Below are 72,089 nucleotides of genomic sequence, written 5' to 3'. Positions count from 1 at the left end.
AATGAGTGGTTTTGGACCAGATTAACACTTTTTCAAGCATGCAGACCCTTGTTTTGTGAAAGTGAGAGCAATAATACCGTTAAAAATGTCCAGGCACACACCAGAAAACCCCAACAGATGTTTGACCTCCTCACCAAATAATCCTTTCCAGTTCCTCAAGCAGCTTTCTGAATCATTTGTGAGAAGACCTGTGGAAGGCAGCCAAACTGTTGTAATCTTAAACAGGAAGAACTTCTGAGGACAGCTGAGTACAGGTGTTCTTTGACTACAAACTAAGTGAAAAAACATTCTTGGGACTCTGAATGTTGTTACTATTTCCAAGTACTTTATTGTCAGTAATTTGGAATTGAGTCTTCATGAAATGGTATTAAATGGTCTCTTCCTAACTACTTCTTGACAGTCTGAATGCTGTACAGGAAAGCATGGTGAAGCCACCTCAGACACTTTTTTTTTGTCATAACCCAGGTTAGTGCCCATGCTTTATGCCCACACAATTCCTGTTCACTGATTTTTTAATTTTATTTTATTTTCAAAGTTCTTCTTCCTTCCTGCTTACCACTGAAGTAATTTTTTTCTGCATTCCAGAGGTGCCAAAAGCTCCTAATCGCATTTCTTCTTACTTCAGGGAGTAGAGAGAATCTGGCTTACACATAGAAAGAGATTTCTAACCCTCACAGGGACTCTTTGGCTATATTTTCTATTAATAACATATACTCTGGTCATTAGAGTTGCTCCAGCAAAGATCTGTATTCCTGATGAAGAAAGAGGCCAAAAATAGGCCCAGGTATATTTTCCTGAGCAATTTTTTTTTTCTTTAGCAAAAAGAAAATCAAAAGCATCATTCTTCAGTCTTTGGACATCAGCCTTTGATTCTGTTGTCTCTGCTATTTCAATGAAATAAAAAAGTCAGCAAGAGATAGGCAAAGACGAGGAAAAATGAATACCCAAATATTTGATGTAATTTTTTTTACCAACTCTAAATATTAATTTGAAAAGCCATGGAACTTTTTAACCTATAGGTCCAAGATTACCTTTCTGCATTTGAAAATCTATTTTGCATAAAAATTTTTGTGGACAAAAATATTCAAGGTAATCCCAACAATTATAAATATTTAGCAAAAGCTATTTCTATCTTAAATCAAGAGAATAACTGAATGAGAGAAAAAAAAAAATCTAAATTCTATCAAAATACAAGGGTGGGAAGGAACTTTAACATTAACAGTTAACATTTAACATTTCAACATTAACAGTTGGTTAATGTGGAAAAATGGGTCCTTCTAGGATACTACTCATCTTAACCTAATGTAGACATCTAAAATAACTCCTTTTAAGGTGTAATGTACCTAATGTGTTTTTCTCAGCTGACTGTAAGGGAGAACAGAGTGACTTAGACAAATGTATGCTGTAGGTCTCTAAAGCTGAGAATTACACTGACAAGGAGTAATGCAAACCTTATTACAAAATTAAGTGTATCAGCACTGGCACACACCATGAAAGTTAGCACAGTCTCTGTGCTAACAAACCACTGGAAAGACTGCATTGTATTTTAAAATCATAAAGTTCTAAAATCATTTTGTGAATATGAGAGGAAAAAGTTGGTTGTTTCTGTCAAAGATTCTCTTGAGTTGAAACTGTTTTCATATCTCTCTCAGCTAGCCACAAACACAAGACAAGAAGTGTAGAAGATTAGATGAGAGGTGATGGGGGTGTTCACTTTGATATTTTTATCCTTATAAGTTTAGTGAACACCGCAGAACAGAGGTGTCTGTTAGGCTAATCCAGGAGCTTTGTTTGTTTTGCTGAATTCTAGGTGTCTAGATTATAAGGTCTCTAGTGCAAACACTACTTTTGTAATCTGCTTTACTACACAGGCTAGCACAGTACAGCCCTGATTTTTATCTGTGCTCAGCTACGGGAGTAATAATAATTGTTATAATTATTATTATAATGATTAGTCTTATGCAGTCTCCTGTATGTTATGGAAACAAGTTTACATGAAAACTAATGTTAAGAGAAAGACATTGGTTTGATATTCAGTATATCAAGAAGTTTTGAATGACATAGATGTAGAATTGTCATGAATATGTAAAACATTGTGGTCATTGTCATGCTTAGATAACTGCATTAGGAACAAGCTGGCCATAAAACAATAAACTGGTAGTACAGAAAGTCATCGTGATGCCAGCTATAAATACCAAATGTAACTAATTATTTCAGCCTTAAAATGGTCCTGTCAAGTAATTTTTAATGAGGTAATATGTTAAAAAATGCCTTCGTTTCTAATCGTGTTTCTACATGCAACCTGTGACATAGAAGTCTTTCTGTTTTGGATGCTGTCTGTATTAGTAGATATCTATTTGAACATAAAATAGGATGAAACTAATCTTACATTTTCAATGTTCTTTAGCTGTTTTGTGACTGTTGTGTAGAACGCAGGCAGATTCTTTTGTTGTTGACATCAGAAGTGGGGGTCACTCTGGGCCCACTGAGTACATTCTGAGCTCAAGCAAAAATTGATTTCCTTTTTTTAAAAAGCAGCTGGCATTACAATGAATAGCTTTCTTTCGATTTTTCTTTTCCACTGAAGCATTCAGTGAATGCAGCAGGCATAATAGGCTGAAGTAAACAGTGTCAGCTTCTGTTATATCAAGAGCTCTTTTAAACTAAGCAGACAAGCTATCATCAGTGCCTGAAACCCTGTAAATGGCAGCAGAGGCTGAAAATGAGTTTGTTTCCTGACAAGTGTTTTGACGACATTTTGAAGAATAGAAGGAGATGCTTTGCTAATTACTGTGGCTGCCACACGTTGTCATGATACTGTTTCATTAATGAGCAAATATAAACAGGCTGTGTAAGGCAGTAATAGAATAAGAGATTCAATGAAATATATGCCAGCCTCTCAGATCATCATAAGCAAGAAAAATACAGCTTAGACCCTCTTTTATTTTGCATGTGTTCACCTTTATTCATCGAAGGAGCCTGGATCTCCCTAAAAAGCTTTTGTAAAGCAAGAGCTGTTGTAGGGCAAGCTAAGAGCAAGAACAAAAAGGATAGAGGTGAATTTTTTTTCAGTAAATTCAGCTGTATGGGGCAACTGTCCTTTCATTGGAGTGTAAATTAAAAACCAAGCAGTATTTATAGCAATAGGTGCAATCAGATTTTCTGCATATGGTCTAGCTTCAGCCTTGGTGAGGCATTACATTAGAAGAATTGCAAAGCCATGGGCAATTGGGATTAGACATATTGTAGCAAGAGCGTCCTAATAATACATGACAAGTGGAAAACAGTGCTTCAGTTGACCACTACCCTTTCTGTATTAGGTTTCAACAAGGGAATTTCAGTTTTGGTTATATTCAGAGTTGGCTCCAAGTATAAGAGCATGTTTTTACTCATTATGAAAAATACTTGGGAAATCGAAAAAACCCTTTTTCAGTGTTCAATGAGTACGGCCGTTTAACAAAACAAAACACACACACAGATATGCATATATATACACATATATATATATATATAAAACTTTATCTACCAGGCTACCAAGCACTGGATCTTAGTGGATGATGTCTGCTCCTACTGCAGGACAGTCTTCTCACGTTACTAGTCTTTAGAAATCAAAAAGGAAAATGTCTTTTGTGTCATATATCTGTTCTTTTATGACACATTATAAAGAGGCACGTTGGGACCTTCCTTTTTGCAGCTGGCAGTGGGGAAAGGAAATCTCTCTGTTCTAAGAAATTTCTGGAATTTTGTTTACGTAAACTCCCTTAGAGTGTTTATGTATAGTTCATATCCAAAGGCTACTGTTCTCCTTTGAGACAGAGAAGATTCTTGCAGCTTCTCTGGTGTCCTGCAGCTGCCAGTTCCAGCCTCCTACCTTATTCTTATTCAATTTTCTTCTGAACTACATGTGCTGCTGGTCAAGCTAAAACATAGCTTCTATTCATGTTGAAAAAAATTTTGAAAAAAAGCATTTAAAAAATCAATATTCATTAAAAATAAGTTGCTGAGGGTTTTTGTTTGTTTGTTTGTTTGTTTTTAGAAAAGTGTGCTTTGTTTTTTTGTATTTTGATGCTTTTGAAACATTTCTAATAGCACGAACAGTAAGACTCTGTGACTCAGAAATAGTTCACGAGGAGGTGTAAGCTGAGTATTATGTAAATGGTTTAGAATGTGGGAAGGATTTTAAGACATTAACGTGAAAGTATCAAAGTGATAAAGTGGCTGGTAAAGAAAACAGACTTTCAAAGAGCTTAAACACTGCTAGTCACATCAAACTGAGCACTAGCTATAAAATTAAGGATAAGCTGTGATGAAAATATACTGAAGTTGCATACATCAAAGGCCCAATCTCAGTATTTAAATTAGATAAGGGGTTTTTTTCTGATACTGCTTTTAGTCCTTGTCCTCCAAAGCTTTTTTAAATTATTATTTATTACTACAGAGAGTCAACAAAAAACATAAATGAAGATAGTTTTCAGTTTGCATAACCATATATATGTGTATATGTATTTAGTAATGTAAGCTGTCAAGAATGCCAATGAAAAATAAATACCCTAAATGTATATGCACAGGTTGAAAAGTTTCTTACTTTGATTTTACTTATTGAAGTTACACATGGGACAAGAGACAGGAGTCTTTTGACATTGGAAGGGATCTCTTTCCTTACTATGAAATGTAGCCACACCTTTCTCATTCAATGTGTAGACAAGTTTAAAACTGCTTCTTGATTTCTAAGTAACCAGAAAATTGCTTAGTAAATTAGTTACTAAGATTTATCTTGCAGACTAGAGCTGCACTCTAGCCTTATGACCACTGTATTGGTGGAGCCTCTGGGGAGGACAAATGGCTTAAAATAAAACTTGTCTTTTGACAATTATTCTGGGCTACAGGACATTACACTACTACCAGGATATAAAAGAAGATGGGATGGCATTTTCAAACAGTACTGAAAGTATTTCAATAATTTCTATGAATCTTCTCTTGCTTTTACCATAAATTTCAGGAAAATAGATATAAATTATTTATCTAAAGGACTTTGAGGCTTTTTTTTTGCATAAAAGTGGGCCTCCTAAGAAACTAATAGACTTTTGTTTGTTCATTAGCAGGTTTTTGTGGAGATCTACCTTAAGGAAATAATAGCATTTATACTGAAAAATCTTCATCTCATGTTTGACTGAATATTACTCATGCTAAAACAGTGGGCAGTGGTAAGAACTTGATCTTCCCCAAATAGAAATTGTCAAAACCATGTGAGTTATTATCCTGTAACAGCCTTCTGATTTTTTTTTTAAGAAGACATCTATATTTGTCACATTTCTGTCAGCTACAATTCCAAGCTGCTTCTTTTGACCCAGTACAGTAAACTATGTGGAGAGCACTGCAAATAATTGTGAAGCTGCATGACTTTAGCATCAGACACCATGTAAGACAAGCTGTCTTTATGGAATTATTCAGTGAGTCCTGACCTGTTTATTTGGAAAGGATATAAATATCCTTAGATGATACTGTTTATCCTTAAATGTGGCATCAGTGACACTGATGTAATTTTTGCCTTTCCAGAAGTCTATAAGGCTGCTCTCTTTTGTTCATACACATATTAACCTTTTTTTTTGTCTTAGCCTCTAGCTCCAAAACCTATTGATCTGGGGTTGTAATTTTCACTGAGATTTCATAAATGGGAAGACACTTTATATTTCCTTATGAATGCCAACTCTGTTAATCACATGAAACTGCTTGTCTCCTTCTGAGCCTTGTTCTCATGGTAGGACTTACAAGAAGGAAAGAAGGAACGGGGGAGAACAATGGCTGCAGAGACATGTTGTACAGTGGTATTGCAAAAGAAATATTTCTTTGCTCCAATGTACTGCTCATCTCCATGTCAGAGAGGAAAGACTGAAGATTTAACCCTACAAGTGGGATTGTGGAAAAGCAACACTGTCTGTGAGCCATGGATACTATAGACATGACAAGCAACTAGTGAATTGCTTTTTCTTTTCACAAAGGCAGTACTCATATAGGTTTAGGGTGTGTGCTACTGATGACAAATTGCATCTAAGAATTAATTTGGTGTTATGGTCTATATTCTGTTCACCTGTCCAAACAGAAATTAGAATATTAGAAACAGAACATGTTTATATACTCTTTCAGTTCTGTAAGGATGAAAAAGAACTTATTCAGAGTAATTTTGAAGGTCATCTGAGTCCTTCTAGGATGACTCTTTTAGATGATTGGATGTCACTGATAGCTTCTGAGAACAGTTTTGTCAAGCACATTGCAGTAAAAAGGCACACTCTGTGTAGGTCATGGACAACACAAGTGTATATTATAGACCCTGAAAATGAGCCAACAAGAGGTCTTCTTCCTTTCCTTGCAATTCCACTGCGGTACCGAAGATCTGAGTTTTGTCATTCCTTGGGGAAGACATACCAAGCAGGTATTTATGAGTGCTTACACTTCTAAGCTGAATGTAATTATTGAGGAAATTAACTTCACAGCTGCAGATTGTGGTGTCATGATAATTTAAAGGAGTGAATGTTTTCTGAGCAATCACTAATCTTGTTTCCCCTTTCTTTTTGGTTATCATTAATGGTATTCATTAAAACTGATAACAAGAATCACTTTTTATATTTCCTACTGAGTCTCACTTAAGTGAAGCTAAACTTTGCTTGGAAAAATATATTACTGTCACACTCAGTTGACTTTTTTTATAAAAGTAGCAAATCTTTTGTGCACATTTATTCTTAGCATAAAAACACTTATGTTGCTGGTTTCTTGTTAAAATAATTGTGAATGCCAACTCTAGTTGTCAGGCACAACCTTTCTACCCCTATGAGTAGAAGGTTACTGAAGTTCTTTCATGAAGGAAAGCTGTCTGTGCCTTTGGAGTCAAGAGGAGGTTAGCAGACGGCAAAGGTGTAAGCTTTCATTGTTATCAAATCCTCTTCTCATTTTCTACTCATTTTCCCACTGTGGTTTGCAGCAAGAAAACTTTGACTTACAGGGCAATTATTTTCCTTCTGCTTAAGTTCAGTGTTATAGCTACTGATCATACCAGAACAAATACCTTGGTTATCCTTCAGACAAAACAAAAAAAATATAGGTTAATCCACAGTGAACAGAGGACATTTTGTGAGTTTGGATTCATAATAATTTTTTATAACATTTTCCCTTTGGGATGGCATAAGAAAAGTTGTTTGTCAAGACCCTCTCCTGGTTTCAAGCATAAAAGGGTGAAGTGTGTAGTCAAGGAAAGCTTTCACTCTATTGAAATTCTATTGCCCTAAGTGAAACAACTAGAAATGCAGCAACATTATGCTTACTCAGGAGTTGTCTATTTTAAGTGGCATCACTGGTTAGAGGTATTATGTGTGCACATGGAATCAAAAAAGCAGAAATAAAGATGATGTAAATATGAGTTGCATTTTCCTCCTCATAAGATTGTAAAATGTGTGCTAGCCCATGAAAGAAGAAGTGCCTTGGCTTCCCAAAACAATATATATATAAACCAAATCATATAAGTAGAAGGGTTATCATAGAATCATAGAACAATAGAATCAACCGGGTTGGAAAAGACCTCTGAGATCATCAAGTCCAACCCTTGATCCAACACCACCGTGGTTGCTAGATCATGGCACTAAGTGCCATATCCAGTTTTATCTTAAAAATCTCCGGGGACGGTGAATCTACCACCTTCCTGGGCAGCCCATTCCAATGTCTGATTACTCTCTCTTTAAAAAATTCCTTCCTAATATCCAACCTAAACCTCCTCTAGCAGAGTTTAAGATTATGCCCTTTTATCCTTCTGTTGGTTGCCTGGGACAAGAGACCAACGCCCACCTGGCTACAACCTCCTTTCAGGTAGTTGTAGAGAGTGATGATAGTTATGAAACTATACCACTCACTGCTCATCCAACTAAACCTTTAGGCTTTCAGCTGGAAGAACTGTTAATCAAGAGCAAAGACTCTGTCAGCTGCAAGAAACAGCACAAACATAATTTTGCAAAAGCAAAAGATATGCTCGATACATAACATATGAACACTTTTAGACACCTGTCATGGTTTGAGATAGCCCCAAAATCCAATTCCCTAGCTCCATCCCTCTCCCACATCTCAACCTAATGTGAGATGGGTTTTTCCAGACAAAACACACCAGACTCAAAGTGGGGGAAAGGGAATATATTACAATGACTGTACAAATAAATACCATATCACATTATACACACGATCACAAACTATCTCTACCATGACACATGTATTTACAGTGGATCAGATCTCTTCTCCCCTCCAAATAAAAGTCCAGGAGGGAAAGAAGGACAGATCCCTTCCACTCCTTAAGCAGCAGCATCTTCTAAGGCAGCAGTCTGTCTGTCTTCTCCACATGCAACAGCTGATAGCTGGCTTTCTGCCAGCACTCATGAGGGAGGTATTCAAGCCTCTCTCGGCCCCATCGCCTCCAACCGAGGGGTCTTCCGTGGGCTTCGTAACCCCAGACAAGGTCGTTTCACCACGTCATATCACGAGCACAGGGGGCTTCGTGATGGTCTGGTATCTCCAGGAGTCTCAGCTCCTTGCAGAGCCTCTGTGCCCTGCCTTCAGGCTGCCACCGTGGCAGCAGTGCAAGGGGGGGGAGCCAAAGTCAACTCCCCCCACATTCCATCTGGCCGTCCCGGTCCAGCTCCAGGACGCTCTGAGTTTCTTAGCTCCTCTCTCTCCGGTGCTGCATGTCTAAAACTCTTCTCCTTAATAGGAGTCCATGTCCCTCTTTTCTCAGAGGGATCTCAAAGGAGTTTTGGGGGGCTGGTACAGTCTTACCCCCAGAACTCTGTCTCTCAGGCTGCTGGCTCTCTTTTTCCCTGCTCTCCTTCCAGGAGTCCTTTCTCTGGTGCTGCATGTCTCTGTTGCTGTTTGGTTCAGGTCCTTATCTCTCCTGGCTCTCTGCCACCATTTCTCTGGTCAGTCCCGGCTGCTGCTCTGCGCCCATGGAGAAAACATCTCCCAGCATAATACAGACACTTAGTCCAGCCTAGCACTGTTCCAGGTCTTTGCAGTCCTCCCCCAGGAGCTGGGAGGGCCCAGAGGGCCCAAGGGGCTCAGAGCCCCTTCCTCGTGGCTCTACAACATGGCCACCTCTCCTCAACAACCAAAACTACAACTCATCTCTTCCGGTGAGCTTGTGGGATGTTGACATTTTTGCAGGAACGCCCATTGGGCAGAACTTCAAAACTTTCAGGGGTTTCCACCCCTTGGGGTCTACCACTTAATTTAGCCTCTGGGGGAAAACAAGATTCAAACCACGACAACACCCAAACAGCATTACATGAATATACAGGAAATGAAAATAGCACTTTACATTGTAAGTTCATTTTTACTGAAGCATCAAAGAGTCTCATAGGATAGCAATAGAACTCACTTTGACAGCCAGGCTGAAAAATGTAGCTGTTTCACAGTGAAGGAGAAGTGCTAAAATTGATCCAGTCCTTGACTAGCGGTGAAGAAGGTAGTTTATGGATGATGGCTATCGTATGCAGATGTTTTTATTTCAACGGTCTTTACTCATGTGTGTTCTCAAAATGAAGATTGGAAATCAGACTGAAATGCCATTTCTCTGTCTCTGGATGGTAATTGGCTGCTAGAAAAACTCACTGGGCTGCACTCACAATAAGGGGTAATATCTAGGACTTTGTACAGCCACAACATCTGGAAGTCTATGGCAGTGTTCAGTCTGTGTAGGTCTAGAACGGGAAGTTACTTGTAACTGAAGGTTAGGTGCATGTAGGAAATAGCAACTACAAACACACATATATAAATACATAGATGTAAACATAAAAACACAAACACAGAAACATATAGCACAGACATAACGCACAAAGTATTAGTTGCAGGTTGGACGGTGTGCATTGATTAACAGATTCTGTTGTGTTCAGAAGTGGTACTGAAAATGAGCCAGCAGTTTCTTTCCTGCACTAATGTGACACAGAAGTGCTTTATAAGCAATTTTCCATCCAAATCTAAATTATACTGGTCTCTACTTCCAAACTTGGGGGAAAAAACTGTTGGAAAGTTTGCATGTTTTGAATTGGAGTAAAAAGTGCAGAAATTGAATAGTGCTGTCCCAGAGGGGAGATTGCGACTTCCTTGGTCTGTTTCTATAGCTTTGATATTTAGGAAAAACACAGGTGACACAGGAAAAAAAAGTATCAGGAATTGTACAATAGTGGCAGTTCCATACTTACTAATTTCTAAAACATTTGTTTCACATTCCCACATATACATCCCACTGCAATTTTAAGAATGCTATTTGCAAGAAGTTTATGAATTCTTAAACACTTTTTTATTTGTTTCACTTGTGTGAAGTATCCAAGAGACAGTCCTGAAGTGTGAAGCTGTTTGTTTGTCTCTATACATCTGTACTCATATTTTGAAAATGTAAAGTTTGGGCAAAAATTCAGCCACTCTAACTTTGATATGTCATGGGATTATCTGCTGAAGTGATAAATATTCTCTTAAATCCTTTAAGTCCTGAAGCCAAAAGGACACTATTCATGATGCTGGAAGGCTACCTGTAAATCCAACTGAAATTTTAATATCATAGGCCTAAAATATCTTTCAAAAATCCTTTTGGATAGTGGAATTAAAGTAAACATCTCACAATAGTTTAGAGTATTTAAACTAGGCAAAGTAAATCTCTTTAAATGAGTACATTACTACTGCAAAGTACAAATCAGCTATCTGATAGCATTTAAGATTGTTCATTCAATTCTTTAAACTTAGCAGTAAAAAAATAAAATTCATAAGAATCAAGCTTTGTCTGGCATCTGTGGCTTGTCACAAGGTCCAACATGTCAGTTGAAGCCTATATTTGAAGAGGCACTAAAGAGCTGTGGTAATATCACTAGTGCTCCAGGTTGTCAAATGATAGGAATTCAATCTTCCCAAGAAGTTGCTATCATGACAGTATTCTGAGAAAAATGGTTATTTCTTTCCATACTCTTTGCAGACAAGATTTAGCACGGGGGGAAGGGGGGCGGGGGTACAGTGGGAGAAGGTGAGGCCAGGAAGCAAAAAATAAAATGAGCATTTACCCCTTCTTTTTTCTTTTTTTCCCTCTATTCCAGTTGGAGATACTGTAAATAATGATTGACTTCACCATGCTTGTGTTTTCTCGCTTTTTATTTCTCTATGTTCTACGTAGTTTTTATCACTTAAACTTCAATTATAACAAATTATCTGGATTCGACTATACTATATTTTTCACGGAAAACCTTTCGCTAAAAAGTAACAATGATAACAACATGAACTTCTCAGCCGCTAACAGTCAGATAATGGTTCCTGTTGTTCAGATACTGTGTTTCTTTTCTAATTAAGATATTCAGTGAAAACTCTACAGAACTTGTGGACAGTAAGGTGAAAGTTAAACATATGTAGATTAATATGGCTGGGTTTGTTACAGTTTCCGGGAATTAAATTCATATTTTTAATTCATTCTGTGTTTGTCATCAAATGATCAATGACCTGAGGATTTGCAGATGCATCTAAACTGGAGAGTTATTAATATTGTTCAATATCTGCTAATGTCTTATTAACCTATTTTACTGTACATATTATCCTAGTGTCAGACTATTGCATCTAAGAGAGAGAGGTCAGTGCTCTCACATCTATAGAAACCCCAAAAGCTTTACTGCTATCCAAGGAGCTGCTAAACAAAATTAGGACAAGAAATTTGGCTTATGTTAGGCAGAGGGTAATGAAGTTTCCAGGGAAGAGGTATAGCTGCATTTTCCTTCCCATCTAAGTGGTTAATGGTTAAAGTCACAGATCCTGTGTGTTGATGGTTCATTATTTACTGTTCCTGGACCTCTTCTGTGGTATGTCTGCATGAATAACATCCACTACTTGAAGCCAAAGGCCAACCATTTCTTTCTCCTTTTAGTCACAGAAAATGATTGATTATCTAATTGCTTTTCTCAGTGATGTGACAGCTTTATAGCATAAATTAATTGTCCTATCCTTAATGTATTTTCTTGCCATGCAAACTTCTAAAGATTAGTGTAAACATAGGCTTTTTGTTGCTTTTTCCTTTTCAAACTTCTGTTTTGCTACTATTACAGCTTTTTGCAGTACCAGAAAGTTACAAGCTTCCCAAGGGATATGTTTTACATCCTTGTTCAGTTGATGTCAATATTATTATACTGAATTAGTATGATAGTATGAAATTTGAGTTTAGCTAATGTTGTTAAAACATGTTTTAAATATTAGTGCTACCATTAAAATTTAGACCAGGTGTTTAACACCTAAGACATTGTAGGTGAATAGTAAAGTAGAAAGCGTGAGAAGAATCTCTTTTCATTATTTTTGCCTTAGTCTAATTACTCATATGTAAGAGAACATAGAGTGAGAGCAGAGCTGGGTCTGGCAACCCCAGCTGTGACACCAGTTGAGCAGAGTAGGGACTGTAGGCTGTGTTATCATTGCTAAGATAATAACATTAAACAACTAAACAACTAATTAGATATATCACAGTGAACACTGGAGCCTCAATTTAGCTCTGGATGCCTGGTCAAGTTCTTCCTAGAGAGTGGGAAGAACCAGGACATTAGGTCCAGACCACTAAGAAAATGAAGTTGTGGAAATCAGTGCTTCAAATGAAGCTAACTGGGAGTCTCAGCTACCATTTTTTAAAAATGTGAATATTAAAACGCCTTTATTTATGAAGCTGGGCGCATGTAATCATATACAAAATACCACACTGTAACATAAGTAAACTACTTTCATATCTAGAATATAACTTTTTCATGCTTTTTTTTTTTAATTCAAGTGCAGAAGAAGCAACCTAAACAAAGGCCACCTCTAAACTTTGAGACATCAGTGTTCCACACCTGCTATGAATATATATTGTTATAAAAACACTATTCTGACCACCCTTAATGTATAGTATTTCCTTGGACAGAATCTGCTAGTGTAGATGGAGCAATAAGATACACAATAGGAAAAGAAAACTGATAATCATTAATTTTGTCTGGACTGCAAGAATGAGAGAGTCCTTTTCTTATTTGTAATGCAAAATAGAAGAATGCTGGTGCAAGTGGAATATCCCTCTAATCTACTAAAATTATGTTTTTGCACTGAATGGACATAGCATAAAAGCATAATTCAGTGTTCCTGGTAGCTTAAAGGTAAGTGGTACATATTAGACCATCTCAGAGTTTCAGTTTTTCTCAAGTCTTCAGGAGTGATTGCCTTTAACCTTGGGAAGTCTGGACTAAGTCTCTGCCTAGATTGCAACCTTGAATTAGTTTGTTATTCATGCTAATGATAGAAAGGTATTTCTGTGACAAATTTCCCACAACATGATTGGAAATCTCTGCTAACAAGTAATTCGGGCTGAGATAAATGGTTTCAAGTATTAGCAAAGTAGGTAGATGCATAGGACAGGGAATAACATAACAGAATGCACATAGAAGAATCATGAACAATTTCCCTGCTCCCCCAAGCTGTATCTTGAGAGCACTGTCCTCTGGAATCCACTCCAGATCTCCTTCCTTCCTACATGGGAAGGAATCCTACATCCTGTTCCATGGGCAGTGACTCAAGTTTTGCCTGCATGTTTGAAAGGCCTTGAACCAGCAGCAGAACTGTTAAGGTTCACTAACATAATTCAGACATATATGGTCTCTCATTCCAGTTTCCATAAAAATATCGCTCTGAGTCCTGGTTGTGGATAAACATGTACAGCAAAAGATTTGGATGAAATCCAACATCCACTAGTATCAGAGGACTTCACATTTCCAGAAATTCAAAAGTTTGCATAAACATTTTGAAGTCTTTGCTGGTTGACATGCAGAGAGTAATCAGCAAAAACTGGTCTTATCTTCTCAGAATGAAGAAATCCAAGTTCTGTTGAACTGTTAACTGAGAATGAAAAAGAGCCAGTTGGGGTGTGTCATTTGGTCTTCAGATTGGCCTTTAATTTAAACTATCAACAGTATGTGTTCTAGAATGAAAATATTCTTTTGAGTATTTTGTTCAGGATAAAGCTTGGATTTTTTTGTTTAGTTTATTTTAGCTCTTATGGCATGAAAATGACTAGCAAGCATACGTATTTCTTTCACCTTTCAGAAAACAAAATTGTTTCAAATTTACACAGAAATTTTGGTTGGTCACACAGGACTAGTTCTGTTGTTCTGGAGTAAAGTTATTTAATACATACTTTCTAAAATGTATAGAAAGAGGACGTGAATGAGAGAAAGTGAAAACTGGATAATATATATGCTGAGAAAATAATGTGTAAAAAAAATTTTTCAAGGAATTATACTCTGCACATTTTGTAGATTATTTGCTGGATATTAGTTTATATATTTTTTCTGTATAGGCTGCTATGCACAAAACTAAAAAAAAAAATTATTTATTACTAAGCTATAGAAGCAAGTACACTCCAAACAACAGGTATCTTATTTAATGGAAATTTACAATATCTAATTTCAGCTGATTGGTTATTTCTAGAAACAGGTCCTAACATCTTTCACTTGATATGCTAATCTGCATACTGCATGTGTTCACTTAGGGAGCTAACTAATGAGTTCGAGAAAACATGCTCAGAGGAAGTGACTTACACAAAGAAAGAGAAGTCATCTCATTCCAAACCATAAACCTGAGGTCTGAACACTTGACATGGTGGCTGGTCCCAGGCACTGGAGCATGTATGGTTTGGCTTAGGGTATGAGCTGTAGATTTGCTCTGTAGAACAACACATTCATTCTTTGGCTCATGGTTTCCTACTTTCAGTTTCTCTGCCTCAAAATGCTTGAAAGCTCTCTGTGCTGTCAAAATCCAACAGGTTTCTGCAAAGCAGTTATGATTACTAAGAATAAAGGTGTGTGAAAAACTGTCACAAACACTACTAAAATGGTGATACTAGTGCTTTGGTTTTATGACTGATTAATTTTGCTGTGTGCAGGGGGGAAATTCTAATAACTTTTTCTAATCAGTAAATCTGCCCTGCACATAATTCAGGGAATTAAACTATCAGACAAATAGAAAATTAGCTAGAACATAAGGACTGAGCATGAGTATGTCATAAATAATAGTGGAACCAAGTGATGTGGAACACTTTTTAATTTTTTACTTATTTTTAGAGTTATTTCCCACGGGAACTTAGTTCTTTGACAGTCAAAGTACAGAGCATTAGTAAGCAGAGGAAATAGTTGAAATTGCTGCCTCACAAGAAAACAGTAATATTCCCTTCCTTTCATTATCTCCTTACAATTCTCTTACGCTTCCTAAATTTCTACACACTTAATGTGAAATTCATTGCAGTTCATTGGTCTGTATTTCCAAGGGAGCAAAACTGTCTGGCTCTCATTTTGAGTGTGCACTGCCACCTTCTTTTTTTTTCTTCTGCTGACAGGCTTGCTTGCTTTGTTCTTCTGCTCTGAGTGTGCATATGACTTCAGTGGTGTTCTGGAGAGTCCCACTGATGGTGCTGGCACCTACTGCCTGGATAGTTATCTCAGTGGCCCTTTAGGGGAAACAAGATACCATTCTTCTCATAGATGAGATGACTTTCAGATCATATTCTTGGTTACATCCTCATCATAAGCAGCATAATATTAATACATTTTAGAAATAGGAAGAAGGCCCATTTTTCCAAAGCAGATAGGTCTGACAGCACTGTCAGAATTGCCTGAGGTCAGGTTTTCTCAGGGGAGTCTTTACCACAGCACGCTTTTATGTACAGAGTAGTATCTCTCCATATTTCAGTGAGCTCTTTGAATAGTTCTCGATGGACAGCTGGACATCTCACAAATCATTCTTCAATATATATACCTATTAGCCAAGTTTCAGAACAAGCTCTTGTCCCTGAACTGGGCGACCAAATACATGTCGGCTCTATCTAGAAAGTGGTTTCTGTCATACCATGTATAGAGACTATGAATTCCATGCAGATGTACACTGAAGTTTGTCCCTGGATGACCAATTATAATTTCTCTAGTAAGAAGACTAGTAATTCTTTTTTTTTCTTAGCTATCCACTTGTTGGAAAAATACTCTTGCTAAAAAATGACAGTTTCAGTCGGATAAAACAGGGAGAAAAAGTGATTTTGGATATCAACTAAGTATTCTTACCTTCTTAAATATTCACTGTTTTGCTGGCTTTCAGTTATTCAGAAATCCTTGACTAGATTTATCTTTGTACTTAAGCAAGATCCTTTATAGCTTCTTTTCTGTAAACTCATTAAAACCAATATTCCTATGCTAAATGTATTAGTATAGTAAAACTGTAAAACTCTCGTTGGGTGCTTTCTGGAGTCAAATACATGACAGTCCTCACCTGAGACTCTGGCTATGTTGGTGGTGTCATTCAGAGATTCCAGCCTCAATGGGAAAGTGGCTAAAACGTTGTTCTTCTTCCTCTGGCTATGAAAATTACCCTAGTGTTTCCTTTAAAAAAATTTTTTAAAGAACTTAGAGGAAGCAACTCAATTCCCAGTACATGCTGTGCACCTTATCCTCTCCTGCCACAATATTTGGTTCTGTCACTGTATTTCCCACTCTTTTGTAATTGCAGCTCATGATTGTCCATTTATAAAGCAACCTGGGGTTTGACAGTTTCCTAATGAGATGTTACAAGCCCTCATTACAGCTACTTTCAAACAGCTGAATGTGATGTCTTTGGGGGTTTTTTAAGATCTTTTTTGTCATAGTTTTCACCCCAGTGAGAAGGTTAAGCAAGCAGGGATTCTTTTATTTCATTTGTAGCCTCTTATTTTCAGTTCTCCAGAGAAGATGATTAACAGTGTAGCCCTAGAGAGCTTTTAGTTTTAAATGTTGAACTCCACCTGAAGCAGTCAGTCCCAGTTGTAAGTTTTGACAATTTAGAAATACATTTTCATTCTCAGATACTCTGAACAATAGCTTCTCTCTAACTAAATCTAATCTTTGGAGGACTGTCTGATGCCTTTTTCATGTTGTTTGGCAGCCATATGAAACAACTGTTAATCATCCTCTGAGTCGTACTTTGCCAGCTGGATCAGAGGATCCTGTTTCCTAGGCAGATTAATCTATCTGTTGCTGCTCCATATCCTACCTTGAGCCTTCAACCCTCATTGTGATGGAAATATACAACATAATGATGGAGAGAAATCAGCTCCTTTGCACCCCGTAAGGCTGTTGTCAAGTCATTATTTTTTGAAATGTTGGATGACTTTTTAATATTCTAAGAACACAGATAGTAAAAGTTTCAAGATGGTCACCAAAGGGCAGTGGCCCTACTTCAAGATTCGGCCTTAGTGTCAGAGGGATATCAATCTTCATTTGCAAATTGGATGTCTTCTATGCATTAGTTTTCAGGAAACAGAACCCCTAGTCTGTTGTTCATACAGTATACATGAAAAAGTAAGTAAATACGCGTTGTGACTTAAAGTTGGGGTATCCAAACAGAAATATTTTGGAATATGTATTTCTAAAAGGCAAATATGCAGTTCTGTAAAGATGTTCCAAATACATAATTGATCCAGTCTAAAAAAATTAATGTGCAAACATTAATTTATACATATATGTATTGGGGGAAACACACACATAAATACATTCAGTCACATGTATATTTACAGACAGAGATGAATATTGGCTTTTTTTCCTGTGAGAAAGAAATTTTTTATTCAAATGTTATCAATTACTATTTACAGTGCCTATTAAATCTCCCACTATATTTAGCTTTTGTGACATATTTCCTTAGCTTGAAAGTACTTTTGTGATATCTCCACAATTATAGTCTTGTACATTCTAGTATACAATTACCTATTAAACTGCTCCCCACCTTTTACAGAATTTGGAAGGTACACAGTGATTGAGACAAGGTACAGTAAAACAAATAGATAATGTCTTTACCTAACTAGTTAAAAGTCAAGCTAGTACCCTGACAAGATACTAGCTAGTTGTTTAAATCAATTTCTTACCTAAAGTTCAAAGTTCCTTATTTTCTAAGCACAGAGTTTAAGAAGTTAGTGATGATTTCAGAGCTTATTGCTGTCTCTGACATCCAAGAGACTTATTTTTGTGTTTACAAAGTGATGTAAAATCTTTTAATATTCTGAGGAAACAGGTTGTATGTTTTCTGAACTGGGAACCCAGAAAGAGTGCATCTACCTCAGGATTCAGCCTTAACATCTCTGTGATACCAGACTCTATCTGTAGAACATGTGAGGCTGAGAAGTTTTACATAGCTGCACCTGATGCAGAAGTTGTTCCTGAGAAAGTCTGCAGCTCTAAATGCCAGGAAACTTTAAATAGTGTGCAATAAGTATGACCATAACTTGAATAAAAGGAACCAAAACATTAGCAAAAGCATCAAATTAATAGAGAGAATGATTTTTTCAGGGTGCAACTCTCATTTGTGGTAATGAGTAGGTAGGTGACCTGTAGAAAATAGCATTTAATTTCATATTGTGCCCAGTGTATTCTTCCAAACAGGTTAGGAAAAAAACTCAAATGATGATGAACTGACAGACCAATACCACTGACTTGCTCAAAGACTGTATTTGTTGCTCCATTGTGAAATTGTATTATGCAATTATAATTTAAATTGTTTTAATTATATTCTCTTCAGCAATCGTTTGCCAGGTAAAGTCCAAATAAACTCAGAAACTAATGAAAAGAGTTGTTTTTAGCTTTAACTTTTTCTGAGTTGTAGACAGCCCTATGGCACAAGGATTCAGGAAATAAATGAGAAACAAGAAGAAAAATTGCCTTTTGCTTATACTGGGGCTATGAAACTTAGGAAATAATGTCAAATATAGTAATATAAAACTCCTATACCTTTCTGTTACCAAAAAAAACCCAGAAGTGCCTGGGAAAAAAAAAAAATTGCTTAGGTAAACCACCCCTTAATTCTGTCTTAGCTCCTGTGCGTACTTTGTGGCTTGAGCACAACTCAGTTTTACTGTACCCTATCTTTTTTCAACTACTTTGATAAATATTCTCACAGCCATGAGGGGTCAGAACAGTTGTTAACTTGACCTCTATTAGGCTTTTGGATGATATCCTAAAGCATCTATAATTAATATTCTTTATGAACTTTCACGTAGATGTAAGATCTTGACCTCGGGTTCTCCTATCATTCTAGGTGTTTGATTTCATCTAAACCTACTTTGTTATGAAGCCACCAAACTTATCCATTACATGCTGCTCCTTAATTAGGAGATATATCACTTTCAGCTCTAAAACTTGGAACAGATGTGTTTGTCAAAAAATTTTGAAATGAGGGTCCATCTCTGCTGTGACACTTCCACAAAGTGCTACAGGGAATTTTTTTTTCAACTATCATATGCAATAGAACAAGACATTATTTTTTAACAGCAAATGCAAATACCTAGGGCATTACTGAGGCACTGCTCCCTCTCTACTGGAAAGAAGCATGATGCCAAATTGAAGGTAGAACTGGAATGCTTTATCATGGAACAGATTTCAAACATTGTGTAAACAAAACATTTTCTCTCACCTCTTGCTCTACCATTGTGACCCAGGTTCTGGAGCTGTGAGTGGTTTCTTACAGCACTATTACTTATTAAGAATGCCTTTCTTCTTTCTTTAGACAGTGTAGGTCTAAAGGCTGCATATCACTCAGACTAGGCTAAATAAGAGACTTTGGGCTACCAGAGATTAAGAAACCCTCATATTGTAATTGTTATGCTACAGGTAAAAGATTTTCTGTTCTTCTTTGGTAGTTTTTTTGTACATGTTTTTTACATACAGTTTTTTCTTACATTGTCTTTTTAAATCTCTTTAATATGTTCAAGATTATTGCATTTTTTGATATCCAAAAACTACACAATGATATCGTTTTATCTGCAAATCCTAAGTACATATTTTGGAAGGTATCCTCTGGGATGATTCAAAATAATCCTTTATTTTATGTTCCTCTGTTGTCTGGTCTCTGAAATACAGCTATTTTTCTTCTGCAGCTGATATAAAGTAAATGGAGAGGATTCTAATTTTACTTTGCTGGTGTATAAATGTGTCATTTCATACAACTAGCTGTTTTTCTTTGTTGTAACTTCTTTCCCTCTGTTTTAGCCTGCGGCTCCCCTTTTTATTTGATCAGTATAGTTTAGAGCATCACTTCTTCCCAGGAGAAAAACAGGATTTCAAATTGCTACTCAGGATTCCTAAGGCAAACTGAAAGGGTGCTGACTGAATTAATGTTTCCCTTGCTGTTTTCAGGGCTTATTGGTTTTATTTCCATTAGCTCATGGATCCATTGTTTTTTCTACCCCAATAACATTCTTTATCCAAAGAGTGACAATTATTTTTTACTCAGTAGCTTACAGTTCACCAGAATACAACTCGTTAACTAGAAAATTAATCAATCTGAATATTATCTGGCACAAGAGATGAATTAAAATTCCACAAAGCCTAGCGTAAAAAATTTCTATCTAAGTCATCATAGGGAAGGTCATATAACCTGATATTCAGGTTACCTACTCAATGTCTCCAGGAACAATTCTTCCAGAACTGGAACTGTTGTTATTAATTTCTTAATATACTCAAATTCATAAAATGATATATTTTTCTGCTTAAAATAGTTTCCTAAAACACAACTATAATTAATAACAGTTTTAAAGAGAATCTTCTTCTAAAACAAATTAAATTTCCACTAAGGAAATTCCCATCATTTCTAGTATAATATTAAAAAGAAAATGTTAGGCATTGTCATTACTGCTTGAAGGAATTAAATTTTTTTAAATTTATTTTGTCCTCAAAATCAGTATATCTATTTTAAATTTGATGTTACAACTTTGAAGCCATTGACAAATCTGACAATCAGATCAACAAAACAAGCCTAGACTTTAAAATACTGTCTCTCTTTCATATTTATATATAAGAGCAGAGATATAGGTTATTTATTCCCCATATAAGTAACATCAGAAGCTGTAACTGAGACTGATAGTGTAACTGAACTTAATAGTGAAGATCTATACTCCTTGCCAAATATTCAGTTTACAAGATTACCTGACAGAAAATTTTCTGTAGTCCAAGATTCTGTCTTAAGTACTTTTATACATAGAAAAGAAGCTATTGGTGTTTCCACCCCAAATCTGATTATATATCATACTATACTTCTGGAATTTAGGAAAGTGTAACTTAGAGGGATATTACAGTGGCAACAAAAAGCAGCATACAGACCATTTGACTCCAAATCTTCTTAGGACAGACTACTAGGTATATCTATAGTGAGGGTTGTGAGATACTAGAAGAAGTTGCCCTGAGAAAGCCATTGCTCCATCATTTGAAGTGTTCATAGTCATATTGGATGGTGCTTTGGACAACCTGGTTCAGTGAAAGGTGTCCCTGCCCATGGCAGAAGGATTGACTAGATAATTTTTAAAGGGCCCATCCAAACCAATCATTCCCATGATTCTATTTTTCTGTATTCCAGTATTTGACTGCCTTCCAGCTCACACAAAAGGATGATTCCACACAATTCTGGTCCAATGAGTTTGACCATCTATCTTTCACCAATAACTTTGACACTTTTAGTGATGTCATGCTTCCATAGATTTATTGATGTTCTGTTTTGTCATTTCTGTTCAGGTAACTCTCTCTCAAACAATTATTGATTTTTCATGTTGGCCTGCAAATTTTTTTTCCAGTCAATGCTAACCCTAAACAGATATAAGGGAAAAAATAAATAGAGGAGAAAAAGAAATTTGAATCACCTGTGAGGCAAGAAAAAAGACTTCTCCACAAAGTTATGTTGCTCTGAAATGTGCTTGTGGTTTTTTCACATCACATTTTTGGGGGATAGTTCACAAAAAGGAAAAAAAGGAAAGAAGCACTATTTCCTGGGAGCAATCTATTTTCCATAAAGATGTTTTCTATCATCTTCAGTAGCCCTTGTTCATAATTATTTCACAATACTATATGAGAAGATATGTAAAATTATGGGTCAGTTTATAGTTATGGGTCAATTTTTAGTATTTGGCACTTGTAAAATGCTATTAAGTTGGTAGTCGATGTCTCTTCCACCCTTTGCTTTCATCAATGATTGAAGAGAGGGACATTTTCAGTGGATACTCTGATCTCAGCTGGGCTGAATCTAGACCCTGAAGTCTATTTAATATTCTTTCTTTTAGGTGTACTTTAAAAAATTGACTTAATGCAATGATGGGTTTTACTTTCCCTTGATTAGAATAATATATTTGCAGTAAGTGGAGATGACATAATCAGCTCATTGGGTCTTTGATTATCTGTGGGAAGAATATGGAAGTGGAGAGGCTGGGAAATCAGAGTTAAGCAGTCACTATGAAGTTGTGAATCTGCCATTTGGTATAACCTTTGGCAGAAAAGTCAGAGCTTGAAAACCTGTTTTATTATGACATTGTAGGCCAGGATCAAACTTCCAAAAAATGTTCCTTCTTCATACTCACAAAAATGAATTTTAATTTTTATAATTGACTCTGTATCAAGGCTCTAGCTAGGGATTTGGTCTATCCCTGCTGTGAAGGGCATGTTTATGTTTGTCTTCTTCATCCCCATAAACTTTAATAGCCTCATGGTATTGTTTTTGGGAATGCAGGCTATTAGTAATCCTGAGCACTGTTTTAAGGCAGAAGTCAATAATATATTGTATACCTACCACATTAAACCATTTTAACCATCCACAATTTGCTAGAATCCATCAATATCACCCGACCTAACACTGAATGAAATGTGGAGCTTTACCAACAGATTCAGATAACTCTGCTATTGTTGCTAAGGGAGAAGAATAAGCAAGATGAATGGTTAGGCAGTTATGATGCCTATAACAGCTTCCAAATCAGAGTCTTGATGAGGAAGGCATTTCACCTTTCTTTCTCTATGTTAAGTAGCATCCCATACAAAAATGTTTATATATAACTGTAGTATTTGTCTGCACTAATCTTCATTTTTTGATAGCTGTGTGGAATTTTATTGGATTATTATCACTGGGTGTATTAAAAAACTTGGAAACTGTCTTGGAAAGTGCATGGCAAATGCTTCATACTGCTTCCTATATCCTGATTTGGAATGGAAGTGGAGATCAGCAAGTCCATTCTGGCATATTAGCTTGATCATTTGAGTTAATTTTTCACTCTCTTTATTAGTTCATACTTAATTAGCAAGAACAATATGAAAAACTATTAGAAGGTTGAAGATATCTCTGCCTGGCAAAGAAATAAAAAGCAACACAAAACAAAAGTGAAATTCAGGTAATCTTTGCAGCATTTCTTGCTCATTGCAACCTTCCATCTCTGTCTTGTTTGGAAGACCCAGTAACCTCCACCATTTTCATACTCCTACATCTCCCTCCCAGCCTGTAAACAGTCTTTCTGTCTCAAGTTGCTTTGAAAAAAATGCAGAATCTACAGCCTTTGATGACAGCAAAACCTATTTTCAGGCAATAATGAAGTAGATGTGAGCAGTCATGTCTATGCTCAATTTCTCTGAACTTTGATGTATTTGCCTTCCAAAGCACCTGTGAAAGGTGAACAGGACTATGGGTACCAGTGTAGCCAGTGAGTTCAGGAACTACTTTAATTGTAAAAATAGGGTGGATGCAGGCATAAAAATCCACCTAAGTAACTCATTCTCGTATTTAATTTGTAAATACTTGAAAATTATTGTCATGCCTTTGGCAGCAATGAATTATATAGCTTAGCTATTTGGTATAAAGGAGAGGCTTGTTGTCTCTGCTTTTTTCTCCTTGGCTCTCCAGTATGACAATGTCAGAGTGACAGCAGCCAGGAGTCGCTGGCCTCCTTATTATAATTCTATCGGATATCAATTGACAACTCTACAAAATGCTGACACTTTTTTCACTGACATTACAGTATGTAAAACTTTACCTTGGGACAGACTACAAAGTTAAAAAAAATGCTGATGCAGCCAAAATATTGCTGTATAGTGCTGTTGTGGCAATAAGTGACCTATACTTTTGTGTTATACTTTGCTAAACAGAAGCACCTCATAGTAACTAAAAAGGCATTTTGCTTTATGAATACATTTCAAATCGTATTTAAAAGCATAACATTGATTTTTCTGTACTGTATGGTTTTAAAGATTGTCATATTGTGTGACAATTTTATCACGCTTTTCCAGGAAAAGGCTTCAATGACCTAAGGAGTCTTCACTTTTAAATGGTATTTTACCCCTTGTCTCAATGCATGGCCTTACACACGTTACTCAAACATTAATTTCTTCCGTCTATAGCACAGGGAATCTAAAGTTTATTTACCTGTCTAATAGGTATCTTATGAGAATTATGATACTGATGTTTAGTAACATCAGTAATGCAATAAAATTAAGCTAATTAGATGTTTAAGCATTGTTGTTAAGTGGCTGATCCAAGTGAAGATAGAAGTCATACTTGAAGGCAAAATGGAATCATAAAATTTGAAGTGAGGAATCCCATACTATTTCAGTTCATTATGGTCTGTGATCGTGACATTTATATTTGAATGGGACAAGTGGATTCCAAAGCATTTCTGTGATAAGTTCCCCAGATCTTGAGTTCAGGTTAAGTACCTTGGAAATCACAGATCCTTGCTGGTTTACTTTATGCTGGGAAATCAGCTTACCATGACCTCTGACCATATTAATACATTTTTATAAAGGGGATCACTCTTCTGTCTACAGAAAGGAGTGGGTTGATTAAACTGCCACTTCTGACTTGAAAGTCAAAATACTCCAAAAAGCTAGCTAGAATCAAAAACCTCTAGCTAATCTTTTCCCCTGATGTTCACTTCGAAAGTGTTTTAAGAGCCCCAAAGGAAATTTAAGCATTACCCTGACAGAAGACTGCATTTAGAAACTGTTGCAACTGTCTCTGAAAATCTCATTTGAGTTTAGTGATTCAGATTTTGGACCTTGCAAGTTTCCAAGATCTGTTTTCAGGCCATCAGGCTCAATGTAGTCATCAGTTGTAGGAACTCTTCCAGTCTATAACTAGGTGTCCTTAGAAGCTGAAGTAATGGTACTGCTGCCATAAGAGACCGCTGAAAAAGAGATTCCTGGCCAATTAGCATAGAAGATAAGATAAGAAAGCAGAAAGCTTTAATGAGCCACCAGGCTCCAGGAATACATCCATCGCGCACGCCCTTCGACTCAGGTGTTACAATTTTTATAACAGTGTCCATCCAATCCCTGCTTGTCCACCCCCAGTTCTGCCCCTTAGCTCACCCCTTTGGGAATTGAGTCTGGGAGAGTTTGGGACCCATCTTTCGTCATCTTCCTCTTCATCAAAGCATGTGCAACCCTTGGAGGCCGTTGTCTATGTTTACATTCCTGAGGCAGGCGTTAGGGTAGAAGACTAAACAACTATCGGATTTAATGGAATTTTGATAGGGGAAGGGGGTTTGATATGTACAACCATTAGGCTCGTGCCATTACTTCTACTGGAAAATACTGGTAGAAGATATAACATCATGAGAAACACACTACAGCTACATTTAAAATCTACATTCACTACATAACTACTTCTAAAATCTATACAAATTAAAAAATAAAAAAACTCTGCGGCAATATATTATCTGGAGCAGGCTTACTGTGATGTGACTAACCTTTCAAATGTATGTTTTTTGGTTAGTGGATATGATATCTAAGAATTGCTAAATACAGTTTCATGGAAGATGCATCAAACATGAAGTTTATGTTTGAAAAATGCCCTAGTAGACCCTTTAGAAAAAGGAACAGTTCATATAAGAAATGATTGATCTCCTCTCATGTTCTTTCAGCTTCTTCTCCACAGCAATTTGTTGAGTTTACTTTGTGCTAGGTATTGCATTTGGACAGTTACATTTAATAGACCCCAGCAAATCTATCTTCTACTTCCTTCTTAAATAAATTTATGCATTTGGACTCGTGTGTGGGACTATGTCTGTACTCCTTGTTTTTATGTATCTTATGAAAGAGTATTTCCTTTGTTTTAATCTTGCAGTCCTCTCTTTCTTTTGAGAATCAATGACTAATCTCATTGCACTTCATCATTTTATAGGTAGTAATTCACTTGCACATGAAAACTGCCCCACATATCCGATCACGCATGTGGCCCTTCTTAGTTGTTGCCCTTAGTTCCTGTACCCTAAGTGAGAAAAGCAACCAGAACTCAAGTGCAGTATTCAAGAAATTAGATTTAGAAAATGACCAAGACGATGATTTCTGTCTACTTTCCAGCCCCTTTTTAAATAAGTGCAAATATTCTACTTACACTTCAGACTGACACTGACCTTTAAACTGATGTCCACAGGGATTTTCAAGTGATTCCAGGTCATATGCATGTTTTCAAAAGCAAATTTACCAATGCATACAGTTTACTATGACTTGGAGCTACTGGTAAGATTTTATTTGCATTTCTGTTATTTCCAAGCAATCTTAAAATGAAGCCTACTCATAGAGCTGTCTTGATTGCAAATTGCAAAGAATTGAAAGAATGTCAAATGTCATAGCAGTGTGCATTTTATTACCATGGTAACACAAAGGTAACTGAGTAGGTTAAGCCACAAATTACCTACTCAGCTATTTAAAGATCTCAATGAAATAAAGTCACTTAATCAAGCTTATCATTGCTTGTGCTCCATAATCAAGACAACCCTATTAAAGCCAAAGTCAAAATGTTGGGTGTTTCTGTGTTGTCTCTGTTCAAACAGCAGTCTGTGTGCTCTAGTGTATAAACGTGGCCAATCAATTAACATTACTTATTGTTACAGGCTGTATTTTGCCACCATGCTAAATAGAAGTGTGTTTTCTTTTGCAAATACTCCACATGGTGAGCTTTCTTACATCATTTATAATTAAAGCTTAATCTTTTCAAATAAATCTTTTCATATGCTGGATGCACTGCAATTGCACACATCTCAATTAACAGTAAAAACAGATGCGCTGAAAAGTACACTCCTGGGTTTTCTACTTCTAACTCAAAATGATATCCATAGAATACAATTTTAAGCTGTGATTGTTGCCAAATAAAAATGCATTATAATCGAAAGCACACAGAATAAGAATAAAAAATTAAAATAAAAAAAAATTCTTAGTTGATGCTGTTCGAGGATAGTGGAAAAATAATTATTCGGAAAAATCAGTAACAATATTTGCTACAATTTATTCTTCCATTAAGGCAGTAGAAGCTTATATTGCTTAATGACATTGACATCAGTTATAACTTATATATAGCCTCTACCATCATGAAGTACCTTGTAGTGTTGTTCTACACATTTTAATACGATTACTGCTCATTCCACAGATACAGTTGTTCTTAACAAGTTTCCAGAGTTTTGTGGCCCCATGAACAAAAATGCTGTATTTCATTTTTTATGTTTTATTTTTTAGAATTTAACTAGAGACTTAAAAAAAAAAATTAACTCCCACTTGTTCTTCCTAGTGAAAATGCAAGAAGAATTTTCAGAAGCCTGGGCAAGGCATAGTGTAACATTCAGGAAGAAATCTGCAAAACAAAACAAAACAAAAAACCCAAACCAACCAACCAAACAAAAAAAAACCAGAGAGCAAATGTCCACTTGAATTTAACTCTTAATGTATTAATGGAAATGCTTTTTCCCATATGACAATCTCATAGGCTTGATACTTATGTTACCCTTTATAAGTATGAACAGCCTGCACCAGTGTTAGCTTACTGACTTAATAACTTCTAGATAACAAAGTGGTTACTCAAGTGGCACTAGTCACCCTATCTTTACAAAGCATGTCGTATGAACACAAGTGACTGTGTATGGTTAGGGTCTCCTTCTCCATCCTCTCCTAAAGGACACCTCCTGCAGCAGACACCTTCCCAAGGATTCAGACCCCAATCTAGAAAATCACCTACGAAACTATTTAAATTTAAGCATGTGAATAAACCCATTCATTTCAGTGGGAATACTTACTGCTTAAACTTAAGCATATGTTTGAGTTAAGGCAGATGAGGGCCTATGGTGTACTGCAGAGAAACTTGCCACCTACCATTCCATCAACATCATGTCCTACAGCACCTGGGTTTTCTTTGGAAGCTGTCCATCTTGTTAAAAAACAGACCCAAACTTGATTAGCTTATAAAATCTTGAATAACTTGCAGTCTGAAGTAGCTCAGCTGTACATGCACAGGCAAGAGAAGTTTTGTGCCAGGAAATAGACTCCCTCATTTTTCAAAATAAGCTAATTTTTTTTCCAATGATGTTTTATTCATATCAAGATAAATTGTTAGAAGGAAATCACAGTTTATTCACCTCATGAAATATTTAGTCTTGTTGCTATTTTCGACATATCGATTTGGTCCTCAATTCAGTTCTTAATTTCAAAGGAAATGAGATCAAACCTATAGAAAATAAAACTAAGCTTTCAGCAACATGGTTCTGCTAAAAATGTTAGCCAAAAATTAATAATTTTGTTTTATTTATACAAAAACAGTAATTTTTTTCATAGTCATTTATATTTGAGATTTGCCTCCACTAAACCAAATGGAGAAAACCATAGCTTAAACTTCCCGGAGAGTTTAAGCCAGGACCAGGACCGGAACCAGACCAGGTTCATGTGTCTGGCCTCACTAATGGTTACTAATCACTCATTCCAGAGCAGCTCATTGTATCATGTATGGCTGACAATGTCAAAAGATCTCTTTAATTTCATATGATTCTGGTCTATAACTTCTTGAGGTATAGGTACATAGTAAGACAGGAAAAAGACCTTTTTGAGGTAATCCAAAATAACATTCGACTCATAATAAAAAAGTTACCTTTGCTGTAGCTTTTGTAATGTGTCACACAGAGAATCAGCTTTATGTGCGTGTACATGTCTATGGTTAATGATTCCATTTAAACATTGATGGAATTTTCTACTGCATTTGCTCTGGGGCACACTTTAAAATGTTCATAACTTCATTATTTTACAATCAACTCTTATACAATCTAGAAAAATATGTACTATTCACTGGGGACTAGTTACATCCTGAGTTTCATATTTCAAAATTTTGTCATTTCTTAGCTATGCTAAGGAGGAAAAAATCAAGTTGAAACAACTTTCTCCTGCTTTATTAAGAAATGTAGTTTTTTCACTCAGCAAAAAATTAGAAACACTTGAATGCATTTTACCCAAACTGTAAAGGAGGGGTGGGGAGGGAGGTGGAAATCACTTTTGAATAGAGACAAGTTATATATAATCACGAGGCAGAAAGGTGAGAATTTGGAACATGAGCATCTTCAAACAGGTACTTCAGCAGCAAAAGTTTTCAATCTTTACCCCACTTCCATCTCCTTTCCCTCGTTTCTCTTCCACTTCAGTGCCTTTCTTGTCTTTCTGTCTCACCTGACTTCCCTTTTAAGATAGTTATGAATTTGTCATTGCCCCTTTTCAAGGTTAGTAACCTTCCTTCATCCCTCTTCCCACTACCCAGTTTTTGTTGGTTTTGTGGCTGTTGATACCTGGGAAGCAATTAATAATTTCCTTTTATGACAAGGTAACCCACCCACTTGATCAAGGGAAGCCAGTTGCTGTAATCTTCTTGGATATCAGTAGAGCTTTCTATACTGTCTCTCACAGGATCCTTTTGGACAAAATGGCCAGCACACAGCCGCATAAACACATCCTGTGGGTTAGCAATTGGCTCACGAGTCAGCTGCAGAGGGTGATAGGGAATGGAGTGACATCAGACTGGAGACCTATCACTAGTCGGGTTCCACAGGGCTTCATCTTAGTCCCTGTGCTCTTCAACATCTTTATAAGTGATTCAGACAATCACTCTTTGTGAAGAAAGCTAAAGAAGGAGAAAAGTGAATATAGCAGAGAGACGGGCAGCAAATTCCAACTGTATGTAGAACAACCTAAAAAAATCGTCATCCATGGGCATGATGATATTATTGCCATGAATGACACATTTTCAGAAATGCTTATCTGTAATTAATTTTTCAGTTATACAGTATTAATTTATCATACAACTCTATCTGCCACTCCATTTCACTTGTAACCCCATCAAGTGAACTAATCAGATGAATCCTTGGTAATGAACAGAGACATAAATGATCCCATGTGCTGGTTTTGGCTGGATTAGAGTTAATTCTCTTCACAGTGGCCTATATGGGGCTCTGTTTTGGATTTGTCCTGAACACATGGTTGATAAGACAGAGATGTTTCTGTTATTGCTGAGCAGAGCTTGCACAGAACCAAGGCCTTTTCTGTTGTTTCTGCTATGCTGGCAAGGAAGCTGGTGATGTATGGAAAACTGGGAGGAGACACAGCCGGGAGAGGTGACCCCAAATGACCAAAGGAATATTCCAGACCATATGACATCATGCTCAGTATAGAAAGCTGTGGGGAAGAAGGAGGGAGGGGGGGACGTTTGGAGTGATGATGTTTGTCTTCACAAGTCACTGTTACATGTGATGAGGCCCTGCTCTCCTGGAGATGGCTGAGCACCTGCCTGCCCACGGGAAGCAGTGAATTAATTGCTTTGCTTGTATGTGTCCAGCTTTTGCTATTAAACTGTCTTTATCACAACCTGTGATTTTTTTGGCTTTTACCCTTCTGATTCTCTCCCTGATCCCACTGATGGTGGATGAGCGCATGGCTGTGTGGTGCTTGGCTGCTGGCTGGGGCTATACCATGACATTCTAATAGCTGTAGGCCATTCTCATTTTTCTCTTTTGTCAGACATAAAGTATTTCAGAAGAGATCTTCACAGTGTACTGGTTATCTGTGTGAATAGAAATGGTGCTTGAGCTTCATGATTATACTATAGAGGCAGGGTTTTTTTCCATAGATAAGTCAGGAACACTAAATTACCCACTTTGGCAGATTTAATCAGGTTTCTTCCAAGGTAATCAGTGAGCTTTCTGACAGAACGATAAGAATGTTTCAGCGCTGCCAAGCTGATCAAAACCAAATGGTTGTCATTGAGAGCTTTGAATCTGACTCTGTCACTTCGGTGTATATCAAGTTTAGCTCTTTGTGCAGCCTTATATATGACCATGATCTGTTAGCTACTGAATTTAAATCCAGAGTTCCCTGTAGGCTGAACACACCAATATGTGAAGTGTGTATGTTTACAAAAAGACTGCTTTAAATACATGTATCTCTCCCTAGAAACTGCTTCTCTGCTAAACTGTGTACATGACAGTTTATTTCATAACAAATGTTAATTCCTCTATGGCTAAGGCATTATTTCTGTGCTTTCTGTAAACAGAGGTATGATATAATCAAGTCAAAAAAGTTATGTATCTGCAATTGAATCTGAACAGAAAGCTATCAATCCACTAACATACAAACTCACTGAGAGATAACGTGTGACACTTCATTCACCCTAATTAGAGCTTATTAGAACCTGCTTTGAATGTTACAATAGCGATTCCAAAGCTCTTATCTGACAGGTTAATGAGAATCTGAAATAGTGTTACTAATGAGGAACTGCTGAAATTAATCATCTGTTATTATTAACAACTCCAAAAGCTAAATTTTTAAAGATTAGATTAGGTAAGATATTGCGCAAAAGAGAAGCAACCAAAATGAAATATTATGAAGTGGTAGGTTATTTCAAAGCCAAAAGCAGGTCATTATTTTTGAGGGAGGAAATTTTGCTATTTATTTCTAAGACAAATTATTTTGATCTTTTCAGAATATTTCTTTACAATCGGAAAAAGCAAACGTAGAAAAATGCATATGAGAAATCGGTTAAAGCTGAATAATGAAACACCTTTGTCATAGTGGATGGAGGACCTAAAGGATGAAAACTGGACTTGGTTCTGCAAGCCTTGAAAAGGGAAGCTGATGAAACTGAAGCCTCTAAACCAATAAAATGTCAAATGTCCTAGCCTTATAACCCAAATTTAAGAACTGTCTCTCTTTATCACCCTCTTCAGCCTTTCTAAAGATCACCAGTCTCTAATTTTGGAAAAAGTGAAGTTGGCTTTTATTGTCCTTGACAATCTCATTTCCTATAAAGCTAACAATCACAGGGGAACATCCTAAAAAAAGTTGTTCCTTTGAGTATTGTAGATCTAGATCTTTAAAGCAGTTGCTTCTACTGACATCATTACACTACTAGAAAGAGGACACATGAGGAAAAATAAAGCATATGTTGACTTGATAATACTCTCCTGATTCACTCAGTACATAATTTTTACCCTTTTTCTTCCTCTGACTGAACATATGGTGGATTTAAAGTCAGGTAGGTTAAGCAATACTGGGAGGAAAAATTACTCTTCTTAGCAGTTCATCTGAACTTAGAACTAATCATCTTCTATGTATTCTAATTCATTTTCTGGTGAAGTGGCATTGTGAGATAGCCTTCTCCATTAATTCCATGACATAGGTCTGCTATGTCCTCTCCTATGCCTTTTCTTCCTGAGCTAAACAGTCTTTACAAACAGCTATGGACAGTTTCTTTCTACTACAATACGTCACATTATCTTTCTTTCAGTTGCATCTCCCTATTGAGTCTTCTGAGAGGATCTTTAAGATTTATTATAGCACTAATCTCACCTAAGCTAACTAATTTTGACTCACTTGTAAAAGCAGGGATGTTCACCCAACAGCAGGTCAATGACTTCCTCAGCAGAAGCATTGTATGCAGCTGTCATGAATGAACCTATCCACTATGACCTTGTATAAATTGATCGGGTTTTTTCCAATCTCCCAATGTTCTGTGCCAGAGAATTTCACCCTCTAGACAGGCACTGTGTGAAAAGTTTGTGTTAAACATGTTGCTACATAAAGTCACTGCATACCCCAGTCCATATATTGCAAAACAGAGCGTAAATATTCCCTGCTTATCTCATTGATCCATTGATGATTTCATAGGTATTTCTTTTCTTGTTTTCCCTTCCAACTCATCTCTTTTCCAAGGCGAAATTTTTCTGTGTGTCCCCTGTCTGGAGGAAAACTCTTTGTCAATCCTGACAATTCTCATTGCTTTTCATATTAGTTTGACTACTTTCTGTCTGAGGTAGAAAAAAAATACCTTCTGCAGTTTTAAAAAAGGATCCTGGATTTATACTTTGGCATAATGTGGTTTTCTGTTATATTTTCCTGGACTTTTCTGATAACTTTTAACATTATATTTGCCTTTTTTGTGTTGCCATTGAAACTACTTCTTATAGAATTATCCACAGTGGTGATAAACCCTCTTCCCTGAACTACTTAATAATCTACAACTGTCCATGTCATACATTAGGATTTTTTTTCTGCATACGCATTACTTAGCATTTAGAGACACTGAATTTCATACATTATTTTATCACCCACTAACTCAGTTTTCCAAAATTATTCTGCAAATCTTTGCAAATAAATGCAAATATTATTCCAGAACTGGGGAAAGGAATGTAAATATATTCTGGTGAAAATCTGTGTCCAGACAAAGTAGAGATAAGAGCGTGCTTTTTGGGTGAAAGACATAGACATATTCAGAACATCTGTACAGGTCCTGGCTGCCCAGTTATTCTCTCTTACAGTTAACTGGATTCTAATGGCCACACTGAAAGGTCTAAAAAGCTCCTGCTGACTTTACAGTTCCTGATGTTTCACTCATACACTTTTGACACAGGGAGAAAAAAGTGGCTGGAACAGAGTGGCTGGAAGAGGAATTAATATAAGTATGAAATCAGCTTTGTACAGTTTCTTCCAAGGAAGAGGACTCAAAGAAACAGGAACTTAATACTTCACTTAATACTTAATACTCTAAAGGTATTTCTTGATCTCCAAAGAAAACCTATTAGAATGCAATCATAGGTTTTGCTTTCTCTCTCTCTCTTTTTTCTTTTCTAACTTTTTTTGACTGTCTGATATTTTTGTCACACTTTAGCCAGCTCTAATTAACATATTTTTGCAAACTGAGGAACCAGGTAACATTTTCAACTTCTCTTTGAACATTTTGTGAGGCAAAACACAGAAGTAAAACCTAAATGTAGAGGGTTCAGCTACTGGACTTGTTCCAAGCATCTTTTGAAACTAACTGTAAGAAATCTAATAAAATTAGGCAAGTTGGACCTTACACACCCATATGGAACCAGAAAATCTAATGACAACATACAAAACTGTCAACTGGTTCTTGAAGTGTCACGGAAGAAAGCAAATCATTACCAGAAAGCTAGTTTATTGAACCTAACTGACATGAACAACAACAAACCAAAATTAGTAAAAGCATGTGCCTAGGGCAATATACTGCCGTTTATTTATTTTAGGATTCCTAATGCTGCTTATTCCTTAGGTTTCTTTGTTTGATATTTTAATATAGCAGCCTTGCTATGGTAAAATTCTATATTCTGAGGGAACTCCTTCTGACAAACAGACAAAAAATTTTGTTTATAAATAAAATAAAATATATATTTATTCAGTAATATATATTTTTTTAATCTATTGCAAATACGTGGTTTTTCTGTCATGACCTCTTATTTCCTCTAGTATCAGGGAAAAAAGAAAGATAACAGATTTCTCAGAGTACATGCTTGCTTCGTAGATGAGGCTGAGAAGGCACGAAGATTTCTGGTTCCCTTCAAGTACCTAAATCTCACTGCCAGAACTGAGTAGGGCAGAGCTCTTTGCTTTAAATGAGTGATTTCTCACTTCATTCTCAAGTATAATGTATCAGAGAATGAATTCATCCTCTGGTCTGCTGAGTTCAAGTTAGAAATAATTTATCAGTGATTCATGTTCTGCCTCTGTTCAGACCTTCAGATGAGCTAAGACATTCTTAATTTTCATAATTTGGTTTGGTCTTTGTTTTCCTCTGAAATATGCACGTCTCATTCATTATTTATCCAACAAATAAAACCTGGAGGAAGGCTTAAACATGGAGGACTCCCTCAGGTGCCATGTCCAACATCCAGATGCCAGTGACACACATAGACCTGGATATAAATATGAAGCCTCACAGCACCTAAGTTTTAAGTAGTCTTCCAAGGAAGTTCTTCCTATTGTTCCCATGTTCAAACTTATCCTCTGCCTATCTCAGGCCCTGATCCTGTAAGACATGACCTAAACAGGTTCTAACCAACCCCATAGAAGAAGCAGCTGGAGGTGGTTTGACCAACATCTCTAGCCCAGACATCAGTGCAGTCAGATGGGAATAAGGCACGCAATTTCCAGTGTCTTTCATACATCCCAGAAGCCAGCAAGATGTAAGGGCCAAAATCACAGAATCATAGAATCATTAAGGTTGGAAAAAGCCTCTAAGATCATCAAGTCCAACTGTCCACCTAGGACCTCCACCATGTTCACCACTAAACCATGTCCCCAAGTGCCATATCTACACGTTTTTTTGAACACTTCTAGGGATGGTGACTAAATCACTTCCCTGGGCAGTCTGTTCCAATGCTTTATAAACCTTTCCATGAAGAAATTTTCCCTAATATCTAATCTAAACCTCCACTGGTATACCTCTAGGCCATTCTCTCTTGGTCTGTCACTTGTTACCTGGGAGAAGAGGCCAACCCCCACCCAGCTACAACTTCGTTTCAGGTAGTTGTAGAGAGTGATAAAGTCTCCCCTGAGCCTCCTTTTCTCCAGGCTAAACAAGCCCAGCTCCTTCTAAATTTGGTCTTTGGAACATGAGGTGAACTCTATTTATTTCTGTGGCTTTACTTTTATTGTGCATGGGTACAAACTCTAGCTGATAATTTGGTCCACTATATATGACATGTATTCATAACATAAACCAATGATTATATTACCACACAGTACAGCAAATTGTTTTTTAGGCAATAAAAATGCATTATCAGCTCCAAAGAAGCAATTACACTGCACGCTGTGAAAGTATATTAAGAATAATACACAGAACTCCTCTCAGCCTAAATTAGTGTATTGACATGATGGCAGCTCTGAAGATGGAAGAGTGCAGGAGATCCAGGCACTCTGTGCATTAAATTTTCTTCAGGGTAACTAAATGGACATTAAACCATCAGTGAAGACATTGGAGGCAGTTCTTCCTCTGATATAAAATACTGTTGATTTCAGTAAATCTAGGTTAACTTAAAACCAATTGTTCTTTACTTCTTAAGAGAGCTAAAGAAAACTGGCACAAAGAGGGGAGTGAGGGTTATGCTTTATTTACTTAAACAAAGGGAGTTTGCTGGTCTAGTTTCTACTTTACACCAGTGCAACGCATCTGCCTTGTATTAGTGACTCTGCAGTTCTCATTCTGCAAGTTCACAGGGCCTTCCTGACAGATCTGACTCTACCTTCTGTGAATGTCCTCTGAAGTCAATGGGAGGATGTGAGTGTAAATGACATGAGTGTTTGCGACCAAATCTTCTCTTGGCTGGACCGATGGACCCTGATCTGTTCCACTGCATGGATGAAGGTAGCACACACAAGAATCCCTGCCATAATTGCTTTACTTTCCCTCTTAGATGCTAACTTCAAATTATAAAAAGCTGGAAAGAAGATTATGGTGGAAGACTTAACACTGCAGAACCCTGAAGAGAATATTTGTAAATCCTCTGATTCCACTTAGATAGTTTCATTCACAAATCATTGCGACCTGCAAGTCAGTTACTAGCTTTGGAGGGCTAGTTTCAAAACCTGGCATATTTATTCCATTTGTTAAGGTACAGACATAGAAGACACTAACTTTGACATGTGAAATTATGTTCTCTCACTGCTGCGTTGCACATCTCATTGGAAGCAACTAATTTCCTTTATACAGACCTATTCCAAATCAATAGATAGGGAAATATAGATTTTGTTGTTGTTGTTCACATGAACAAGAAAGACTTGTTAGTGATTTACCTCTGATGTTTATGGATTTCTCTTTAGCACACACAGTATATAGTAAATTATTTTAGTCAATAAACAGTAATTGCATTTTAGGACTCCAAGTTGTCTGTACCATATTGTGTTCAGAACTTTGGTTAATTTCTCTGGTTTACATTTTGTCTGCAGGTAGAATATAAGACTAATATTGTTTGTTGACTTCCAGCCAACCTTTACTTCTTCTTTTCCCTTTTGTGCCACATTTTTAGCTTAATGACACTTATAAAAACATTTTTTAAAATGTTGCAAATTAATGTTTGCACTTATGTTACCCCTCGAGGACCTGGTAGAAAACCAGAAACTTTTGTTTGGAGCAAATTTACAAGCCACTAGAGCTAAAAGTTAATTAAATATTAATTTTATATATTTTGAAAATTATTTATATTAAATCATATGTTACTGTATGAAATATATACATTTAAACAGGCCATTGTAAGCAAAAAATAATTAACAATAAACAGAAAACGTTATTCTGCAATGGAGTGTTTTGGCCAAGTTCAATTTACTTTTCTCACTTATAGCACTAAAAGAACATCCTACATTTGTAGTTTATATGCAAGTCACAACAGTTCTGTTCATAACCACGCTTTGTCTCTTTTATATATTCAAGCTATTTGCAAAATTTCCATGATCTGCATAACAAAAAACAGACATTACTAATTCTTTAAGGGCTCAGATTTTCAAACCACAAAATAATTTAAACTGCATAAATGAAGGTCTAAACTGGAAATAAAGTCTCTAATCTTGAGATTCTAATTCAGAATTCAATTCATCTCTACAGAAAATAGATCTCATCCATGACTTCTAGATCTTGAATATCGCTCTTTTTTCTGTTCAGGCTACTGACACATAAATAATTCTTTATGCACAGTCTGTGTTAAATATGCACCGTCTGTGTTAAATATAATACAAAGAAGCATTTCCACCTAAATGCAAACACTGAAAACAGGTATATGAAACATTAATTGATTTGTTTTGAATTCATATCTGACAGTAACAAGTACTGAGTAGCTTTTGCTTTGTTACTGTAGGTGTTGTTAATGCACTTTCTACATCCATTTAAATGCAAATCCTCATGCAAATAGTCATACAAAGGAGGGAAAAAAGGAGTATGTTCAGCTGAAGAAAAAGCTTGAAGGATAATAACAAGCATGAGCAGAATGTCAGTGGAGGGCTTTACAATAAAAAGCCCTCTTGGAATGCCAATGAAAACACAACTACATTGAAAACTGCTCTACCATGTATACATGATTTCCATAAAGTGAAATGAAACAAATTGAGTTTACTTATATATATGTGTGTGTGTATATATATATATATATATATATATATATATATATATATATATACATATATATTGGATATATTTTTGAGAACATGTAGTAATCTATTCATGCATTCATGTCAGAACCATAAGCAGAGCCTCAATTATTGGCTAAAGGCAAATATTTGTTATTTGAATCTGAAATTGGAGAAGAAGAATCATTAAGCAGACTACTGTATAACCAAATAATGCTTTGGGGTGTCATTTGTGCAGAAAACAGGAAATGAACTGGGACTTAATAAGCATAATTAAACTAGAGAACAGCAATTTTAGACCTATTTACTCGGGGGAAGCATGATGTTGGAAAAAATTGCAGTTTACACATTTCTCAAGGCCACTTAAGTAGCTAAAAACCACGAAGCCCGAGACTGTGCTAGAACATAAAAATAAGCTTCCTGTCCACTAGTACCTTTTTAATATTTCCAGCATATCTTACTCTGAGTTGGTCAGCCTGTCCAACATGCAATATATTACCATGGACAGAGAGACCACTATGGCTTTAATGTACTGTAAGATTCCTGGCATACCACTGACTCATTTGACAACAGCATCATGATGATAGAGTCTGGAAATGTTGTTCAGCTCATATGCTGAAAGACAGTCATTAGTCTGTCTGGAGACAAGTTTTCTGCAGTGCATGGCAGACACCTTCTTTCTGAGATCAAATCCTAGAAATCCTTCTCCATGAGCTTGGGAATCCAAGAAAGTTAATCTAATTTTGAGAGTGTTTGTCTAAATTACACTGCAAAGTCCTTGTGCTAGAAACTATGCTGAACACCGTCATATTGAATTCCTTAGGTCTCTAAAGTTGTTTATATCTGAGCCATGTTGGACAGAATGGCACAATTGTGCTTGGACAGCCTTATACAACCTGAAGTGACCAGCTGTGGAGATGGAAGTGGCATATAGTAGTGAGGTCAATAAAGTGAGACATCTTGCAGGGACTGGGAGGGGTGGAAGGATTAGGGAAGAAGGTGATCATTTGTTAGGAGTTAAAATGAGAGTAAAATAGAGAGTTATTGCCTTGTGTGGTGGACAGAGGAGTCAAGGAAAATGGAAAATAAACTTTCTGAGAGAAGGGAGCCAGAATACATTTAATGTGTTGAGTCTGAGTAAAGTGCTTTAAGCTGTTTCTTTACAGACAGAAGAAAAAGGAACTGTAAACGGAAGACCCGTCTTTCTGTCCATCAGTTCAAGTACAACTCTCTTTCAGGCATCTCTCTCTATTAATTAACTCTGAGACCATTTTTTCTTCTGTGAAATGGATCTTTAGGAATTTTACAGATTCCAAAAACTTCTGCTTTTTCTTTTCTTCCCTTTTCAGACATGAAAAAAGTCAGCTCAAGATGAGACCGGGTTTAAGAAAGCTTTCTTCACTGAAAGGATGGTCAGGCATTGGAAGAGGTTGTTCAGGGAAGTGGTGGAATACTTGGAGATGTGGCTTAGCAGTGAACATGGCAGTGCAAGTTAACACTTGGACTCAATGATCTTAGAAGTCTTTTTCAACTGTAATGATTCTATGGTTTGTTTTTCAGCTTCCTAGCCGGAGACAGTAGTAGTGGAGGGAATCCTTTGTCTCAAGCTTGAAGCTTCCCTCTCTCTTGAAGCAAGGGAAGAAAGGGACAAAAAATCGGTAATCAATTTGATTTTCATATTAGACAGGGAGGAAGAAGAGACAAAATAAAACTTCGAGCCTAAAACAAGCTTGGAAAATAACTGTCAAATATGACACTCTATACACAATGAGAGGGTTTTTTCCATTGCTGGCCATAGCAAAATCTCTCACTGATTAGAGTTAGTTGGCAGACTCCTTCTGCAACGAGTGTGTAAGAGGCACATTGTGGCCTTCCAGTGACAGACATTTGTGAATTAAATATATATCAATAATATTGGTTTTATCCACCTTCCTTTCTTATGCCATGGCTTTTTACTGTTCTCCTTCTAGATCAGATAAGCACTAATCAAGACTATTAGAGTTAAGCGAATAATTTACAATGAATAATTTAGCAGATGAATTTAGCCTCTTTTCCTGACTGTTGAATGTTGCTGAGCAGATCATGATCTCCTTTAACATATTCATTATTCTAATTTATTCTGTAAAATGTATCCCATGAAAGCTTCTGTATACTTGGCACTCAGTATTTCCTCAAATTGTGTTGCCTGGCTGTGACTGATCAAATAAATCACATGGTGTTGACATTGTTACTTGACTGGGTAAACATCTGAGTACAGTATATGAAAAGCATATATACTAATTTATATTTAATTTGGTTACTACTTAGAAATTAATTTTCTATTAAAAATCTACAATAGAAAGATCTTACCTATTTTATCAGCCTTCAATAAACTGAAGGGATTTTGGTTCTGAATGTAGTATCTCACACACGCTCACTGTCAGTAAGTACTCACGACTGTAAGTGAAAAAAATTATGCAAAGTCTGGAATATGCTTCTCTTTTCCCAGTCTCTTCAGTTAAGTGATTCCTGACTGTATGATGCACTAGCTATATTTGTATAATCATTTTGACCAATCTCCTTTCTGTCTCCTAAATCAGTAAGATCTTGTAACACGTACTGATGACATTATGTACATTGATTTGTACACATTTTCTTTACAATCTCTTTCTTGCTGTGGTGGTGTGGAATAGCTATAGAGTGAACTGATATAAACACTGATAGGTAGTGTAAAAGGTATTCCAAAACAAAAAGAAAAAGTAAATTGAATAACAAACATAAAATGAAACATCTCAGACGTAATCAGTTCACTGTGCCCATAACTAGTTACAAAATCACAAGGGGTATCATTGAGAGCCATTTCAATCATATGGTGAAACCACCCTTAAAATATGCCCCAAAACCTACATGTACCTAACTAGATCAATTTTTTTAAAAAATGAAAATATGAGCTTAATTATGTTTTCAGAATCTGGCATTTTCTATAGCTTGGTACAAAGCTTAAAGTTCTATATGGAGAAATACAAAGTCAGGATGAAAAGCCTTCCTTAGGGCAAATAAATATTCTTAAACACACTTCCTACCTTACAAACCAAAGAAGACGATCCACTGGCTTACCTACAACCACAAAAGGATGGAGCAGTAGACTTACCACTGCTGACAACTGAGCAGCAGCCACAGTTGAAGCAAAATCTTCAGCCTCTTTCTAAGACATGGGACAGAGTTTCCTGGAATTGATTTAACAGGTCTGACCCATCCCTGCCAACTCAAACTATTCTGAACTGATTTAAAACTTACTTAAAATTGCAAATAAAACTGTGTCAGTCAAGAATTTTTCTTTGAAACAATACTCATCACATGCTAGATGATAGCTTAAGTGTCTTTTTTTTACATAGTTGTGACTTAACACACATGTTCATGTTTCCCAAATATTCCAGGTGAATTATGTTGTTTCCTGTGATGAAGCCATGCCCTGAATGACCTGGCAAGCCTGAAATGAGTCTAATATCCTGGAAATACTTATGCTGTCCAGGGCCAAGAGTTTCAGCCAGACAGGAAAGGTTTCTGCACTCTGGGTTTCTCACGAGTCTGCCAAAAGAGAGAGTTGAGAGTTTTTGGAGTTTCCAGGGTCAGGTTCAGCTGAAAATTCTACAGATTATTTTTAAAGTATTATGCTCACACTTCTATTGGAAAGCCTCCAACATATCATTTGTGTTTCAGGGTGAGACAATTCCCTCCCATCTCCTACTCTCCTCCAAAATCCAGAATTTCCTAAGAAATAGAAAGGTCAAGTTTTGACCTTGTCACTTATAGACAGCTGACCTTTTGCTTCTACACCCATGAAACACAGCCAGTTCCTTCACACACAAACAACTCAAACTACTGTACGGGTTTGACCCTAAGTTGTTAACTCTACTTCCTATAACAGCCCATTACAGTGATCTCAAGAGCAACCATGTTGGGCTTTTTCAGATTTCAGACTTATGGAGGTTTGCGGAAACATCCTAAGCGTTACAAGTCAAAGGGTACATGTATCACAAAGAGAGTTTATCAGATAATAACAAGGGTGTTTATTCAGAGAACTGGATTTCTCATAGTTTGTGAAACAACATTTTGAAGGGTTGGAGATGTGACATTCTGTTCCAACACAAAGGAGTCAACTTCATGCTCTGCACCCATCTCAAACTGACTGTACAGTGGTACAATTTATTCCCTTCACAGTTTACAGAAGCGAGTTCATCGATCTCCTTATCCCCTACTCCCACAGAGTTTTAAATCCCAAAATGACTGGGAAACACAACACTAATTTAGACAAACTCTCTGTTACTCTGTGCCCTAGTTCAGAGCAAAGTGTTCTGTTCTAACAGTTAAACTTAATAAAGATCCATTTAGCTAAGACTTTCAATAGCTTACTCAAGAATGCCGCTAAGGATCTACAATAAGGCACATCCCAGCATACAGTGGATTCCATAATCTTGTGTTGGATTCTCTATGGGCAACTTCCTCTCTTGCCCAAAATGCAAAAGAAAAAAATACCAAGACTCCTTTGATATAGAAATGGATCATTCTTACTGTTTCAATAGAATTTACCTTACAATTCAATTGAGTTTGTAATAAACATGGTGGACCTTTTATACAGTATCAACCATCACAGTAGTCTACTCCAAGTCCTAACATGCCTTCAGCTACACATTTAGAACACGGCACATGATTTTGCACGTATCTTCAGCCTTATTTATTGGCAACATATTTGATGTAAAAGTTTATACCTATAGATATGTTGCTGCTGCTGTAGTAAAAGATAGTGTTGTCATTTAGCCTGTGAGAAAAAATATGAGAGAAAATACATTCTCATCAGTGTTCAACTGAAGCAATAGGGAAGAGAATGCAAATAATAGTACTGGGTTTACTAATGGCAACATAATTGTCTTCAGGTCTTAATAGGTTTTTTTGAAAGCAAATTTCTCCTTTTGAAATAGTGTTGCAGAATAAAATCATAAGTTATATTTGTTTCCAGTGGCAAACACATGTACTCCATTCATCAGAGCTCAGCCAGTGGTGCCAAAAAGATTTTACAATCCTAATCACTCATATCGACTAATTGCAATTCACAATGTTTCCCTTTAATATTCCATCTTTTTCAGTGTGTTTTGTTTCAGGTTTGTCTTCTTTTTTATGCTAATCCAGGGAGAGTGTCAGTACACATCAAGAGGGATTTATTCCATACTGTACTGAACAGATGGGAGCAAGAGGACTGTGTGAGTGAAAAAGAATATAGCTGTGGGGAATGTGCCTGCTGATATTAGCTGGACTAACAGTTCTCAAGCTCCATTATGTGTCCATGTGTGTGGGTATGTTGGTTTATTCTGCAGTTCAGCGACTCACTGAGATGTAAGTTAGATGAAGCAAATTCCTCTCTGGTAAATGGATGCTAAAATTAAAAAGAAGCTGTTTTAGTTCAAACATAACTTTGCTGTCATTTTGGGCTCACCTGTGCTTGCTTTTAAGGTCAACACAAGAAACCTAACACACACACATACATATGCAAACAAAGACTTCAAAAGGAAGTCTTTTTTTGCAGCTTTCATTAAAGCTTTTGGGGTTTTTTTCCCCTTTTTGTTACCACTAACGCTTCTTCCATGCTCCAGGCACCTGGTAAACTCCTCTCTACTAAGGAGAGAACTAGGTAAACCAGAATTGTATCAGACTTCAGATGCTCTCCCTTATACTACAGTATTTCTACAGCTGCTTCAAAGTGCTATAAACACCTTTACATATCAACGCACAAAAACATCAATACCTGACAGGCAAAAAGGACAGAGAAGCACACAACTATGTTAGACAGGCCTATATTAGATGATTTACAATATGAATTTGTGATCAGAACTTTAAAAAGGGCTTACAGACTATAGAAATCATCCAATTTAAATCAATCCTCTTCAAAAAGGTTCAATTGTGATACAATTAATGAAGATTGAAAATTTATTAAAACATGTCCATTGTCTGCAGGGATATGATAAGTTAATGGTTTAGTTATCAGGTAATTATACATTAGGCATGCATTGTCATGTAATTGCCATGCATTATTTTACATTAGCTCATGGCACCATTTTATTCTGTTATTTACTTCAGGAAACTTCATAAAAGTGTGAGCCTGAACAAACTTCGAGCTGTAATGGAGAGATTACTTTTTTGTTCTGCTGGTGCAAATAGAATTTCATGGTCATAGAATCATAGAATGGTTTGGGTTGGAAGGGACCATTGGTAGTTCATGCTAGGGGCACGAACATCTTTTACTAGATCAGATTGCTCAAGACCCCATCCAGTCTGGCCTTAAACTCTTGCATGGCTGGGACATACATCTCTGGGCAACCTGTTCCACACATCCCCACCCTCACAGTAAAGAATTTCTTCCTAATATCTAATCTAAATCTACCCTTCTTCACCTTAAGGCCATTCCCACTGTCTTATCACTACATGACCCTGTATCCCTCTCCAGCTCTCTTGTAGGCCTCTTTAGGTACTGGAAGGTTCTATTAGGTCTCTCCAGAACCTTCTGGTCTCTTCTCCAGGCTGAACTACCTCAACTCTCAGTCTGTCTTTATAGGAGAGGTGCTCTAGCTCCCTTATGATCCTCGTGACTCTCCTCTGGACTCATTTCAGCAGGTCATCTTTCCTATGTTGAGGACCCCAGAGTTGGATGCAGTACTCCAGGTGGGGTCTCATGAGAGTGGAATAAAGGGAGAGAATCACCTCCCTTGACCTGCTGACCACTCTGCTTTTGATACAGCCCAGGATAGTCTTTCTGGGCTGAAAGTGCGTATTGTCAAGACATTGTTGAACTTCTTATTGACAAACTCCTCCAAGTCCTTCTCATTTTTATTTCATTTCCATTAACTATCTTCCTACTAATACCTGGCATGGTCAGGAAACCAGTACAAGCATACTAAATTCTTGCAAACTATAAATTAAAAATCAGAATAGCAACAGTAAAAACTTTGCTTTCTGGCATACTGTTCAGCCAGAGCAGTCAGACTTTACACGAGTGTGGATCCTTTTAGGCAGGGTTAATGTTATGTTGGAACATTCAAAGGCTGTAATGGCACATCTGCAACATGTCTGTGTTCATGTATTAGCTTTTTTGGCATCGTCTTCTGTATGAAATTGTTTTTAATCCAAATGCACAATCATATCATTATACAAAATCACTTGGTTCAGACTCTTTTAGCTAGAATTTGTTCCAACTTGCACGCCATACCTACTGTGTACACACTATGTACTAGAGACAAAAGCAAAAATCTTTCTCTTGTGCAGTTGTGTAATGTTGTGCTACAATTCATAGCACCTTAATTAACTGTGTGGATGCTATCACACAGCAGTTTATATTTCAAGGTAAACAAAATATCCAAAGATGAATCCTTCGCAGGATGATCTACCTCTCTTGTCAGTATGGTACCAGTCCTTACATGTCCCTATTGATGTAATGTTTCTTAAATTCAGCCTTTCTGCAAACTGCTTAATAAGTGAGAAACTAGTTTAATCACTTATTGCAGGTTCTTTCGGCTGCCAAGGGGGGTGACTGACAGACCTTGTGGATTCATTCTTATTTGTGCCTGAAATATTTTCCTCTTCTCTCTTTGATGACCCTAGAGAGAAGAGTTAGTAATTTCTGACAAATTTTCACACTTGTCATCTATCCTTTCAGTTGAATAGATTATATTTTCTAAACCATTTGTTTTCAGATGTTCTTGATATATGCATATAAGACTTCAAATGTAACATATGGTAGCAAACCACTCTTGATTTCTAACTTCTATTCCAACATAGTCATTTTATTTTTCCACAGAGCAACCTACATAAGCAGGGACCTCAAAGGGACACTTTAGTTTATTTTCCTCCTTTTGTTGTTGTTGTGGCTGGTTGATTTGTTTTAGATTTCATTACATTCTCATGTCACTCTCAAATGGTCTGTACAATCTGCCTACAAGGTAGATCCACAGCCATTTCAAAGACAATAGAATTTTTTTTAAATGAAGGGCTGTGAAATTTATAGCACATTCAATTAGGATGTAATATGACTTCATATACAAACTTAAATGTGTGTTTGTATTCAGAAAAGTAAAATTTCTCTTGCAGGTGTAGATGGGATTAGAAAATGCAATTTTAAATGCTAGATACTGATATCCTTGCTTTGTAACAAGCTGTATATTTAGCTCATGCTTGTAAGGATTGACGTCTATCTTTTTTGAAGATATAATGTGTTTTATGGCACTTACAATTAATGACCAATACTGTACTGTGTTTGAACATTTTTTTTACAGACTTCAAAATAGTTGGGGTGCCATTCTGTGAGAAACTGTGCAAACATAACAAAAGGTAAGTCACATCATGCCCTACGAATTACTTTGTAAAAGAGCATTCAGGGTCAAAGATGTATCTTCCCCAAATTTAGTGGTAAGATTTCTTTGTATTTTCATTTCAGATGAACTGGGGATCACTCGTTTTCAGCTTACTGTTCTTTTGAACTTTCATGTTTGCACAGCTAATACAGAAACATTCTGTAGCAAAGAGAGATGCAAACGTAGCTGTTGTGGAACAAAATACTCATATATAAGAACTGAAAATATCTCAGAAGAATGTCCAGTGTCCAGAATGAGATGCAAAAATGAACTACACTGAAAATCATATATATTCAATCCCTCTGTTACTTGTATATTTAATCAGAAATGTACAACACTTTCTGATTTTATTAAAACATTCATATTTGTAGATGTTGACAGACCTTAACCTGTTTGCACAACTGGAATTCCTAGCTTCGTTGTCAAAACTCTTTTCATACCTTGTCCGAGAAATCAATGTATCAGAGTTCTTCAGTTATGAGAATACAATAGTGCCTTCAGGCTCTTTTTAGCTCTGTTTTCTGTTACTGATCATGGTGTTGCCCGTAAACAGAGACACAAACCAACAGAGTGCCGGTTTATGGGTGCTTTATTCGGGGCCCCGGGAACCTGCGGGCTAACGCCCCAAGTCAGGATTCCGACGACCCTCGTTCTCAGTTCAGCTTTTATACACAAACAAGTTCACATGTATTCTCACGGCTAAAACAATTACAGTTTCTATAGCAACCCAGGTGCAGTAGTTTATAACAATTAACAATCATCTACTCTAATCATAAATCTGCTTAAGTTGTCCTACCCCCCTAGAAACTGTTTAACAGACCCTTACCACATCTAAGGTACAAATCGTTACGTACATGCTTGACTAAATCTTTTGATTATTGTTTCTACTTCTTCAGTACATTCTATTCCCACGAACAAGGCTGCTGCTTAACTCACTACTGTAATGTGTTGCTTTCTAGGCCTTACCCTTTTACTTAAGCCTTAGCCATTCTACTACTAAATTTAAACTGCTTTGCAACAGTCCCCCCTTTTGAGCATTCTTCAGGCTTTGCTTGCAAGGATGCTCAAATACAGCAATCTTCAGGTTGCAGTTTCTTGATGGATGGGAGGTGATCCATTTTGCGGTGAGATTACTTCTTTTCTTGTTATAGCTTTCATGATTCGTCTCGTATGTTGACCTTCTTTTACAATCATTCCTAAAAGACACTTGTAAACAGTTATGGCTATGACAACAATTATTACAATCAATATTCCGTACTGGATAACAGAAGATATCCATCCTGACACATGGAGACCTAGGGAGCTGAATAATTGTCCTATCCAATTGTGTTCCGCTTCTTTCTGCAGTTTATGAACATTCTCGTCAATTTGTTCTAATTGATTAATATCTTTCTCTACTTCTTGAGTGACATTTGGGATGTGTACACAACAATGCTCATCCTTTGCATGCAGGTAACCGCAAACTCCATGTTCTTTGAGTAATATCAGGTCTAATGCCATGCGGTTTTGTATGGTCATTCTAGAGGTGGCTTGTAATTGTAAATTTAGATCTTTAAATCCTTTCTTAGTGACTGCTGCTAACCTTTCGGTCTGGCTCATCAGTTTGAACAATATTTCTCTATTTCGATATGTTGAAATTGGGGCAAACAAAGATTCTAGTGCCCATCCGAATTTAACTCCTGCTGATGGCTCATGCCAATCTGTTAGTTCCAGGTCATTAATGTCATTACTAACTTCTCTTTTCTCCCGTGGTCGCATCTCTGCTGGTGTTAACTTCTCTTTTCTCCAGAGTGGACAAAGAGTAGGTATCCCTAGTGTGACAGGTACAACCGGACCGTCTAGTGGCATGTGGGTGGTCCATTGACCATGTCCCATGACCCATACTAGGTTTCCGGGACTTCTAACTGTAGTAGTGTGACAATCAATGTTTTTCACATGTCCTTTAATAGTATGGTTATATCCTCGACACTCACATCCTAACTGCAGGAGGGCTTTGACTGGCATTAAGCCTATTTCATCGTCTGGGGTATCACATGTATATATTCGGGTACAATTCCAATCCTCTTTTGTATGTGTTTCTGTCCTCCAATTATGATTCCCTCTATTTCCTGTAGAATAAGTTTGATTCTTTTTCCCCTTCCAGTGAATGCACCACTGTACCTTTCCAATATAACTATATGTCTCTAGCAGGCTGGGTCCCCAAATTGTTTGCCATTCTTCCATGGTTGTAGAACTGGTAATATTTTGACAGACCTCTTCTTGTTTTTCTCGTTTTACTGAAGCCGGAACTTTAGAGCATGGGTGTGTTGAATTTGTAACTAAACAGTATCCTTTTAATTCATTAATTGTTTCACTTGTTACCCATGTCCCAATTACTACCCATCGGAAATATCCCGGCATCTGTTCACATTGCTTCTTCATCATTTTGTCACTTAATAAACATACATCTACCGTTTCGCTCCATGTGATGGTTACAAATTTGCAATTCCTTGTAATATTCTTAAACATTTTGGGTATTTCTGGCACTGGAATTATTCCCCATGGAATTGGGTCTCCTGCTGCATGAGGCATAGGGAGACATGCAGTAATTTTAGTAACGTTTTGTACTTTCCCAAAATCTCGAATTAGGCCCACAATTAAATTTTCCTGTTCTATTTCTCTATTCGGAATCTGCAGATCTCTCACATGTCGAGTTTTCCTAGGGGGTATAACTTGTACCTTAGTCATTATTTCCCGAGTTGTGTTTATCATGTGTATTTCTACATACCCATAATCAAAACTCCTTTGAATCCAAACTACACACATGTATGTCCCTTCTACGGTTTTAGACACCTCAGGTACCTGCAGGACGGTATAACCCTTTTGTTGTGTCGCATCCCAAACTGTTGTCACTCCTTCTGTTATGATTCGATCTTGATCTCTCCGTCTCCACTTGACGTGGACATCTCTTAATTCAGCTCCCTGGTCATCTGAAAACAGACAAGTTAAGTTTACATCAGTGTGTTCTGGTACAAACAAATAAGGATCTGGGGTTTCAATTCTCACGGTGGTCTCTGCTAAACTTATCAACCCCAGGAATACCACAATCTTCAATTGTTGGCTCGAAATACCATCTTTGTAGGTGAGTGAGGTTCTACCGACCATGAGACTGGAACCTTCTTGACTCGGGTGTAATGGATCCAATTGTCGATTCCCTCGACTTTCACCGCCGTATAAGTGGTCATTATCACCTGGCGAGGACCGTCCCATGTTCCCTTTAATGGTTCCACTGACCAGTTCTTCACATAGACTTGGTCTCCTGGAGAAATGTCATGAACCGGATTCTCCAGGGGCAGAGGCCGATTCCACTGCAGCGCTCCTCTGAGGGCTGTGAGGGTCTTATTCAAAGATAACACATAGTTAAATACTGCCTGATCACCCACTACATGAGGATCCCCTTGGTAAGTAGCCGCATGATAGGGCTTGCCATACAATATTTCGTATGGACTTACTCCTATTCTTTCCCTTGGTTTAATCCTAACTCTCAGCAGAGCGAGGGGTACTGCTTGGGGCCACTGGATTTTGGCTTCCTGACAGATCTTCTTCAATTGACCTTTTAATGTCTGATTCATTCTTTCTACTTGTCCACTAGACTGCGGTCTCCATGGTGTATGGAGATTCCATGTTATCCCTAATACAGCTGACACATCTTGGACTATCCCTGCTGTAAAGTGCGGTCCTCGATCAGAGGACAACCCTAGGGGAACTCCAAATCTTGGGATGATTTCCTTCAGAAGGGTTTTCACTACTTCTTTTGCCTGATTGGTCCTACATGGAAAAGCTTCTGGCCACCCTGAGAAGGTACAAACATACACTAGCAGATATTTAAAAGTTTGGGCCTTAGGCAACTCAGAAAAATCTACTTGCCAATAGTCTCCTGGTAACTGTCCTACTTGTAGTTTTCCCATTTGTACTTGCTTCCTGACTACTGGATTATTCTTTATACACATAGGACACATTGCATTCACCCTTTTAGCTAGTGTTAACATCTGGTTTGAGAAAATTTCGTTTTTCAAGAATTTCACTAATGCTTCTGCACCCCAGTGGCACTTGTTGTGTTCCATCTCAAGCACTGCTTTCATTATTCTGACTGGTAAAATTACCTGTCTCGTAGGAGTGATATACCACCCCCTGATATTTTTCTTTGCTTCCATCATCACAGCTAATTTCTCATCTTCAGGTGAATAATGCGGTTTCTCTTCCATGAATGCTATTGCTGGATTATTCCGGGTTGGTAAAAGAACCATTTGAGTCCATACCTCTTTCGCAGCCCTCCTGGCTGCTTGGTCAGCGTATCGATTTCCCTGAAACTCTCGTCCTGGATCAGCCTGGTGTCCTCTGACATGCATTATTGCCACTGCTGAGGGCTTATGTATTGCCTCTAGCAATTGTAAAATTTCTTCCCGATGTTTAATCGTTGTCCCCTGAGAAGTAAGAAGTCCTCTCTCCTTCCAGAGTGCTCCGTGAACATGAACTACCCCAAAAGCATATTTGGAGTCAGTCCATATGTTAACTCTCCGTCCTTGGCTTAATATTAAAGCTCTCACCAATGCCCATATCTCGGCCTTTTGTGCAGACGTACCTTGGGGTAGTGCAGTCGCTTCTATCACTTGTTGTAAAGTGACCACTGCATACCCAGCATACCTGGTGCCATTTTCCACAAAGCTAGATCCGTCGGTGAACAACTCCCAGTCAGGATCTGTCAGTGGTTCGTCCTTCAAGTCTCTTCTGCTCGCGTAGACTTGTTCAATGGTCTCTACACAGTCATGCTCCAGGGTGCCTTCTTCCTGTGTGGACCTAAGGAATTCTGCTGGGTTGAGATGGTTAGTAATTTTCAGTTCAACATCATCTTGTTCTCTCAACAAAGCCTGGTATTGCAACATGCGGCTGGAGGAGAGCCAATGCCCCCCTTTTTGCTCTAGAACTGCTATGACCATGTGGGGCACGTACACTATCATGTGTTTTCCCAGAGTCAATTTGCGTGCTTCCTGTATTAAAATGACCGTCGCTGCCACAGCTCTGAGACACCCCGGCCATCCCCCACTTACTGCGTCTAGCCGTTTGGAGAAGTACCCAACCGGTCTCTTCCAGGATCCTAGACGCTGAGTGAGGACTCCTAAGGCCATTCGCTGTCTCTCACAAACATAGAGCTGAAATTCCTTGGTTGGGTCCGGTAGTCCCAGGGCAGGTGCTTCCTGGAGGGCTTTCTTCAGTTCCTGGAATGCTTTTTCTTGCTCTGTCCCCCAGGTTAGCTTGGACTCCTTTGCTGCTTCATACAGTGGTCGAGCAGTCAGTCCGAAGTTAGGAATCCACAGCCTGCACCATCCGACCATTCCTAGAAAAGATCTCAGTTCTTGATTATTTCTAGGCACAGGTATAGCACATATTGCTTGGATTCTATTTGTTCCCAGGCGCCGGACTCCTTGGGAAATTTCACATCCCAGATAGATAACTTTCCGTTTTACTAGTTGTGCTTTTTCTTTTGAGACTCGGTAGCCTGCTTGGCCCAGCATGTTTAACAGTTCAATAGTTAACTGACGACAAAGTCCCTGTTCTGTAGCTCCTAAGAAAATGTCATCTACATATTGCAGTATTATATATGAAAAAGGAGATTCTTTTACCTGAGTAGTCTTCCATTCCTCTAGTTCCTTTGCTAACTGATTACCAAATATCGTGGGTGAGCATTTGAATCCTTGTGGTAATCGAGTCCAAGCGAGCTGTCTCTTTCGTCCTGTCTCCGGACTTTCCCATTCAAAGGCAAAGATTTTCCAACTTTCTCGTGCCAGTGGTATGCAGAAGAAAGCATCTTTCAAATCAACCACAGTAAACCACTGAAACTTCTCAGACACAGATGTTAGCAAGGTATAAGGATTTGCTACAACCGGGTGAATATCTTTTGTAATAAGATTTACTGCTCTCAAATCTTGTACTAATCTATATTTTCCATTTGGTTTTTTTATCGGAAATATGGGGGTGTTAAATTCTGATTCACATTCTTGTAATATTCCTAGAGTTAGGAACTGTGAAATCATAGGGGCTATTCCCTTTCTTGCTTCTAAACTAATTGGGTATTGCCTAACTCTGACAGGTTGTGCTCCTTCTTTTAATTCTATTCTAACTGGGGTGGCTGCTTTAGATTTCCCAGGAACCCCGGTCTCCCACACCCAGGGTACAACAGCCTGTTCAATCTCTTGGGGTATTTCTTCCTTTTCCACTTCTTTCACAACAAAAATTTTTGCTAAATTTTCTTCTGGAATTTCTATCTTGACTCTCCCTTTTTCAAATATAATTTTAGCTTGCAAGGCTGAAAGTAAATCCCTTCCTAATAAACATTCAGGACTGTTAGGCATGTACAGAAATTGATGATCTAATTCTCTTCCCTTAAATTTGATATCTAGAGGTCGCAGAAATGTTCTTTCCTCTATCTGTCCTGAAACTCCCACTACTTGTACGGTTGAATCACTTAATGGCCCCATCAATTTATTCATTGCCGAAAAACTAGCTCCAGTATCTATTCTAAATTCCGTCGGCTCCCCCTCTACTTCCAAAACAACCTTTAAGTCTGAATCTAGCCGACTCTGTCTTCCACAACTCCCTAACATAAATGCTTGGGCGACACCCTGTGGCGTGCCCATACCAACAGGGTTTTGTGGATTCACAAAGCTTTGAGGATTCCAAGGATTCATTCCATTTCCAGCATTTAATGGGCATTCGTTTTTCCAATGTCCTTGTCCTTTACAAAGAGCACACTGATTTGGTCCTATTCTACCACGTCCTCCCCCGTATTGATTTCCAAATCCCGACTGATTGTTAAATCCTCTACCCATTCCTCCCCTTCCCCTATTACCACGACTTCTTCCTCTATGGCCACCGGCCCCATTGTTCTCTCCTGAAGCTTGTAAAAGCGCCAACAAGCTCGCTTGTTGTTTCTTAGTACTTTCCTTTTCCCGATTGTTGTATGCTTTCCAAGCCACTTCTAACAATTTCTCTAAATCTCTTGTTTCTCTCCCTTCCAGTTTTTGAAATTTCTTTCTAATATATTCTTGTGATTGTCCCATAAAGATCAATGCTAATTGTAATTTTCCAGACTCGTCTTCCACGTCTAAATCTGTATACCTCCTAGCTGTTTCCTTTAGCCTTTCTAAAAAGGCAGAAGGGGACTCAGTCTTATCTTGCATTACTGAATATAACTTAGACCAATTCAACGTTTTTGGAATGCCACATCGTATTCCCTCTACCAATAATTCCTGGTAAATTTTTAACTTTTTATAATCTGCGGGGTTATTAGCGTCCCAATCGGGATCCTCCCGCGGTACAAAATCATTTACCGTCCCCCGCGCTGCCCGAGGCAGGGTACGAATCCTTTCCTTTGCTCTCTCCACCATCACCTTTAATACCATTTCTTTTTCTGTTGAATCTAAAATTGTATCTATTAATACCTGTAAATCATTCCAGTCCGGGTCTTGTGTTTTTATAACCATTTTTATAACACGAGCCACCCGCTCAGGATTTTCTCTATATGTCCCAGCTGACTGTTTCCAAATTAGTAAATCATTAGGCGAAAAAGGAACTTTTATCATGATTTTTCCCCTGCCTGCTCCAACCGCTTCTCGCAAGGGAGCCATCAATCTAGGGGGTGAGAGCGAAACGTCTGTCTCCCTCCCCCCTCCCCGTCTTCTTTCCCTCTCCCTTCGCCCTCTCCGAGTCCGTTCTGCTAGAGGAGTTCTGTCACATTCCCACCCCCCTTTTTCTTCCTCATCCGAGGATGATTCTAACGGGGGCATGGTGTGTGATTGTGCCCTTGCACGTGAAGGGAGACTATTTCTCGGGGGCGCACTTGGAGTTACTCCGGGGGAGACTAACAAAGACACATCCTCCTCTGGTTCTGAAAACCGTATTTTCTGCTCATGTTTATCATCCAATCCTTTCAATATCTTTATACTCCGTTCTTGACATTTCTTACATTTATCATCCTCCAGTTCCAGTTCTTTCAACACTAAGATACCACATTCCTTTTGCCATTCAGTGTTTTGTTCTAAATAATAAAACAAATCCAGATACGGTATTTCATCCCACTTCTCATTCTCTCGTAAATATCGCATCAAAGGGGTTATAATTTCCAAAGTCAGTGATCCATTTCTGGGCCACTGCATTCCTTCTGTTTCATATTGAGGCCATACATTATTACAATAATCAATCAACTGTTTCTTGCTTAACTCTTGTCCAAAATTTCCTTCCTTCCAATGTTTTAACAAGCAACCAAGCGGAGAATCGCTAGGGATATCTTTTTCTGTGCAGGATAGTGCTCTAAAGGTTTTAAATGACATCATGCTTGCTACTGGCTCACACACACACCACAATCTAAATTCATCAAATTCACAATAACACAACAACACAAAACAATACTTTTAACGACCAGCACGATAACACAACAATATAAACCAGAACAAAACCAAAACCAAAACCAACTCGCCGATTCTCCCTCTGAGAGGCGAGTGCTGGTACTGCGCAGCTTTCGCCGCGTCTTACGACCAGCGCCTAGGCTTCCCAACCAAGGTACCTTTAGCCCAACCCAGCGGGACACTCACTATCCCGTCTTATAGGCAGGCTCCCAACCAACAAACCTAAAAGAATAAAGCACCTTCGGGCTTACCTAGAGGGTTGTCCGGCGGGCGCGGGTCGGGCACGGGTCGATGTCTCCCCAGAAATCACCTGGTTGCCGGCATGGAGTAGATCAGCTCGTGAGCCGCCCAGCTACCCCCGGAGTCCCATCTGGGTCGCCAAAACTGTTGCCCGTAAACAGAGACACAAACCAACAGAGTGCCGGTTTATGGGTGCTTTATTCGGGGCCCCGGGAACCTGCGGGCTAACGCCCCAAGTCAGGATTCCGACGACCCTCGTTCTCAGTTCAGCTTTTATACACAAACAAGTTCACATGTATTCTCACGGCTAAAACAATTACAGTTTCTATAGCAACCCAGGTGCAGTAGTTTATAACAATTAACAATCATCTACTCTAATCATAAATCTGCTTAAGTTGTCCTACCCCCCTAGAAACTGTTTAACAGACCCTTACCACATCTAAGGTACAAATCGTTACGTACATGCTTGACTAAATCTTTTGATTATTGTTTCTACTTCTTCAGTACATTCTATTCCCACGAACAAGGCTGCTGCTTAACTCACTACTGTAATGTGTTGCTTTCTAGGCCTTACCCTTTTACTTAAGCCTTAGCCATTCTACTACTAAATTTAAACTGCTTTGCAACAATGGCCTGTTACATCTGTTATGGGGAGAAGCATGAGAAACAAAGCTACCATAGTTCTTCCTCCTTGTATTTTTTGTCAGCTTGGTGATCCATGGACATGGACCACTGTACATAACATCAATTATGCCTGTGTATCCTGGTGAATCCCTCTTTCAGGAATGTATCTAGTTGTTTCCTTCATATGACATACATTAATATTTTTGTCATTTAAAATAAGTAGCACTGGTAAGTTTCACTGTTCTTCACATCTTTTTTCTACTTTAAGCCTTCTGCATGATACTTTTGTTTGTGTGGTAGTTAGTTCTCATGGTGCATTGAATGTGAATCATTTCTTCATACCCGCAGTCTCTGTGTCACTCAGCATTTCAGAGGCTTCTGTCATATTTTGTATTACCCTTTTGTGGCATACAGAAGTTGTTCTCCTCTCTGATTATCTGTCTCCTTTATACTTTTTATAGTATCCAGTCATGTAGCACAATATTTTCACATTTCAGACAGCTTGAAGTGCTTATCTTTACAGCCCTACAAACTTAAGTAATTTCTTATATTTATCTTACCTAAAAAACAGATTATTCTGGAATGGTGTGAAAAATGTTGGAGAACCGTATAACAGTTGGAGAAAAAATAATATAGTGAGTTTATCTTGGGAAGGTGTCTTGGAAACTAACAGTGGTTTATTATTTCAAATAGTTTTACCCCATTTAATGTCTATAAAAACTAAAAGTTATAATTTTTTTAAAAACAAAGTATTTAATCAAGAGGCTTCCAAAAAGTAGGGAAAGGCTAGTCAGACTGGAACCATTAGATGTTCAAATACATCCATTGCAACTCTATACTGTGCCAAATTGATCTCAGTATCTCCAGTTTGCTCACCAACAGAGATATACAGCTGATACGCTTGTGGCTGTATATCTGTGTGTAGCTGATAACACTGTGTGTAAAACAGCAATGTATGTGTTTGACATTAAGAGAGACTGCATGAGCATAATTTTTTTTTATTAAACAGACCAACTAATATTTTTATAGCTGAAAAAAATCTAATTTTAAATCTTTTTATCTATAATTATGAAACTTAGCCTAAATTGATTTGGAAGAAAATGGATGACTTGTAATGATGTTATTGCATACAATTTGTATTTCTCAAATTACAAAAGTGTGCTTCAAAATGTTCATTTAGAAAGCTTAATTTCCCTCTCTAATCATATGGTTGCCACCTATATAGCACCTGGTGCTCTCATTATCTCCTCATGAACATTAACATAGATGTCCTCACTATGCCTCTGGCATTTAAAATCACCATTTTCCATTTCAATTGTAAACAAAAATCCTTAGGCATCTAATTATTGCATCTCTTAAGCCATTAAGTATGTCACATAATATGCTAAAGTTAAGATCATCAGTGGGTTCAGGCTAAGTGATTTCCCAGGATCAAGCTATGAGTAGAAAAGCAACCACCAGAGTTTACCATGCTGATGAAGACACATGTGTCTTGTTCCTTTCTGGACACTGTCTTCTACTTGAGACAAAATATGTCCTGTGTTTTGAACCCTTTCTTGAAAAACTTCATTCTTCAACTTATTTGCAGATTTTCCAAGTCCAGCTGCCCTGCTTCTGCAGAATTTAAGCTTGAGACTATCTTTGGAGGAGCCTTGCTTGTCCTTGCTGCATTGTGCATCAGATAGCCAGATGCAGAGGGGTGGGGGAGAAGCTTTGCCTGTCAAGGGAAACAAAGATCCATCAAAGATTTAAACATGTGCTTGAGTATAGCCAAAGACAAGAAAAAACATGACTGAGGTCAACTGTAAGTACTGCTTATTTGTCACTGACTTAATGGGATTTCGGCAGGCAATTTAAGGTGAACTGCATGTCTACTTGTATGTATTTGGAATCAGTGGGACCAATATACAACTTAAATGTTTTTTGGGAGAGTGGCGGGCTTGTCTATCCAAGTAGCCATTACACGTGATGGGGCCCTGCTCTCCTGAAGATGGCTGAACAACTGACTGCCCATGGGAAGCAGTGAACTGATTTTTTGTTTTGCTTTGCTTGTGTGTATAGCTTTTGCTTTCCTTATTAAACTGTATTTGTCTCAACTCATGGGTTTTCTCACTTTCACCCTTCTGAATCTCTCCCTGATTCCACTGGTGGGGGAGTGAGTGAGCAGCTGCATGGGGCTTGGCTGCTGTCTGGAGTTAAATCATGACACACAGGTTCAATCCTAAGCAGATTTTGAAGCAAGGAGAGATATCTAAGGATTTTATGCAAATATGATTTGTAAGGATTGAATTTTATTGATTATTAATAAAAAGGAACTGTGTGAATTTCTAATGATTTCACAAAGAGTACAAATTTCCTTCTTTTTAGAGTCTCCAACGCCATATCCAGAGAGGTTATTTTGGTTCTATCTATCACTTTCAACAATAAACAGAATTAAATTACATGAATTATACAAATTGTATGATTTAATGCATCCCCTAAAGTGGACAACACTTATGGGATTAGATCGTTGTGGGAAAAAAGAAAACCAGAAATCATAATGGAACATGTAAAATCCCAGATATTAGTGGACTTCTCCTCTACACTTCTTGCACACAAAAAAATCCTTATCCTACACCATGTATTCTGCAAGAGTATGAATATAGGCAAGTGCATAATTCTTCAACAATAGAATAACAACAAGACATCAACATCATTTCTTAAGATATTTCTTCACAAAGCAAATATGTATTGTTTGCCACTGTAAGACAAAAATGCTTTATTGTAAAAATGTAGTGTGGAAAAGCATCAAAACTATCAATATAATGACTGTAGACTAAAAATATGTTTCTCCACTTAAGTTCTTAGAGAAAGCAAACCATTGTGCATTAGATTTATTCCACTATAACATTTGACGAGGAAAAAAAAAGAAGAAAAAATATCCTCAGTTAACTGTTGTTTTACTGTTAATAAAACAATGATAAACTCAACTGTGGTAAACTCTTCCCAGTTGTGCTTTTCTTTATCTAAAGCAGGAGTTGTGCACTATTTGATGGGTTGTAAGGGAGGTGCATCCACACCCTGATGCATAGCTGGCAATGAAGAACACAAAAGACATTCCACTTTGCTATCTACTCAGAGGGCTGGGAGTGGGGGGAAGGGCAGAGTTGCTATGTCCTAGGGCAATGTATTTTTTCTCTGATAGTCATGGAAGTTAGGGTGCCTCTTGTTTATGATAGTCATATTCTTCTGTTTGTGCTTTCTAATAATGTAGAAGTTGCACAGAATCTCTTAAGCCTACAGTAGCTGTTCCTCTCCTTCCAGCACCTTAATTATACATTTCAGAGACTGATTTTTTAATGAAAATTCATTATTATGTAATATTTTTGCTTTAAAGGGAAAACTTGTTTGTTGGACAAAGGAGCATTCTCTTTTCTCTTCATTTATGATAAGACAAATAGATTTCACAGGAAGGTCCTCTAATAATTACACAAAGCAAAGGGAAAAACTTAATTAAAATTTAATGATGAATAAGACTATGCTGATTAGAATAATGTGATCATTATACCCTACCACAAGACGTCTTGTTTATATTGTATGTTGCTAGTACTTATGAAGTTTATCTCAAAGTTTGTATTTATCTTAATTTAGTAACCTCTGCTGTTATTATTTGCAAAATCCATTTACACTTTCCACATCTCATCACTACTATAATATGGTAACATGTTCACCAAAAAGGCACAATTATATGAATGAGAACAACCTTTCTGTAATGTATGTGATAATATTCTCATGTAAGTTCTAGGAGCCTGGTGATCTAAAGCATACTGGGTTTTAGATTTGAGTAAATTAAGTGTACAAAATAGTGACATAGACTTTGTCTAAAAGCTTTGTTTGCTTTCTTTTGGTAAACTAACTAGATATCTTATAAGGTGTTTGGGCTGCAGGACCTGTATTGATCTCTTTTTCTGTAAATATCATTGTAATAATTTTGAGACTAGCAGAAATAATTGGAGCAGAGGGCCCTGTGTCGAGAGACATTTAGACACTTAAAGACATGGCACAGGCCCCCAAGATGTAGTGCAGCAACACATCTGGTATGTTGTGATTCCCAGTAATTAGGCATATGAGTTCTCCATGAAGTCGATAAGTTGCTGAAAGTCCAGATGCTGTCAACAGGAAAAACTAAACACAAGTCTGTTTGCAGAAGTCTGTAATGCTGATCTGTGCCTTTGGTGTCTTCATACCTTTAAGGTGTACAGAGACAGATTTTCTGGAATACCAAAAGCAACCTGACAAATGAGAAACATGATGAGTCACACTAGTGAGACACTGGGGTACCTTCCTCTGATAAAGTAGTGTTCTCTTATATAAGTAAGATCATAAAGTCAGCAAAAGAAAAGGCAAAGCAGTGACTCATTCAAAAACTCCCGAAACAGTGCACTCTAGGGAGAAAAGAAGTCTGTAGCATGGTGGTAGCATGTCTGTGGCAGTTCAGCATTCACTTTGGTTCTTGTTCTACCCTGTCATCAGTCAGTCTCAACTGGCTCCATCTTCTCTGCAGTTACTTTGAGATGGGTCTCCTGCAGAATGCTGTTTGCTGAGTTACATACAAGTTGTGTCCTGCTTGGGGTAAGAATGTACAATTTTGTATCAATTCAAGTGTAAATTAAAAAATCTGTTAGAGATTTATTTGGCTGACAAACATGTTCGTGCTCTGAGGTGGCTGAAGGCAAACAGCTTTGCAGTGTCATTGACTCACCACAGCTCTCAGTCCCACATGTAGGATGAGATTTTCCAAAGGAAGGAAGTGTGAGATAGCAGAGACAGAAACAAATGGGTTTGGAGGAACAAAGGGCTTAGCCTTTGTAATCTAGTATTTCAGATTTCAGTGACAAAGCTATGGAGGACCACTTGGGGTCTTTATTAAAGGACGTCTAAAGAAATAATGAAGCGTGAAGAAGTGACATGATCAATATATTAGCTCCAGTTTACATTTGTTATAATTCTCACCTAATTGATTGCTTGGGACTGCCCATGACCTTAATTGCATACTGGTATGTCACCTTTGAACTCTGATCTGTTAATTTTAATTGTAAACAATGGACTGTCTTTGAAATATTTCCTCTAGTGTTCCTTTTATTCTGTCACAACTGAACCTATGCCTCCCTGATGTATTATAAGAAGGAAGTGTTTTCTCTCTGTTGTGCCTGAAGACTGACTCCAAGTCAAATTTCAGAAGTTTCTAATGGCCTAGATCTGACACTAGCCCAAGAAGCACTACCACTATTTACAATAAGCAGGAACAGTGATTCACAACTATGGAACCTTTATACCCTTTTCTGTGAGCACAGAAAAATGTTCAAAATCTGTCAAAATGCCTTGATAAATAGAAGTTCTCTCAACAGTACAACAAACATTGCAGAATTTGTGGATTAGGAGTTTTTAACATTGCCTGCAGACCTTAAAAAGTAATATTGCATGAATAAGGTCCTTCAACTTGTTCTAATATAAGCAAGGAACATATCTTTCTATCCACTGGGTAGCATATACATTTATTCCCTCATATGTCATACAGAGCCATTAATCATTCTAGCAGCCTCTCTACCTCATAGGAGATGTAGGGCAATGATAATGTTTTATGTGTGTAATTAATCCTGTGGCAGATGTGTAGTTTCCAAGACTACTGCCATTAGAGTATTGACAGGATTCAGAACAAATATCCAGGCACTGGGCTAGTAATGATTTTAATATGATAATATCCAGTTACTCATAAACACAGAATATTCAGACCTTAAGTTTTATATGTGTTGTTATTTGTAAAGGTTTTCAGAGAACTAGTGAAAAGTGTTTTACATTCCTGATGCTGTTGTTAAACAAACAGCACACAATTAACTTATCAGCTGGGTGTGCATAATTCTTCAATTCTCCACCACTCAGTGATAGTCACCATTTGCAAAGTGAGACAGATAACTTACAGTGAAAATAAAGGTTATCCAGGGGGAAAAAAATTATGTCAAGCAAGCTACATATACCTTTAAAGGTTTGTATTTAAAATTATGCTGCCTTTTTTTCCTGATAAAAAGATCTCTTTAGCTGGATTCTTGGCAAAAGGACAATTTCAATTACATATCATTATAAAATTGAGTGAAGTAAAAAAATGCCCTAATTTTCTTTCACAAAACAACCCCTTGGCAATGCATATGGATCTTCATTTGAGGATGAGTGTACTGGTTTAAGAGTTAACCAGCAGGGGAAATGAACTCAACTCAAAGAAGAGATTATAAATCAGAATAACAATTTATTAAAATAATACAGTAAGTACAATCATACAAACAAACAATTGGTCTCAACCCACAAAACCCAAATGTATAACCCAGTACCCTGGGGCATGAACAGAGTGGTGTTCCTTGGGCTCCCCCCCCCCCCCCCCCCCCCCCCCCCCCCCCCCCGAGTCCAAGGTTAAGGGAGAGAGGAAAAACCTGCTGGTGGGAGAGCTGCTGCAGTCTGGCCAAAAGTGGTGATTGCAGTCCAGTGGTGGCCTAAGTCCGGTTGAGAGTGATGAGCTGCAGCCTTCCTCTGGATCCCACGAGTGGGTTAAAAAATGTTCCAAGACTCCAAGATTATATATCCTCCAGTTCAGGCAGGAATGCTCAGTGCTCCCCTCAGGGCGGGGAGTTCCACAAAGGGTGTGAGGACAAGAGCATCCTCCTGTCTCACAGGCCTCTTAACACCTAGTTTATAGCCTGAGGAGTCAGGTTCTATGGGCAGAGGGTGTGAATAGTCTATTGACAACAATTTCTGGGAAATGGCGTGGAAGGCTATAGAATACACAGTTTTGGGTTACACCGACCATGATGAACTGGTCTCAGCTGTCCTAACTAGGACAATGGGCAATGCATATGGATCTTCATTTGAGGATGGCTACTACTCTTTCATGGGTTTATGCTCTTCCTCTATCAACTTTTCGTTGTTTGTTACTGTATTATTCCTTATTCTGCCAGGAGATGGGTGTGCCTGTGACCCTCACAAATTTGAAGGCTACACTTTGTAAGGACACGATTTCTCACACTACTTTTAAAAAGTATATGTTTTCTAAAATGCAGAAAAATGTGGACTGGTGGAAGTTCCTCCTAATTTCAAAGCACATGGCATACATGTAGCTAATATGCCTCCTTATAGAGTGGAGTAACGTATTTTATAATTAGTTTGGACAAAATTGATTCTCCAGTTTGATAGAATTAATGAATGTATTAACCAACAGTCTTCAGTTTGGCTGACCTCTGTCACACTTGTTCCTCAGAAATAAATGTGGACCAACATAAAAAAGAATTTACCTGCATTGGCTTCCCAGCGTGTTATTAAACCTGATAAATTACAAATCCTGTGCTCTCTATTTCAGAGAGATGGTTTGTGGAAACTGTTGCAGAGTGTGGGGAGAAGTAGGTTTTCAGTGTTTGCTTTCCAGTTCTCTAACCAGATGAACAAAACAGAGATGGAGGGAATCAACGACAACTTATGCTCAGGAGGGACTTGTGGAATGGGACTACTTACTGGAAAAAGTTGCATGAAGCTCCTGTGGATCACGAACACTGCCTACTCACAACTTTTATCTCTTCACTATTACACAACTTTTTCAAATGTGAAACTGAAAACACCCAGACATCTACAGGACCTGGCAGATCTGCTGTTCATATGCCATGTGCAACAAAGATGAGTGGAAGGGAATTTCAGCCTCGAAGTGAGTTATCTCCACATCTGCTTTCTGCAGTGCAGCCATGATTCACTTCAAAGTTCCTGCTTCCCAGCTCATTCACTGCCCTGAAAAATGCTGCCCAAAGCTTCTGTTGCTACTGGGACATTTTCAACTCTTGCTTTCTCTCTCCATCACTGACTCTCATGCAGAGACAGGGAAAGAGCGTATGTCTCTGTGGACAGGGGTAAGACTCAACTGTGTACATAAAAACCCTCTCCCCTCCTCATCCCCTCCAAAAAAATCCACTTTTACTTTGGTGGCTGAACGCTTTGGGTCTGCTTAGGAAACATGACTTTGGTAGGGTCTCTATTAATTTTAATTTCACCTATCACTGCGTCTATCATTTTTGACCTATTTCCTTGTAATAGTCTTTAAGCTATTTTGCTTGACTAGAAAGTGGATTGTTGCTGTTATTCACAGACTCAACTCAGGATTCATGGACTCAACTACCACTCAGTAGTTTGCCTACAACCAGGGTATTCATCCTAGAGGCACTGGGAATATATAGCAAGTTTCATCATCTGTGTTAGTTTTTCTTATATGCTCTCTGATATTTGCCTCACTCGATCCTAGGGTTGAAGGGGAATTTTTCCTTTTTACCTTTTCTTCTGCAGAAGTAGTAACTGCAACTTGTCATAGGATTTCCTATACACTTAAATTAAAAAAGTAAAAAAACTTCACATTATCTAAATATATGTTTTATGGAGAATTTAGATTAACAAAGAAGGTATGCATTTACTATTGTTTATATTTCATTTATGCAAAAGGAATTTCAATCTATGTTTCCTTCTTTTCCCACATAGTCCATAGCAATATATGAGTTCTGTGTGTAACACTGAATTGCTGTTAACAGCATAATTAACTGTAGGGAGTTTTTTTAATATTAAAATGCTGAGGGAAAAGATAATAAACATGTTGTCAGAAATGTTTAGAACGCATGAATTCTGTGATTTATATCTGTGAATCTGTGAGTAGCTGCTTGCCAATTTGTTCCAATTAAAATGTGAAAAAAGGTTATTCATTATAAATAGCACAATTATTATGTATACAGCTCCTTTTTTTATGTTAGAATGAAGCTGGTTTCTTCATTAGGAAACAATATGTAGCAAGGTTGGAGTTGGTGCCACATTTTATCCTATTTCAGTAATTTTGTTTAAAAAAGAACAAACAAAAAACCTCGAACTAAAATATTAGCTCCATGTTCTGTCTTTACTTACATAAAGAAAGAATAAGGACAGCAATTGGTCAAATCAAGCATCTGTCCAGACTGGTAACAAGCAGGAGTTAGTGTGAGATGCTTCAGGATGAGATACAGCATACTTAAGCACCATGGATCTACAGCACAATGTAGATTCTCGTTTCAGGCCACTCAGGGGCTAGAGGCTCTCGCTGTAAGTTGAATCAAGAGCCTCAATTTTAATAGTCAGTGAGTAACCTAATTCTGAGAATTTGTCAAATCTCTCCTTGAATTCACTTACACTCAAGGCCTTCACAGTCTTCTGCAGCAATTAATAGGACAATGTTGATTACAAGTGGTATAGAGAGTAGTATATTTTTCTTTCTTTTAAAGTTATTGCCTGGGATTTCTATTAAATACTTCCTATTCCCAGAAAGCATTACTAGAAAGAGTAGGGAAGCATTTCCTTTTCACGCTTTCAGTACTGCTTATCATACAGATGTCTGTTCATCACATTTCTCCAGACTTGCTTCTTATCCACCAGAACTTTCCAAGCCAGTTTGGTTTTTTTGTTTAAAAATAATTCCATATGTCTGAGCATCCCTGGTGTCCCTTCCTGTGTTTTCCTGTGAAATCTCCTGGGACAACATGACCAGATATATATTTAGGAATCAAGATTAGTGTTTTAAGGTGTAGCCAACAATTCATACAGTAGCATAATGCTATTCTTTGTTTTGCTCTCGATCCTTCATATACTGTTGTTCCTTTTGCCCAGTTGGTGGATCATCATGTTCATATTTGATTTCTTTTGGAAGTCTTGAGTTAATGTTTGCAAGAAGGCTCTGGCAACAGAAAAACATTGCATGAGCGAAGTGCTCACCTTCCCAACACTTGAGAGAAGCCTAATGGAACGTCTGAGCACCTAAGCACCTATTGACAGCACAGTGTCAATAAAGTCTTTTGGAAATCCACAAAGGGGCTGTAAGTCTGCAATATGTGATGAATGGAAGTAGGTGGAAGAAGCCACAAATGAAATAGGAATGAAACAGACACTGAAGCCAAGCACCAACCTGTGTGTAGAGTGTTTCAAGGTAGTTAACTAATTTGCTCCTCTTTCCTACATTGATCTGCTAAAAGCAGGTTTCATTGGTGATTCAGTCTAAGCACTTACACAGAATCATGTCGTGCAGAATGAACCCAACCAATAAACTTTAGGATTTTCTTCTGAGTGAAAAAATGAAAATAATTTAGTTTGGTTTTCTGGTATGGTTTTTATCTTTCTTTTCCACATCAATCATGTACCAGTTCCATTAGCTGTCTAGACAGGTTCTTGGTTCTGAGGCATTTAAAAGACAAGAAAAGCCTTTTTTTCTTTTTATAACTTGCTCTTCAAAATCTTTTGTAGCTGCTTTTATTCCAGTTTCAAATTCAACTTGTCATGGCTAATATTGTTTTCTACTCTTCTTTTCTTTATATGTACTACTTCTATATTCTTTTTATGAAGGATGTCTTTTTGACTACCTCCTCTACAAGTTTGATTTTTAATTCTGAAAAAATATTTTTAAAATACAGTTTTAAAAATGATGTGGTGAGGCACTGGAACGGGTTGCCTAGTGAAGCTGTGGATGCCCCATCCCTGGAGGTGTTCAAGGCCACGTTGGATAGGGCTCTGAGCAACCTGATCTATTGGAAGATGTACCTGCCCAAGGCAGAGGGGTAGGAAGTAGGTGATCTTCAAGATCCCCTTTTATCCCCTACCATTATATGAGTCTGTAATTCTATGATTTCTTTGGAGGAAGAGGAGGGTGGGTTTTGGTATTTGTAGTATTAATGTTTCTATTTTCAATTTTTCCCACAAGCCTGGAAATGGGGACACTGCAACCTTTTTTCTCTAGCTCATACCTCTGTCGGTTGACTTAGTTTTAGGACTTTTTTAGTCTCTCATGTTGCTTCACCTGAAAGCATACAGTTTACTAACTACCATACACAGTCTACCAAGGAGAAAGAGAAACCTAGAGAGTCAAATGAAAATAAAGTTGAACTTAGTTAGGTCTGTCTGACAAATAGCCTGGATAAGAAAGTAAATAAACATAGCAGTTCATATGCAGACTATCAACAACTTTATCTGTAATATTTTTTCCATGTTAAAATCAAGAACAAAGTACAATTTCTTTCAAAAACAGAGCATGCAAAGAAAATTCAAATAATAATGCAAAAATTTAACAGGATATTAGTTAGTCAGTTCGGACTAAGAAATATATGACATGTTTAGATCTGTTTTCCTCAAACAAATTTGTTATGTCTTTCTTTTAAGCTGTTTGCTAGCATACACTGACTACTAGGTTATAACTGACTGCATTACATGGTTTATTTGGAATCTATCCTCAGATTTTTACCATACATATTTGCCAGTCCTATCAATTACTTCCAACATGAAAGACACATTTTTTAACTCCTGCCCAGCTGCACAGATTTTCATGTTACTAATTTGAATTATTTACAGTGTATGAGCTTGCCCTAAGAACCATGCAATGCAGTATATTGTTTCCTCTTGGCAGTGTTTATATCTGTAAGAGAGAAGCTACTGTAATTTTTGAAAATTGACATAGTATCTGTTTATGATCTCTCATTAGCACATGCTGAACCGATTCACACTATCACCTGTTTTCAAACTAGATACCATGAGCTGTAGAGAAATGTTGGCTGTTGCAGCATGTGAAGATATAATACAGCTTCATGCATCCTCTCTTGCAGGAGCTTTGGGCCAGAGAGAAATGCCTAAGGAATTCCAGACTGTCAAGCAGATTTCAGATTTGCTTTGTGAAAATCTCTGTCATACAATAAACTTTTTCACTGAATAAACTGTGAGTAAAAATAGCTTTGTTATGCTTTTAAGCTTCTGGAATATCTCACCAAAATAGGTGGAGTTAAGGCAAAATGGGTCTCCAATTTTAAGGAGATCTCCTACTGCTGACCAAGAAGTAATGGCAGTGGTGTTGTCTCACAGACTGCATTTTTATCACTGTATTATCCACCATTTCTCAAAACAGATGCTCCTTGATTTATGCCAAAATGCACTACATTCAAGCCAGTGACATCTATATGAAACGGTTTAACCCACAGTTAATCTACTATACTGTGTGGTCCCTGTTTTCCCGTGCTTTCAAGACTGCCATTGTGTATGAGAATAAAATATTAGGCAATGCTGCTTCAACAACAACTGTAATTGACAGCTCACAAAAAAATAAATTCAGGGGGTGATGGAGAAAAAGTGCAGGTTTATTTTCATGGTGAAAGCTGCTATGGGATTGATGTCAGTAATACTCTTTTTGTTAATACATGGAGTAGTCTTTGCATCAATATTGATGTAAATTGATTGATAGAAACTGACTGCCTGTGGTTAAACTTGAAAAAGCCTAGAGAAAATACCTTTGAATGATTTATTTTTCTTCATCACTCATTTTATCATTTCAGCAAATATCTGATCTCTTTTTCTTAGAAAATAATTTTGCACAGCAAACAAAAATGTACTATGCAACACAATTGCTTAAAATAGGTCATTTGGGAGTTCATCCAAAGTCCTCTGAAGTCAGTGAGAGCTTGCCATTGATATCAGTATCTTTTGAATCAGATCCTCTAAGGGATAAATATAATAAAAGCTGATGACAGGGAAGAAGGTTAAAGCTAAAGGGTAGATAAAAGGAGATGAAAGGGAGGGAAAATTGCCACATTTACCCAGCTTCATACCACTTGTAGTGAATACATTACGATCTTTAGCCCTTTAAACTAAATAAGAGTCTCTCTCTATCGTGGTCTATTAAATGATAGAGAGAATACACAAGTGATGTCATGATTTTCTATGAAGGTAGGCTACTGAATCAGGCTGTGTGATGTTTAAAAGGTGTTGTTGCATTGATTTAAGAGACAGTAAAAGCTTCCTTAAAACATGTGTGAGATGTTTAGTGTCTTCCCACAGGTGGGTCTTTTCTTCACAATCTCTGTCTAGCCAAGAAGTGCAATGCCAAAGAGCTATAACATGTCACAACTCAAATGCCTTTTCAAATAGTATTCACTTTTGGTGGCTGGATCTTTTCTTCTTGAAAGATCCTTCTTTCAAATACTATTTGGAAGTTCATTTTGTTTGCTTCTTCGTTTGGGTTTTTTAGCAGAAACCCTTTGTCTTTCTTTTGCACTTTTCTGTAGCACCCATTCTTCAACACTGTTTTAAGTATGCATTTTTTGGATGGAACAAGCTGAAGTTTAAGCAAACATAAAATAATTTTTTCAATCATAGCTGGTATTTTTAAATATTAATATGCATTCCTGGAAATACATGCTGGTGCAAGGCATCTCATTATTATCAGGACAATCTTTGTCAAGGTTATTTTGAGACACTATTTTCTGAGCTGGTTATAGCAGCATGCATAATTTCTGTAAATCTTACCAGCATTTTCCTACTATATATACATAGTTCCTTCATATACCTTCCAGCTGGGAAGGTATATGAAACTCTTCACCTTTAGGTCAGGTCTTCATGCGCCTTTGAATTTATACTAAACAATTCCTTGTGGATAGTAATAGTACAGTCAAATACATGCAGCTAACTTTGGATGTCTGGTTCATTTAATTGTTCTTAATTTTCATGTTTGAATCAATTTGAACTTCATATTCTGTTCCTAAAGAACACTCCTCTTTTCATTTTCTTAAGCAATATGCCTTAAATACCTTTCTATTGAACTCATAAATATGTAAGAGTTATGTCTTTCCTCAGCTTTTTCTAATAGCTCTTTCAGAATTTTCAGGTTTTGCTGTAAGTAACACAATACAACCAGCTGTGTATAGTATGTTATAATCTGAGTAATGTGAGGTCAGGTTTATTTTGAAAGCTCACGATGTAGGCTTTACTTTCACAATTTATTATGTCAAAACTGCAAAAAATTGGCCTTAAGTAGGACTAGGAGAAGGACTACTTTATAAAGTCTGCTGTGAATACATGTACCTGCAATAAATGAAATGACATATATTTTCCCCAAGCAGTGCTAAATACTGGTGAAGATTTAGAGAGCAGAAGCACTGACCTATTTAGGACTGCCTGCCGGGGGACTGGGCAGGTTTGACACCTCTGCAGCCTTAGATGCAAAGAAAGCATTTGACAGTCTCGTATTGAAGTATTTAATATTTTGAAATATTTATAATTTTTATCTAGCCTCTATCTAATCAAGGCAGTCTCAGCCAAAGGGAAGAGGTATCATACATCTGAGACTTTATTTTCATGGCTCAAGTTCCAGACAATTTGGTTTATAGTCACTAAAATTATCAGTAAGGGTCAAGTAATGCCTAGTGATAAATTTTGCAGAAGTGTGGGACCATCATTTTTGCTTGTACAACATCCACAAAGCCTCCATGTTTTGTTGCTAGGCTTAATTGATTTTTAAAGGGAACTAATACATGTAGGTGAGAACATGTATCAGTAAGATTAAATATTTCTGCAGATGAATAATCCTGTGCATTTTTCCCCAAGATTTAACAAACCTTCTGGAAGATTTTACTCATCTAAAGGTGAAAAAACAGGTGAGTCAAATTTCTTCTTTCCCTGTGAGTTTTGCTTTATGTTGAAGGACTTTGAACTTTCATGATAAAATTGTAAAATTGATACAATTTTTTTTAAGTTTCTTGCAGTTTGTCCTTGGATTCAGTTATCAAAGCTACAAAGTGCAATGTATAATCATATTTTTTGAATGCTAAGCATTCTGACAGAAATTAATATTAATAAATATAAAAAACTATATTGATTCATTAAAAATGAATAAACAATTTTTCATTGTATTTCTAGAACAAATAAATATGTGCTTACACGTACATATTCTCTGAAATATACATTTTCAGCAGCATGTGTAGAATATATACCAAGGATATAATGAAAAGGGAAGAAATGAAATCACACCTGGTCAACTTTTCTCTCTATTGCACTACCTGCAAAAGCTTCAACAGATTAAAACTTATTGTGCTAAAAAGCCCCTTGAATCAACATCAAAACAGAGCAACGTGCATCTCAATAAAAGGGTCTTTTGAGATGTATGTTTAGCAATTTTTGGAATCTTTCACATTTTGTCATGTGCTGGTTTTGACTGGGGCAGAGTTAATTTTCTTCACAGTGACTAGTACAAGAGTGTGTTTTGGACTTGCGCGCAACACAGGATTGATAATATGGAGATGTTTCTGTTATTTCTGAGCAGGGCTTACAAAGAGCCAAGGCCTTTTCTGCTTTCCATATTTCCATGCTGGTGAGCAGGCTGGTGGTACATGGGATGTTGGGAGGAGACACAGCTGACTCCAACTGACCAAAGGGATATTCCAGACCATATGACGTCATGCTCAGTATAGAAAATGGGGTGAAGAAGGAGGAAGAGGGGGATGTTTGGAGTGATGGTGTTTGTCTTCACAAGTCACTGTTACACGTGATGGGGCCCTGCTCTCCTGGAGATGGCCGAACACCTGCCTGTCCATGGGAAGCAGTGAATTAATTCCTTGTTTTTCTCTTGCATGCATGGAGTTTTTCGCTTTTGCTTTTGTTATTAAACTATCCTTATCACAACTCATGAGTTGTCTGACTTTTACCCTTCTTTTACTCTGATACCACTGGCAGGGGAGTGAGCAAGTGGCTGTGTGGGGTTTGGCTGCTGGCTGGGATTAAACCATGACACGTCATTAGACAGTAAAGGTTTTTCTGGTTGGATCTGGATTTTTTTTAACAAGTATGACTTCGATTTCTGAGATCAGTCAAATACATGATGTAAGCTTACCATGCTTGAGTTGTGCAGCCTGTTGTTTGTTGCTTCTTTTTTTTTATATATACTGTGCCTGACTTTCTTTATGGTAAAGAAATAATTGCAGAGTTGTCATGGTATCCTAGCACCTCTCATAAACCTTGAGAAGTTGACAGAGTAAACCTGGACTTTTCAAAGCAGCAATAGAAATAGCAGCTGAACAAAAATTATTATAAGGTATTTTTACCATGCACATGACAGCTGTTGAATAAGAAGCAGTCCAAGTGCCAGAACTCCCCTCTGTGAATGTTTAACAACTTAACTGCTAAGGAATTAGGGTGATGCTTCCTAAAAGCTTTTCTGTGCTATTACATTTAAACCCAAGAACCTATAGTGTCAAAATGTGAAGAAACGACTGCTCTCCAGGTGGTCAAATTCTGTGTCCCAGGTCACCACAGATCTGTCATCTCTGGTTAGCCAAATATTTTCCATAGCAGAAAAGTGGCAGCATGAACTGGAAATCCACAGGCCACATGGCTATGATGAGGACTCAGCAGCACATACATGTGTTTCTGACTATCTCTACTCATGACCCAAAACCTTCTGTTTGTTCTGCTGGCCCACATGAGAGGGAGTGGGCCCAATCTGGAGGTGCCACGGATTCTTGGATAGGAGCTCATGACCCTCCGTAGGA

Source organism: Manacus candei, unplaced genomic scaffold (assembly GCF_025592945.1).
Source record: "Manacus candei isolate 608988 ecotype Guabito, Panama unplaced genomic scaffold, ASM2559294v1 h1tg000027l, whole genome shotgun sequence".
NCBI classification, from domain to species: Eukaryota; Metazoa; Chordata; class Aves; order Passeriformes; family Pipridae; genus Manacus; species Manacus candei.
The sequence above is the reverse complement of the archived record's forward strand: the minus strand, read 5'-3'. Positions refer to the sequence as shown.